The sequence below is a fragment of the Pipistrellus kuhlii genome, unplaced genomic scaffold (genome assembly GCF_014108245.1).
Source record: "Pipistrellus kuhlii isolate mPipKuh1 unplaced genomic scaffold, mPipKuh1.p scaffold_m20_p_1, whole genome shotgun sequence".
Taxonomy (NCBI): Eukaryota; Metazoa; Chordata; class Mammalia; order Chiroptera; family Vespertilionidae; genus Pipistrellus; species Pipistrellus kuhlii.
This window is the reverse complement of record NW_023425404.1, coordinates 171,165,134-171,235,915: the sequence shown is the minus strand read 5'-3', so window position 1 is coordinate 171,235,915 and position 70,782 is coordinate 171,165,134. Positions and strand designations below refer to the sequence as shown.

General features: G+C 40.8%; 4 protein-coding genes and 1 long non-coding RNA gene across 12 annotated transcripts; 2 read left to right on the top strand and 3 right to left on the bottom strand.

Moving 5' to 3' along the window:
* The first annotated feature begins 18,992 nt into the window (after positions 1-18,992).
* Positions 18,993-19,271, top strand: LOC118706999 (40S ribosomal protein S29-like). Its single transcript, XM_036416774.2, has one exon. The coding sequence runs from the start codon at positions 19,022-19,024 to the stop codon at positions 19,190-19,192; it is 171 nt and encodes a 56-aa protein (XP_036272667.1). The 5' UTR covers positions 18,993-19,021; the 3' UTR covers positions 19,193-19,271.
* A 2,149-nt stretch (positions 19,272-21,420) lies between these two features.
* Positions 21,421-42,220, top strand: OCIAD1 (OCIA domain containing 1). Of its 5 annotated transcripts, none has more exons than XM_045572769.1 (9): positions 21,421-21,511; positions 23,910-23,972; positions 24,636-24,716; positions 28,776-28,829; positions 31,677-31,724; positions 32,502-32,637; positions 34,193-34,368; positions 38,332-38,484; positions 41,554-42,220. In XM_045572769.1, exons 2-9 carry the CDS (start codon positions 23,915-23,917, stop codon positions 41,589-41,591), a joined length of 744 nt encoding a protein of 247 aa, XP_045428725.1. In that variant the 5' UTR covers positions 21,421-21,511; positions 23,910-23,914; the 3' UTR covers positions 41,592-42,220. The 5 variants fall into 5 exon arrangements, with proteins under 5 accessions (XP_045428725.1, XP_036272619.1, XP_036272638.1 ...); XM_036416715.2 differs by lacking the exon at positions 21,421-21,511 and adding an exon at positions 21,791-21,970; XM_036416726.2 differs by lacking the exons at positions 21,421-21,511; positions 38,332-38,484 and adding an exon at positions 21,777-21,970.
* On the bottom strand, positions 38,988-39,543 carry LOC123651340. The gene is made up of 2 exons (XR_006739980.1): positions 39,510-39,543; positions 38,988-39,306 (listed from the first exon to the last, which is right to left on the bottom strand). It is a non-coding gene; the product is annotated as an uncharacterized LOC123651340 (long non-coding RNA).
* A 7,291-nt stretch (positions 42,221-49,511) lies between the features above and the next one.
* On the bottom strand, positions 49,512-69,354 carry OCIAD2 (OCIA domain containing 2). 4 transcript variants are annotated; one of them, XM_036416758.2, is made up of 7 exons: positions 69,219-69,354; positions 66,319-66,441; positions 61,171-61,267; positions 59,114-59,167; positions 52,208-52,255; positions 50,909-51,026; positions 49,512-49,847 (listed from the first exon to the last, which is right to left on the bottom strand). In XM_036416758.2, exons 2-7 carry the CDS (start codon positions 66,379-66,381, stop codon positions 49,766-49,768), a joined length of 462 nt encoding a protein of 153 aa, XP_036272651.1. In that variant the 5' UTR covers positions 66,382-66,441; positions 69,219-69,354; the 3' UTR covers positions 49,512-49,765. The 4 variants fall into 4 exon arrangements, with proteins under 4 accessions (XP_036272651.1, XP_036272658.1, XP_045428720.1 ...); XM_036416765.2 differs by lacking the exon at positions 69,219-69,354 and adding an exon at positions 69,064-69,207; XM_045572764.1 differs by lacking the exon at positions 69,219-69,354 and adding an exon at positions 66,993-67,015.
* On the bottom strand, positions 55,217-56,947 carry LOC118709174 (telomere length and silencing protein 1 homolog). The gene is made up of 2 exons (XM_036421085.2): positions 56,913-56,947; positions 55,217-56,347 (listed from the first exon to the last, which is right to left on the bottom strand). Exons 1-2 carry the CDS (start codon positions 56,945-56,947, stop codon positions 55,474-55,476), a joined length of 909 nt encoding a protein of 302 aa, XP_036276978.1. The 3' UTR covers positions 55,217-55,473.
* Positions 69,355-70,782: the final 1,428 nt, after the last annotated feature.

Sequence of the window (70,782 nt, the reverse complement as noted above, 5' to 3'; positions counted from 1 at the left end):
TTATCTATTGATTAGTCTGGTATGTTTTTTTGTTTGTTTGAACTGTAAAAACATTAATATTTTACAAATAAATGTTTTCCAAATGAAAACCTTGATGTTTTCCTCCCTTTCTGCAAGTGTAAATTTGGCCTAAATTTTAATGTATTGATAACTGATGTTGAGACTGGATGTACACTTATATTTATGTATTAATCATATATCAATTATGTAAATGATGAGATGATTAATAATATAACAGCCGTACTAGCAATATGATAATACACCAGAAATTGTTTTTTTTCTATATATAATAAAAATAACAATATAGTAAATATTTTACAAATCAACTAAAAAATTTTTAAAAACCCTTTCAGTAAACTACTCCTTTAATGTAGCAAAAAGCCCAAAATAATAATTAGATAATATTCTGAATGTCCTTCAGAGAGACATTGTACCTTTACAGAAATATCCTCTTACAGTGAAGCAATGTAAATTTTTATCTGTGAGGGGTTTTTTCCCCTCAAGAAAATATTCATCTTTCCATTTTCCTGTACTTGAGCAGGTCACATTTTCCAACCTTTATAAACTGTATGTAAATATCTGATGGCTGTTGTAAAATCCAATTCAACACAACTTAGTATTTTGGAACTATTTATAGAAGTCCTGTTATGTGAATCTTTTTTAGCTTGTACATGTTGGCCTGGTAATTTTCATGCAAATAAGAAAACCATTTGTTCTAGCCTCCAAAATGGTATGATATCAAAAGTGTCCTTGTGACTGAGGAATGTCCTGCAAAAGCAGCAAAAATGTTGACAATAGCAAGTCTAAAATGGCAAGGCTAATGGAAGATCCATGGCTCTTCCTGGCCAGCAGAATGGCGTCAGCAGGCATTGCTGAGTGATGGCAAGGGAAAAGGCATCTGGGCTTCAAGTCAGTGTCTTGCCTGATAGAGATTCTGCCAGCCTCAGAGAATCTGGGTTGGAGTTGTTTTTAATAGCAATCACATTACAGACCCCAACCTATAATTCTTGCACCATCTCATACTATTCTGATAGTTGGATGAAATTGGTTTATATGCTATTCCCAGGATTCCTTCATTACTCTTGCCTGAGTCACAGAGAAAGGTCTCAGAAGAGTAGGGTCCAAGAAGGTTAATAGAGAAATCAAGAGAGTAGTATTTAATCATGGTGTTAAATACTACTCTCATTAGAGCAGCTGAGATAAAGAAGCCTGGCTGTAGCCCCTATAAATTTTCCTAAGAAACCTATAAATGAAACTGAGGAGGGTGAGATAAAAACAAGACAATGGAATCATTAAGACCTCTCAGCTTATTCAATACCCATGAACAGACAAACCAAATAAGGAATAAACTATTGTCAGTGTTTGGAGACTGCATTCAAGTGTCTTAAAGAATCTGGAAATAAGAGGGATCTAAAGGTCATCTTGAAGTTCAGTGTAAAACCAACACATAATGCTTTAGAGAGGAGAAATCCAAGGTCACCATAAAGAGAAAGGCTCCAAATTCTACACGACTTTGAAAAGGATAAAATGTGACATCACATTCAGTGGGGTAAAAGTCCATCAGGATAGTAATGGTTAGCATGGAGGCAGAAAAATAAATAGTCACAGAAAACTGCTGACAGCCTTCATGCAAGCCTCTATGGAGAGAGGACATGTTGATCAAAGGAGCCAATTTGTCAGCACCAGTGGCAGAAATGCTATTATTGCATGTGTTCTACATGTGCTAACTTACTAACATCCTCAAAATACCATGCAATCCTGTATTGGTAGAGATGTTTTCATCACAAATGGCAGAAACCAACCCTAACTAGCTTAAGCAAGAAGAGCACATTTGTGAGAGAATATCAGGATGTCTCCCGGAAGGGCAAAGCCACTGAGCCTCTGAAGGACCTAGAAGAGGAAGCCACAGACACTGCCACAGGCGCTCTCTCTCTCTCGCTCTCGCTCTCTCTCTCTCTCGCTCTCTCTCCCCCCGCCCCCATGGTCCTAGTCTCAGTATGTTGACAAAATTGGATTTCAGAGCCTGTAAGGCTAAGACTAAGGCTAAGGTTCTCAACAATGACACAAAGGATGTAATTTCCATCATTTGGGTAATTTCAGGCTCCTAGAGAAAGTTGCTGACCTTTCTGACATGATAATCCTTTTCTTACTTAATAAAACTTATTTCACTTGCCTGGTGTGGCTCGGTGGTTGACCATTGACCTATGAAACCAGGAGGTCATGGTTCGATTCCTGGGCAGAGCATATGCCCAGGTTGTGAGCTCATCCCCAGTGAGGAGTGTGCAAGAGGCAGCGGATCAATAATTTTCTCTCATCATTAATGTTTCTCTCTCTCTCCCCCTCTCCCTTGCTCTCTGAAGTCAATAAAATATATATTTTTTAAAAACATTTTAAGATTTACAAAGATTGGGTCTTTTTGTCTGTTAGATCCTAACCAAAACTAAAACAAAAAATAAATTAGGTTTCTGTTTACAAACTGGAGAGTTTCTATTTGCCACACAACTGTTCATTCCACAATTATTATTTATGCCAAGTAATGTGCTAGGTACTGTGAATGCAGCGAATAAGACAGGCATGGTTTTTGCCCTCAAGTTGCTGATAGTGCAGACTAGCTTAGAATCTGAGGCAAGTAAAATTTCTCCTACCAGATTTTGCAAAGATGATGAAACTGAAGGGAAAAAAGAAATTGGAAAAGACATGTGGGAAAAATGAAGAAAGAGGCTGTAGAGTAGATGAATCATCCTGGGTTGATTAAAAAATAACCCAGAGACAGACTTCATGAGTGCTTATTAACATATTAATCATGAGAGCAATGTCTTCCACCTCACATCCCACTGGAAAAAAAAAGAAGAACATTGTTTCATAATCCAAATCAAGGCAGTCTTGGCTAAGGAGCAGTTTGCATCAGGAGCCAAAATAGTATATGATTACTAGAGGCCCGGTGCACAGAATTCATGTACGGGGCGAAGGGTCCCCTTAGCCCAGCCTTCACCCTCTCCAATATAGGACCACTCAGGGTATGTCCAACTGCTGGTTTAGAACATCCTAAACCCAGGGAAGCTGGACATCCCTCTCACAATCCAGGACTGCTGGCTCCTAATTGCTCACCTGCCTGCCTGCCTGGTCACCCCTAACTGCCCCCCTTCCTCCAGCCTAATTTTTTGTCTATTCTAAAAGCAAAATCGGATTCTCTGTAAGCTATATTTTGCCCGTATTAAGAACAAGTTGGCATACGCAAAGAACAAGAAGTCCAAGTTGCTAAATCAGAGTGAAGGAGAGGGAGACTTATAGGAATGAGGTCAGAGAGGTGGGCCAGGTCATTAGGGCCTTGTAAACATGGGTAAAGATTGGGTTTATATTTTAAATGCAATAGAAAAAAACACTGTAGGGCTTTACTCTGATGAATGACATCATTTGATATACTAATTAAAGAAGATAATTCTGGATTCCATGTAAAGAATGAATTGTGTTAGGGCAAGACTGAACTGCAGAGACCTGTTAGGAGAATGTTGTAAAAGGCTAGAGGAGAGATTTTGACAGCCTGGACTTGAATAGTAACAATGGATGTGGTGAGATTTCATTGGATCCTGGATATGATAAGAGAGCTGACAGGACTTACTGGTGGATTGAATATAATGGAAAGAAAGGAGTTCAGGATGACTCTCAGGTCAATGGAGTGAAAAGTGGGTTCTGAGGAGGGAAATATAAGGAAAGAAGCAGATTTGGGGAAGGAAACAAAGAGTAGGAGATACCAAGTAGACAAACAAGGGGAGTTATCAAGTAGGACCTAGGAAATGAGCCTGGAGTTCAGGGAAGTAGTTAGGGCCAGAAAGATAAACTGGGAGGCTTCTGTGCATAGGTGGTATTTAAGGCCATGGGATTAGGTGAAAGTACCTAGGAAATTAGCATAAATGAACATAAAGAAAAGTGGTGAGGCTCAGTAGTTGAGCACTGATATGTACATCAAGAGGTCACCATTTCAATTCCAGATCCTTCAGGGCACATGCCCAAGTTGCAGACTCCATCCCCAGTGGGGTGCCTGTAGAGGCAGCAATCAATGATGTTTCTACCTCTCTCTTCCTCTCCCTTCCTTTCTAAGAATCCTATATAATAAAGATGTAATATGCAAATTGGTTGATATGCTGTGAAGCATAACGACCGACCATGTAATGACTAGATCATGGGTCAGCAGGAAGGTGGCAGCTAGCTACAAGCAGGCAGAGGAGAACAACAGGAGGGGGCAGGGCAGCAAGCTATGAGGGGGAGTTGAGGGGAGGGGTGTTGGGGGAGCTACAGGAGGGCAGGGCAGAGGATGGAGAGCTACCTAAGGACAATCTACTGGCTAGCTACTGGTGCATGGATTCGTGCACAGGGCTACTAGTAAAGAAATAAAATAAAATGTCAAAATTTTTAAAAGGCCAACAACTGAGTCCTGGTATGCTCCAGCATTTAACATTCTTGGAAGGGCTGGGCAGGAAAGTAAGGGAAGCAGAAAAGAGATGTGACCTGGAAACCAGGTGAAGAAATATTTAAGGAAGGAACGGTCATTAAATAAATGCTATTAAGAGGCCAAACAAGACATGACCACTGGATTTGACAAAAGAAAAGGTTTTTATTTTATCTTGGTAAGAGTATTCTTGGGAGGAATAGTCAGTGCAAATGCCAATAATGGAGTGAGTTAAGGTGAAAATATGAGGTGACAAAGTGGACTCAGTAATAACAGCCAATTCTTAATGGATCATTGCAATAAAAAGTAGGAAAATGTGCCATTACTTGAGGGGAACAAGGATACTACAGAGAATTTATATCCTGCTTGTAGTATGATGGCACTGATCAAGATGAGAAGGAAAAACTGTGACTGGAGAGGAGAGGGAATATTGCTGGACTGAAATCATAGATGTGCCCAAAGGACAGGATCTTATGTACATGCGAGAATGTTGGCTTCAGATGGGAGCACTCCTGGTTATGCAGAAAAACAGAAGGGAAGGCAGAGTAAACAGGTGCAGATGCTGGCAGGCTGATAGATTTAGTGAAGAAAATATGAAGTGGTTTTCTCCCAACGGCTTCTATTTTCTTACAAGAGTGGTCATTATCTAAAAGCAAAAAGTGTGCCCAGCCGGCATAGCTCAGTGGTTGAGCATCAACCTATGAACCAGGAGGTCACAGTTCGATTCCCAGTCATGGCACATTCCAGGGTTGGGAGCTTGATTCCCAGGGTGGGACATGCTGGAGGTTCTCTGTCATCATTGATGTTTTCCATCTCTCTCTTCCTCTCCCTTCCACCCTGAAATCAATACAAAAATATATATATTAAAAATAAATAAATAATGAAAGTAAGGAGTGAGGTGGGAATATCTGAGGTTTGAAGACAGAGGAGAAACGGTGAAATAGTTATCCAGGAGAGAGAGAAAAACCAGAGAAATGTAGCAAGACTGTTGAACCAGGATTAGGCTGACTTGACATTTATGGTTTAAAATTTTTAAGTAAGAGCAGTCAATATAATTGCATATTGGTCTCTAGTCATGTGCAACAGCTCAATGCTGATATGAAATAGATAATAAATTGTGCTTAAGACAGGGTTGAGTTTTTCTAGTAAGATGGAAAGTGAGAGGAGCAAGGCAGACATGAGTTTAGGCAATGGAGTGATTGATTACTGAAAGCCACATAAAGAGAAAAGTATAACATAGATATAAAAGTGGACAATGAAGATTAGATGCTCCAAAGAGACAGTCTGGAAGTGGTACCCTATTTTCCCGAAAATAAGACAGTGTCTTATATTAATTTTTGCTCCCAAAGATGCACTAGGTCTTATTTTCAGGGGATGTCTTATTTTTCCATGAAGAAGAATACGGTACACATTTATTGTTAAATGAAAATAAAGGAAATTTATTACCTGTATACAGTCCGGTAGTACGGTACTTGTCAACACAAATCAGACAAACTGTGAATCCTACAGTATCAAGAATTTACTCATTTATTCAATGACAATCATGCCATCATCTTCTGGAATATCATCATAACAATCCAATTCCTGAATTTCCTGGTGAATTTCTTGTGACTCCATTTCTTTCAGAATCAGTGGACCAAATCTCTCATGTTTAGCAATAGCATTCTGAGACAGAGCCTAGGGGGGCCTTATTTTTGGGGGATGCCTTATATTTCACTCAGAAGGAAACCTGTAAGTAGGTCTTATTTTCGGAGGATGTCTTATTTTTGGGGAAACGCGGTAGTAATACAAGAGTTAGAAAGATAAGAGATGATCAGTCAGAAGAATATCGAACCCCTGAAAATCAAGATTTTTGGAGTGATGTGGTAAGAAGTCCTCTAAGGCATAAGTCCATGATAGTGTTTCTGCTGAAATGTACTAGTCAAGGAAAATAATATTAGAAGTGAGAATATTAAGGAACTCAGAGATGAGAGTGTTTACGTGGATATTTTTGTGAATGCTAACGTCACCAAACACAGGGGCATAAGTAGTGGTGGAGAAAGAGACAGAGACCAGAATCTAAAATCGTCATTGAATAAGGAAGAGTTAGCAAAAGCCTGGTAGATGGCTCAATAAAGGGGGATAGTGGTCTGAAAACACGTGCTTCAAAGCTGAGTAGGTTGTTGTGTTAAGGGAGAGAAAACAATAGAAATATCTAAAAGTAGCAGCAAGAATCAAGGAAAACACCTCTAGGTCCTCTGAAAATGGGGTGTAGGAGAGGACACAGCAACCACTTGAGAAAGCTGAGAAGGGTGCAGTGTCTTCAAAAGCTAGCCAAGCTTCGATTGAGGAAAGAGGAACCATATATTCCAAAGCTCGGAGTGGAAGGGTTTGGCTGTTTAGGGAGGAGAGGAAGATTGACTCAGATCAGTGCATGTACTAAACTCTATGAAACAATAACGAATGACCCAGAGGCTCAGAGTTCTGTTTGTGCTCTGAAGTATTTAAAGTATTCGGCATAATGAAATTAATTCTGATGGTCACTCAAGAGAAGGTGGTGTAAATCTTCATGGTAGCCTCTGCCTTGTGCCTGGTTTCTTGGCACTCTGTAGGCGTTGGGAAGTGGCAACTTTGCCAGCTGTGTGGCCCTCCCTTCAATCCTGCTGAAGGTGGTGTGGCAGGGGGGAGAGGGCTGATTTTACTATGGCCAACAAATTCTCAGGACCTTGCTGAAATCCTCTGAACCTTTCTTCAGATATGTTCCATTAAGTCATCATGCCGAAGCCAGTTTGGCTCAGTGGATAGAGCGTCGGCCTGCGGACTGAAAAGGTCCCAGGTTCAATTTTGGTCAAGGGCATTGGTTGCAGGCACATCCCCGGTAGGGGTTGTGCAGGAGGCAGCTGGTCGATGTTTCTCTCTCATCGATGTTTCTAGCCCTCTATCTCTCTCCCTTCCTCTCTGTAAAAGATCAATAAAATATATTTTTAAAAAAAGAATATATATTTATATATTTTCCCTTGGAAAATTCCCTTCCTTCAGTGTTCAAAGGCATATGCTGTGGCTCTCAGGCACATCAATCGACAGCTTAAACAGTTCTACGGTGGCCTGCTTATCCTATGAATCTTTTAGTACTGAGAAGAAACAGCAACCACCTAGGAATCATGCTGGCCTTTCCAAGTTACACCATTAAAACTGATGTGATGTAATGGCTCTGTCCCAAAGGACTGAAAGTCACTAAGAAAAAGTCTCATAATTGATGTTCATCAAACCTCTTAAATTCCATAAAAAAATAGCATATATGAAAATAATTCTTTAAAGTATATTTTCTTTTTGATAGTTGTGATCTTACTTCCCCAAGCATATTTCAAACATATTGAAATTTATTGACATTCACTGTTAGTCTGGATATAGCTTAAAAATATAAAGCAATTCAGTGACAGTTTTGAAAATTAAAGAGAGAGAGAAAGAGAGAGAGAGAGAGAGAGAGAGAGAGAGAGAGAGAGAGAGAGAGAGAGAGAGAGAGAGAGAGAGAGAGAGAGAGAGAGAGAGAGAGAGAGAGAGAGAGAGAGAGAGAGAGAAGTTACAGGCTTCTAGGTGTTTATCAAACAATGAACTATTCCGGATATAGTAAGAGGACCAGAGTTCAAAGTACTGAAACTCACATCCCAACACGCTGAAAGCTATCTAAAGAGCCTGAGTCACAGCCTTTCACCCCAATGCCTCAACATAAAGACATGACACGGGCTGATGTTTGAAACAATGTGCGTTTTGTTTTCAAGTTTCAAGTCCAAGGTGTTAATGCTTACTACTGGAGTTTGGAATGCCCAGATGGCTGGGCTTGACAACTGATTTAAACACGCCTGAGTCTTGTTGGGACACAACATAAGGTTAATGCAGGTGGTTAAAGCAGACAATGTAAAAACACGTTGTTGTTATTATGATTTGGAATAAGTCTTAATGAAAGCTAAATTCAAAAGGATAGCGAAGAGCATGAAGATCTGCTTCCAGGCGTAGCGTCATCAGTTTGGCTCAAAATAAACTTATAAAAATTCAACGACGACAAAAAAGTATAGTGGCGAGACAGATGAAAAATACAATTTGATCAAAGGGACTTGAACTAGAAAAGCTCCCATAAAAGTTTAAAACAGATGACTCTTGTATGCTCAAACTTTTCCATTTTTACAACTCCACCTATGTATATTGTATAGTCATTATTCCCCCTGAGAATCTTCTCCAGATTTTTCTTCTCAAGCCCTTTCCCAAAGCTGCTGCCAAAATCAACTTCCTCTGTTGCCATTTAGACAATGTCATTCCCTTCCTAAAATTCCCTTTAATGGCCTTTGCTGGTCTTTGTGTTAGTGGCAGGCTTCTTGCCCTGCCTTTGGGACAAACACTATTTCTGCCCAGATTTATTTAAAGTTCCTACAAAGCCACATGCGGTTTTCCTCTTTATATTGACTGATTACCTTTTAGCTTCTTAACTGTTTTATGCTCATTAATGTTTGATTGTAAACATTTTATTTAGTTTGGGTCAATAAGAATCCCCCATTTTACCTTCACCTTCTCCCTCACCCCAACACAAATACACACACACTAAAAATCTTTAGCACTATTTGCCTTATTCAAATTTCTCCTGGAATCTGATTATTTTTGTAAGACCTACACAAGTAACCATGCACACTGAAAATTTTCATTTAATAAAAACCAAACAACAGCAAAAACAAAATACTCTTGAAAGATGAAAATAATGCTGTGGAATTTCCCTAAGGAATGAAAAGATTTTTCTAAATGAGTCACAGGGGGGAAAAATCTATTGACATTATCCTGGGCAACTTCTAGGAAAAGGTTCTTCAATTTCTGAAACAAAAACAATGCCATGTTCTTGTTCTTTTTCATCTTTCTTTATTGTTGTTGTTAAATTACACCCTAGCATATTGTTTTCCTTTGATTCTTAGAGAGAGTGGAAGGGAGGGGAAGGGACAGAGAGAGAGAAACACATTGATTGGCTGCCTTCGCTACACACCCAATCAGTGCTGGGGATCAAGCCTGAGGTATTATACATGCTGCTGACCAGAATCCAACCCAGGATGCTTCAGTCAGCAGGCCAGCGCTCTATCCACTGAGGCAAGCCGGCGAGGGCTCATCTTTTTTTTAACCTAGAAGACCTGAATTCGTTTAAGTCCCAGCTTTGTTATTTGCGAGTTCTGTTACTTTTATTACTTAATATTTTTGAGCATCAGCTTCTTGTTTGTAAAGTGGAAATAGCTATAAATTTTTCTGACAATAGCAATTTTACAAAAAAAAAATGCTTTGAAAAGTAAAACGTGTTACACAAATACAAGACCTCATTATTACTTCCTTCAAATGTTCCCCCTTTGACTGAGAACTTTCCCAGGATTTCCCCTCTCCCATTAAGTAAAAAGAGACAAACCAAGAAGGACAAGGGAAGTTGTAAAAGACTTATGGAAAGGAATCTTGAGAAAGGAATTTTATGTATGAATAACACTAGAACCCAATTATGGAAACATGTTTACCCCCAATCCAACAAGAACTACCAACTATATTCAGATGGAAGCTAACCTGGCTAAAAAAACGTAATAATAAAATTAAAAATGGCCTTTCATACGGGCTGCTCAGGCACAGGAAATTTACTTACATAACTCTTACTGTTCTCCCAGCCTCTGGAAATTTTTTGATGGTAATTGTAATTTACACCTTTGTGCTCTTACAGTCTTGGCCCCAATTAAACCTTAAAAGTATAGTTCCCAATTGCACACCTAGCAGGTATTAGATTAATAAACACTTGAGTGCTTCTAGTGAGAAGTAGATGGACCACATTAAAATAACAACAACCATACAACTGTAATAATAATAATAATACCAATAAATGGGAACCCATCTCATGGAGATTGTGAAAAGTGAAGAGGTGTATAATGGTGCCCTCAAACTATCCTATATAATAAAAGAAAATATGCAGCCGAAACCGGTTTGGCTCAGTGGTAGAGAGTCTGCCTGCGGACTGAAGGGTCCCAGGTTCGATTCCTGTCAAGGGCATGTACCTTGGTTGCAGGCACATCCCCAGTAAGGGGTTTGCAAGAGGCAGCTGATGGATGATTCTCTCTCATCAACGTTTCTAGCTTTCTATCCCTCTTCCTTCCTCTGTAAAAAAAATCAATAAAATATATATATATATATATATATATATATATATATATATATATATGCAAATTATTCCCTTGGGCGGTTGTTGAACCAGGAGTTTGACTGCTCGTTATGATGTGTGCTGACCACCAGGGGCAGCGCAGAACATGGTGGGTGTCTCCGATACAGTACTGGCAGCAGGCAGGACCTTGGCGGGATGGTTAAGCAGGTAATCGGGTGGTGCCAAGCCAAAGCAAGTGTGAGGGGGACCAATCACCCCATTGATCGCCCCTCAGACCAGTAACAGCAGCAGCAGTGGGGGACAGGGCCGCTGCCCTGCTCCCAAGGCAGAAAGGGCAAATAGCAATATTAAATATTTCTTCTAATTATTTTCCTTTCAATGTGCTTGAATCTGTGCACTGGGCCACTAGTAAGTAAATGTTATGCTAGATGCAAAATACAGAAAGTAAGCAGACAGAAAAACTTGGATCATGATTGCTTGCAGGTTAGAAATGATCAAGAGGTGTGTTTTTTTTTTTATCTTAATGAAGGCCCATAAGACCTGACTGCCTCCCATTTATCTCCTTCCCTTTCGAGAAAAGACCTTGACTTGTACAGTCTTGCCCCATCCTCAATGGTTCACCATTTCACAAGACAAACACTGACACTAAGACATTTTAGGAATGAGCCTTCCTAGCACTGTGGGACCACAGTATCCAATCAAGAGGTTGGTCATCAATGCATCTTTCCTACTGATATCTGACCAAAGGGGGAAATTGTGGACCAAAAAGGGGCCACATACTAAATCTCACAAGCTCAGGGGGGTTTGCATAGTGGGCCCTACACATTCAGAGACTGAAAGAAACCACATAGGATGTCTGGAACATAAAAATTCCTAACTGAAAGCAAGTCACAGTGAGTCATCACGTCCTAGGCCTGTAGCTTTCTTGGCAAAGGTCAACCTTTACCTTAAAGAGACAAACTTTATAGTTTATAGGACAAAGTTGTAGAAGGTTTGTGGAAAGGAATCTTGAGAAAGAAATTTTATGTATGAATAATGCTGGAACCCAATTATGGGAACAAGCTTAGTAACCCTAACCCAACAAAGTCTAGTAACTATATTAATTCAGATGGGAGCTGAAGTGGTAAAGAAAAAATACCCCTCCATAAGTGAGCTTGTCTAATATTGTGGGTGTTTTTTCTATGACATTAATTTTATTATTTTTAATTTAAATTCTTTATTTATTTATTTATTTTTTAAATATATTTTATTGATTTTATACAGAGAGGAAGGGAGAGAGATAGAGAGTTAGAAACATCGATGAGAGAGAGTCATCGATCAGCTGCCTCTTGCACACCCCCTACTGGGGATGTGCCCGCAACCAAGGTACATGCCCTTGACCGGAATCGAACCCGGGTCCCTTCAGTCCCCAAGCCGACGCTCTATCCATTGAGCCAAACCGGTTTCGGCTAAATTCTTTATTTTTAAAGCATTACATATGTCTCCTTTTTTCCCCATTGAACTCTTCTCAGCCATTCCCACACCCTTTGCTTCTAATGTCTTTTTGAATCTAAATAACATACCTTTGACACTCTCTCTCTCTCTCTCTCTCTCTCTCTCTCTTTCTTCTCCCTCCCCCTCCCCCCCTAAAACTCTGGTCTCTGCCTTCCTCTGCAGTAGCTTTCTTCCCAGGCAGTCATCAGCATCTTAGCAGCACCCATGGAGGAGTGCACCTCTTTTCCAATATTTTTCAAAATTCCAGAGTGGACAATCACCAGCCCAGGTTGTGCCAGAAACCCGTGGCTAGAAGTGCGGAGTATAATCAGCTCCAACCAACCACACTAACTGAACGTGAGCAACACTTGGTTTCACAAAGGAAAATTAGGCACTGCTACCAAAAGAAGGAAGGAAGGGCAGGTGCCACAATAAATGATTGCTTTGGTACATATAGATCCATCTCAACTGGCAGCCACTAGGGATCCTACCAGTGCACAAATTTCATGCACTGTGTGATAGTGTAGCTTTTACCTTGACAATTGGATAATAATTTGTGGAACTAATCTATTACTAAGCTATTCATATCCAACAATCTGAATTAATACATTTTATACTTACATTATCTTATTTTTTTTAATTTTAAGTATCTTTAGTATCCAAATATCGATAATTTCATATTTCTTACATATCACAGCCTTCTCATAAATTAGCAGTGAGTACTTCACACAGAAATAAGTATACCATAAGTTATGGGTTGATTTGTGTAGCCCAAAATATGTGTAAGTCCTAACCCTTAGTACCTTAGAATGTGACCTTATTTGAAAATACAGTCTTTACAATGGTAATCAAGTTAAAATATGGTCATCAGGGTGGACCTTAATCCAGTAGGACCAGTATCTTTATAGAAAGGGAAAATGTCACAGACACACAGACACACAGAGGGAGACCATGTGGAGGCACAGAGAGAAGACAGACATCTGACTGGAGTGATGCACCTACAAGCCAAGAAACACCAAGGATTATGAGCAAACACCAGAAGTTTCAAGAAGCAAAAAGAATTATTTTCTAGAGCCATCAGCAAGAGCATGACCCAACTGACACCCTGATTTCAGACTTCTGGACTCTAAAACTTCTATTTTGTTTTGTTTAAAATATATTTTTATCGATTTCAGAGAGGAAGGGAGAGGGAGAGAGAGAGAGAGAAAGAAATATCCATGATGAGAGAGAATCATCTATCAGTTACCTCCATCACACCCCCTACTGGGTATCAAGCCCCAAACCCAGGCATGTGTCCTGACCAGGAATCTACTGTGACTTCCTGGTTCACAGGTCGAGTTCAACCACTGAGTCACACTAGCCAGGGTAACCTTCTGGTTTTAAGTTACCCAACTTTTGGTACTTTATTATGGGATGCTTAGGAAAATAATACAGCATCCTTAGCTTTCCTAAATGTCAGTGAAATGCAAATAAAAACTGCAATGAGATCATTACTTCTCGGGTAAAAGACTGGCAAAAACCAGAAAACTGGGCTCTGTTGACAGGATTGAGAAATCACTATTCAAATATGATACACCAGGAAACAGTGTCATTATCACAAGAAAAAAAAAAAGATAATTCTATGCAGGAAGTAAATAACAGTATCAAATGCTGCAGAGATATAAAAATAAGATATTAAGGTATCCAGTTTAAATAGTGACTAACAGATCTTTAGTGATATTTAGAGATGAGGTTCAGAGGAAAAGTGGGGGTAAAAGAGAGTAGTTTGAAAAATGGAAAGTGAGACACTGGATATAGGGAAGGAGGTGACTTTTTCAGGAAAATACATAATCATCCACTTGACAAGACAACCCTGACATCAAGCTGTAGTTCTATGTGATAGAGACTAAGGTGAGTTGAAAATTTGTACATAAAACCTTTGAAACTCCTCCCTTCAAGAGGTGGAGCTTAACTTCTTCTCCCCTTAAGTGTGAGCTGGGCATAGTGACTTGCTTCTAACAAATAAATATGGAGAAGTGATGATAATGGCATCTTATACTTGGACATAAAAGGTCTCCTCTTTCTCTCTTGGAAAATTCATTCTGTGGAAACTGTCTGATCATGAAGCCACTCAAGCAGCTCGTTGGAGACAAACTGAGGCCCTTGCCAGCAACCATGTAAGTAAGCTGTTTTAGAAACTGAGTTTCTAGCCCCAAGTGAATCCCTGAGATAATTGTAAATCCAGACTACATCTTAACCAGAGCCTCAGCCAGATCATACAGCTAATCCACTCTCAAATTCCTACCCAAAAAACTATGAGACAATCATAATATCGATAATAAAAGTCCAAGAGGCATCACGACCAAAACGACCAACTACCGCTCACCATGAATGCATGGATCACCTCTCAATCTCTCCCCCAAAGCCCACAGGCTCCAACTGCAGCAAGGCTGGTGGCTGGCAGGCAGATGGTGAGGTGGGCGCAGCGAGGCAGGTGCCATGAGGCAAGTGCTGGTGGGCAGGGCTGCGAGTGCAGTGGAATGGAGGGCCAGTGGGCAGGGCGTGCATGGATGGGCGGGGTTGCACAATTTGGTGCGCTGGGGCCTCTAGTAAGTATATTTTTTTTTAAGCAGCTAAACTTATGGATAATTTGTTACACAGCAATGGATAGCTAATACAGGGACTGTATAGATAGTAAACAATTTATGGCTAATATTGTTATTTATTTCAGATGAACTTGAAAACATGTCACATAAGATGTATCAGAAATCTCCCTTGGCTCTTTGATCCAAATTGGCCTAAATATTTATTTATGAGTAGTTTGCAGTTATTTGGAAAAAAGTATTAATTTAATTTTAAGTGGTGAGCAACTTATGTTTTTATTACGTGGGTATGTAGATATACACATTTTATGCTGGTTTTACAAATTAATGATCTCTACAAGAGACAATATCCCTGTCTTCTAAAATTAAAATCACCCACATTTATTTGTTTACAGTTTCACATGTATAATTAAAACTTGGGAAAACATTTGAAATGAAGTAATCAATTTTTATTGCTTTCATTAGAACATTTTGTTTGTCAGCCTTGGGAATGGACTTTATACTTTGTTGGTTTTCATCCTTTCATTAAATCATCTTTGTAATTTTCTTTATCTTTTTTCTACTCAGAAAAATTCTACTTTTTAATTTAGACTTATAGAGTATGTTTAAAAATAATTTCAAATTGTACCTTTAAAAAATTAGATTATAAATACACAAAAAATTAGACCAATCATATTCTGTGGTTGATGGCCTACTATCAACACTACCCCCTCTTTCTCTTTCAAAATTAACTTGTTACCTGGCTGGCATGGCTCAGTGGTTGAGGGTCAGACCATGAACCAAGACGTCAATGAACCACGACATCAACAGTTCCATTTCTGGTCAGGGCACATGCCTGGGTTTCAGTCTTTTTTTTTTTTTTTTTTTTTTTTTTTTTTTTTTAATATATTTTTACTGATTTCAGGGAGGGAGGGAGAGGGAGAGAGAGACAGAAACATCAATGATGAGAGAGAATCTTTGATCGGCTGTCTCCTGCATGCCCCTCACTGGGAATTGAGCCCACAACCCTGGCGTGTGCCCTTTACCAGAATTGAACTGGGACCCTTAGGTCCACAAACCAATGCTCTATCCACTGAGCCAAACCAGCTAAGGCTGGGGTTTCAGTGTTGATCCCCAGTAGGAGACAGCTGATTAATGTTTCTATCTCCATCTCCCTCCCTTCTTCTCTAAAATAAATAAAACATTTTAAAAATTAACTTGTCACTTTTTTGCTTTCTATTTTTTTTCAGTTACAGTTTACATTCAGTATTATTTTGTATTAGTTTCGGATGTACAGCATAGTGTTTAGACAATCATATACTTTACAATAACTTCAGTCACTTTTAATGCTCCATCTCTACCCCCCAGTTTCTTCCCTGCTCAAACCCCACATTCAAAGATTCTACTTGAATTAATTTGAGATGAGGCCTGGGCCTCATTATTTTTAAGAATTTGTCCCGGTGGTTCTAATATGCAACCAAGTTGAGAACTAGTGTGTGGTAGACACTGTCTATTCAAAAGTGATCTTAAAATAGCAGCATTGACTTCAACTGGGAGTTTGTTACACATGCAGCATTTTAGTCCTCACCTCAAACCCAATCATTAGAATCTGCTTTTTAAACAAATCTCCAGGTGATTCGTAAGCACTTTAAAGTTTGAGAGGCACTGCTTTTGGGCTAGATTCAAAACATGACTCACTTATTAGCTATGTGACCTTGAATAAGTTACTCAGCCACCCTGTACCTCACATCCCTCATAAAGGGAGGACAGTAATAGTACCTACTACCTATAGGGTAGTTATGAGGATTTCATACAATATTGTACTAAAATGTTTAGAACAGTGCTTGACTCATAGTACGTGCACAACAAATGTTAGGTATTATTCATTACCATTTCTAGGCTTGAATATTAAACATTTGGTGGGAGTTGTTAAAATATATATTTTAAAATTTTTTCAGAGAACAGAATTTGAAGGCCCAGTCTCTTAGGAGTTAGTATTATCAAGTGAATTATTCACTTTGTGGTTTTAATCTCATAAAAAAAAATAATTTCAAAACTGAGAGTGATGTGTAGGATCCAGCTGCAAAAAATTCAAAATCAGCTACATGCAGCTGCACTCTGGTTCCCCTAATTCATCTAACAGCTTTTAGTGGGTTCTATAAGTGACAGGAGAAAAGGCACAGCAGATGTGCAAGATGGCTCCTGAAATCTAAAGTGGGGCAGATGGTTCTCTGGTTGATTGACAGATTCAGGAGCACTGCGGTAAGGGTCACCTCCTGTGTGTGGAGGATGGTGTGTGTGTGTGTGTGTGTGTGTGTGTGTGTGTGTGTGTCCCCGCCACCCACTGCACTCTGCCTGCAAATGAAACTATCATACAAGAAAGAAAAGCAGGGGTGGCTATTCAGAAGGTCTTTGTTTTCAAATATTCTCTGCGGTGAAAAGATTCTCAGCAAAAGAGAGTCACCTAAATGTGGGGAAAAAATCTCCTTCTCTAACCAACCAAAGAGTTGACTCTTTGCATAGTTACAACAAAGTAAACAGATTCATGTTTGAACACAATTCTCCTGATCCTGGAGATTGAGCTGAGATTAATGAAAGAACAAAGAACTAATGCAATTGGCATTTATCAACCCCCAACAGCATTGATTAACACTGAACTCTTTTGTCATTGGAAGCCCCATATTGCTCTTAAAAATAAAACTCCTTGTTTTAAACTTTAGTTAGAAGGTTAGACAACTATTTGTGGTTGCTGATCAGGAATTTACAATCTAGGCTACATCACCTGTATGCTTATCTCTCTATCGCTGTCTCTTCAACTTCCTTTCCAGTACTTCAGATCTCAAAGAAAAAAAAAACCTCATTTTTATTGCATGTAACGTAAGTGTTGGACCCTGTGCTAGGTGCTTTCTTAGAATGTTTTATGACTTAAAATCTCAGAGATATTAATTGACCCCTTTTAATACAGAGACATGCACCCTTCATTTTATTAATTCTTCTCTTCATCTCTTTTGCAGGGAAAACAAGCACTAACAAGCCCCAGGAAAATATATCCAAGCATAACTTCAGAGGTGCATGTGGCCTAAAAAGAAAGTATCAACTACAAAAGGCCAGACATGTCCAATTAACATGAAGACTGAGATGTGGGCCTGAGAAGACTGAGCCTCGGTCTGCACACTGAAAGGTCCCGGGTTCGATTCCGGTCAAGGGCATGTACCTTGGTTGCGGGCACATCCCCAGTAGGGGGTGTGCAAGAGGCAGCTGGTTGATGTTTCTCTCATCGATGTTTGTAGCTCTCTATCCCTTTCCCTTCCCCTCTACAAAAAAATAATAAAATATATATTTTTAAAAAGACTGAGATGTGGGGCTGCTCCCTGAGGCTATTCCCAGGAGTTGCGCCCATTCGGAGCCTCTGTCCTGTCGCCTGGTGTCTCCACCCTGTCAGCTGCCCTTTGCCATGCCTGCCATGTTCCAGAACATAAATATCTCCGGCAACCCCATGCATCCTTGCCCACAATGGGCAGCAACAGGCGCTTGGGCTGAATTTTCTGAGATTTAACCGCAGAGAAAAGCTGAATGTTGCCCGTGGTTCTCATCACCTGTGGAATACATGGCATGCCATAGGCTTTCCTTCCTACAAGCGACCTTCAGAGGACTTCAAAAAAGGTTCAAGCTGAGGCAACTGGCCTGGGAGCTCCGCCCAAAGCTCATCCCAAAGGCTGAGTGAATTAATGCTTACGGAACATTAGTGGAACACTAGCTGGGAAATGTGCCTTTTGCTATTAATTATCCCTTCTCATTTCCATATTCTCAACTCTTCTCCTTGACAATTACTGTCAACACTCTACTGGTACAGAATTAGGCCCTAGCCAGGTAGCTCAGTTGGTTAGAACACTGTCCTGATACCCTAATGCACATGTGTCAAACACAAGGCCCTCGGGCCAAATCCGTCCCGCCAGGCCTTGCAATGTGGCCCGCACCGCGCTGTCATCACTGCACTCCGCTGCGTTTCCATCACAATGACAGTTTATGACTGTTCAGTAAACCATTCGGCCCGCGATTTAGGCTGGATTTTAGATTTTGGCCCCTTCTCTGATTGAGTTCGACACCCCTACCCTAAGGTTTCATTTTCCATCTCCTGGTCAGGGTACATATAAGCATCAACCAATGAATGCATAAGTGAGTGGAAAAACAAAATAGATATTTCTCTCTCTTTCCTTCCCACTGTCTTTAAAATCAATCAATTAATGTTTTAAAAAAGACACTATGGAATTAAAAAACAAAACTATTCATTCCTTATTTTCCACTCAGTCTTCACTCTATGTCTTTCACCAAACAGCTAAACTTTTGTAAAGAATAGTCTATACTTGCCTTTTGCCTTATTGCTACAGAGACAGCGAGATGGGTCACCAGCAACTCTCCTGGAGCTATCTGAGGAAATTCGGCCAGGGTTCTCGTTCTTGCTGCGTCTGCTCAAAACGCCAGGGTCTGATCCGGAAATACGGTTTCAACATGTGCCACCAGTGTTTCCCTCAGTATGCCAAGGACATAGGCTTCATTACGTTGGACTAAGTAAACTTCCATGAACGGATCATTGAAGACATCTACCTTATGACAGAATGCTATCTCTTTGTACATAAAATTTAAAATAGTCTATACTTTTCACTACATTATTCCCATTCTTTTCTCAACCCATTATAATCTAAATTTTAATGAAACTACTTTTGCCAAAATTAAAAATAACTCTATTCAACGGATAGTTCTCAGTCCTTGTCAACATTGGCAATTCCTTATATGAATTAATGAGTACCATAAATAATTCCTTTATAATTAACTTTTTTGATGTCATATCTAACAAGTGGGCATTTCTTATGATTACATTCCATTAGATCTTAATTCAGTGAGGTATTTTGAAGAGAGTTGATTTAACGTAGGTAGATTGATTTCTAGTGATTTCACAGTTCAAGATTGAAGCACCAAAGGTCTAAATTGGCTCATAAATCCAGTAGCTTCTATCAAATGTGAATCAACTTCCAGTTTGTACCTTATTAATTTATGTCTAAATTCTTTGATTGTTGCATTGCCTAATTACTAATAGACTCACTACCTCTAAATGCCAGCACAGAAAATGAGTTTACCTTAAATGTTTAGGATCTTATTTGTTCCTGCAGAAAGATCACAATACCCTTTCATCAATATAAATCCAATTTATTAATTAACTTGGTTGCTAAGAAATATCTAGGCAACAGAAAATATACTCATCAGTATCTACCATATATCACATGTTAGGCCTGGCTCAGTAAATATAAAGAATAACTGAATTCTGGAATCTTATAATCTAGTCTGAGAGCAAAGAAAAGAACAAATTTTGCTTTGGCATAAAGCTCATACAATATGTCTTCTAATTTTCTTCTTATTTCTTCTCTTACAAAATTTACTCAACAAATTAAAGAAGTGTTTACTGATTTCATACTTTGTGCCAATCATTTTGATGTCAGACAGGCTTCTACTCTCTTGGCTTTTATTTTAGTTTGGAGGGGAGGGTTGGAGAGAGAGAAAGAGAGAGAATAAAACAAATAATTGTTTTAGATCAAGATAAGTGCTATGAAAATAAACAAGGTAACATGAAGACCGACTGGGTACTATTTTAATTGGGTGATCAGGGAAGGCCTATTTAATAAAGTGCCTCAGGTGACATCAGCTGCAACCGGAGACAAGAAGCCATGTGAACAGACAGAGGAAGAGTTCTCCAGGAAGGAAGAGAAATTGCAAAGGCCCTGAGCTGAGAACCAGCTGAGCAACAAAATGAATATTAATTACTAATATTGATTTTCTTGGGGATATACTTGGAGTGTGAAGATTTATAAGCCAAGGTCTCCGTCCTACAGGAGTTCTATAACGCAGATATGCATAAGCAGAAAGAACAGGATACAGAACCTAGTAGACATTGCAGTGACCAAAGTATGTACAAAGAGATGCTAAGGAGTGATTAATTCTCTGGGGGGTGTTTTTGAGAAGGTTTCACAAAGGAGATAATACAAAACCAGGATTTTGATATATGAATAGCGTTGACAAGGCAGGGAAGAGGGCTGGTGGAAGGGTGACAGGACAGCGGACAGGTGCAAGTGTGTTTCTTAATGATGGACGCTACAATAGAGACCCAGCCATGAAGGGCCTTATATTCTGTGCATGATGGGCACAACCAAAAGGCTCTAAGGAAGGAACCCCAGGGGGGAGCTTGTGCCTTAGATGGATCTCCATAGGCTCTCTCGCTTAAATCTGTGGGGAAACAAATTTGGAGCATTTCTAGGGGCAACGACAGAGATGAAATGAGGATGATGTCAGAGGCGCAGGAAAAGAGCTAAGAAATCGGGAGAGGATGTTAGCAGTGGATGCCACAAACGGGTAGGGCTAAGTCGCCAGTAATTTTCAGTATCTGGCTCACAGAAGGCACTCCATTACTTGTAGAATGAATAGAGGAATGCATGGCGGCTGGATGTGGCAGCATGATGTCTTATGAACAGAAGTCATCAGGCCCCCAGTCAAATACCAACTCTCCCATTCGTAGAGAGCGTTTGAGCGCTTAAGCTTCTTTTTTAGGCGTGCTGCTTTAACCCTAAAAACCCCACGAGGTAGGTGTGATCGCCATTTTCCAGAGGAGAAACACCTGAGGCTCAGACTAGACCTAGTCAAGGAACCAGATCCACAGCAGGCTGACAGCCAGCCAAGTGCGCATGCGTGACACTTGGCACGCCTCAGCCCGGAGGCTCAAAAAATGAAACGAATCGGGTCAAGTTTCAACACACAGAAAAAGCCTACGAGAAAGTCGGTAACTCTCGACCAGGGGATTAAGGGGGTTCCAGAACTTTCCTGCCGGCCGGTCACTAGAAGGTCAGAGCGCTGCGTCACAACGGCCTGAAGCCAAGCCACGACCCGCAACCCAGGAAGCGGGTGGAGGTGGAGGTGGGGGTAGGGATCAGGGGTGGGGGGCAGAGCGGGGCTCTCGTCCGGGGAGGAGGCGGGCGCAGCTGCGGGGCAGCTCGTGAGCGCCGCGGCCTGGGGAGCCCCGGGGCGGGCGGGATGGAACCGCGGCGCTGAAGGGCGCAGGCGCAGGCGCAGAAGCGTATTCCTGGGCTGCGCGCCTCGGACGCCGCGGGGAGGGTGACGTCCTTTCCCGGACGTTGGCAGTGCTTCCGGGTCACGGTCACTGGGAGCCCTTATCTGGGTGACTCTTTGGCTGCCCAGCCGCCGTCCGCTCCCCACCCCCCCGCTCCGTGTCTCGTCCTCTCCGGGCCTCCTGCCTCCGCCCGCCCGGGCTCGCCGCGCCCTAGTCCGGGGCTGTCATCCGAGGTGGGTGAGGTGCCGCGGGGAGTCCTGTCCTGCCCCCCGCCCGCCCGCCCACTCACCATCTCCCACTCACCATCTCCCACTCACCACCACCGCTGCGCGGCCCGCGGCTCCCCTGCACCTTCCGCCATTTTCCCGCCTGCGAGGGCGGCCCGATCGCACTGAGGGTCTCGGGCTCCTGAGTGCTGGTGACCGGGGAAGGGAGGGGGAGTGTTTGGGGGGGTGTGTGTGTGTGTGGATGGATGGGGCAGATTCAGGGTGACCGATGTGTGTGTGTGTGTGTGTGTTGGGGAGGAGAGGGGGGCGCTTGTTGCTGGTGGAGATGCAGATGCCGTGGGGGTTGGGGGTGGAGTGCGGGAGTCGATAGGACGACATGGGTTCAGCTCAGTTCTTTGTTTTTGTTTTTCCTTTGGAATGGAAGAGATGAAAGGGAGGTGGTCCAAAGAGGCCCTGTAGGCCTTGGCAGTCTCCTTCTAGGCTCTACGTAGGATGCCGTCTGAGAAAGAAGAGGGTTTCATGCCTTCTTTCGTAGTTGTTTTGGGGTAGGAATAATAGCTTATTCAGGGAGCTCCATCCGTGAATCCATCTTCCCTGCTCCGCTCCCGTTCCTTAGCGGAGGGATGGGTTATGTCGTGGACCTCAGCGAGGGCCTGTTGACTGCGTGAATTATGGAAGGGCCCTCATTTCTCTCCTCATCGTGTATGCCGTTCCCCTATGTAAACAGTTTTTAAGGTGGGGATAATCACGCAATGTGGACATTATGTAAATTACGAACGATTTCATCTGTTGGTCTCGTAAGTCCCCAGGGATGGGTTAAAAAAAAAAAAAAAAAGCATGTTCTTGAAGTGCTAAGCATTGTTATATGTCGTATTTTTCTCTCTCTCTATTTGGAGAGGGACGAAAGCTTGGAGGACACAGAATTTGGTATTAGCTTTGCATCCCTGGGAGGATGTGACGTCATTGTTATTCCCTGTTGGGGGAGGACTGCTTTGTGAGATACGTGTGTTTCCTGATGATTATTTTGTCTTTTTAAAATGGAATTGCAGTGCGCCAACCGGTTTGGCTCAGTGTATAGAGAGAGCGTCGGCCTGCGGACTGAAAAGTCCCAGGTTCGATTCTGGTCAAGGCATGGACCTTGGTTGCGGGCACATCCCCAGTAGGGGGGGTGTAGGAGGCACCTGATAGATGTTTCTCTCTCATGGATGTTTCTAATTCTCTATCCCTCTCCCTTCCTCGCTGTAGAAAAAAATATCTATAAAGTATATTTAAAAAATAAAAATGTAAGTGCAGAAATGACTTGAAAAATTTCCTCCTCTATTTTGGGGAATTATTCAAATCTTGGGCAAATATTTCTGAAAGTATCCAAAGCTAGGATAATGTGAAATCTACCAGCTTCAGGAAGAAAAATATCTGTTGATATCCTTTAATATCTTAATGATATCAGCTGATAAATACTGTAAATCATATTCTTTTTCAGTTAAGTATCCTAAGATGAGTAATCATTTCCAATTAGTTAATAGGTGTGTGATTTAAAAAAAAAACATTTTTTGTTTGTTTGTTTCAGAGAGGCAGAGAGAGGGGAAGGGAGTCAGAAATAGCCATGATGAGAGAGAATCATTGATTGGCTACATTCTGCACATTCCCCACTGGGGATGGAGCTGGAAACCCGGACATGTGCCCTGACCGGGAGGATTCCAACTGGGATCTGGTTCATAGGTCCATGCAACCACTGAGACATGCCAGCCACGCTGTGCGCTTTTTTTTTTTTTTTTTTTTTTTTTAGGTAACTTTTTATTATGTCAGGTGCTTCAGATGTAATAGTGTTTAGTAAATAGTTGTTGATTGCCATGAAGACTAGTAATGTTACTTGATTATATCCTGACTTACTTTGACCTATCTTCATTATTGTTTCTAATACTTAATATAAATATTTTTTATGCAGGAAAGATGAATGGCAGGGCTGATTTTCGAGAGCCGAATGCTGAAGTTGCAAGACCAATTCCCCGTAACTATCAATTAAGTATTTATTAGAAGCACTTTATACATAGAGAAATTTTCACTGCCTTGACTAACGGTATACACAGCTGGACTAACATTATGGATGTGTGACCTGTGCAGTCACACAAAGATAGACCCACACTTGAAGTTGAAATTCTTAATAATTTGAACAAGATGTTTCATTTTCATTTTGCATTGAACATAGCACTTTATATATACAGTTCTAACTAGCAGATAGTATCATTGACTTCTGTTTGAAGTCAGAGTTTGTTAAAAGTTAATAACAAGCCTGTTGTTTCATTTTGAAAAGTGTGTGAGTTTTGTTATGTTTACACCAGCAATTTTCATCCCCTGTACTATAAGAATTTTTAGAATATGCAATCCTTGATTATTTAGTCAGGTCACTGACCTCTTTTTCCTTAAATGAAAAAAGTGACAACAGCTAACACAACAATAGCCATCCAGTGTGAATGATTCAGAAGTATACCTTTTTTTTTGTCAAATTGGCAAAAAATATATTTTTAGTGTGTCGCAGAATTTTTAGTAATTAGTTTATATGTGCCATGAGATGAAAAAGGTTGGAAAATCACTGGTTTAAACTGAGATAATTTTTTAAACTTAGTTTTTGGATAGGTATTTTAATGTTTGTTGATTTCTCCTTGGTAAAAAGACATAGGGGCTGATTACATTCCAACAGAAGAAGAAAGAAGGGTCTTCGCAGAATGCAATGATGAAAGCTTCTGGTTCAGATGTAAGTTAAATTTTATAATCAACAGAATTTGACCTTTGATGATTTCATATAGAAAAAAAATTGTCACACTTTTGCTGGTGTAGTCTGATTATTGCTAAAAGAGATTGAAGTAAAAGAATTCTACATATTTTAAAGTAATGATTTCTATAACTTTTTTCAAGACTATGAAGTATTTTTGTTGGTAAGTAGTAAGAGAACTTACTAAGTGAATATAAATTAAATGAAAAATACCTAATAAGGTTGATTATTATTGCCCTCCCTTTACAGATGAAAAATTGAGATTTAGCAATGTGAAATAGGTTTTTTAGTGTTACACAGCTGGTAAGTCATGATGTCTGTATTCAAAGCCACTTCTGTCTGAAACAGAAGCTCATGATTTTACACTTGATCTTAGCCAAAAGGCTGAGAAGTGATAGAAGCTCATGATTTTAATTCTCATTTTTTAAAATATATATTTTATTTATTTTTTACAGAGAGGAAGGAAGAGGGATAGAGAATTAGAAACATTGCTGAGAGAGAATCATTGATCAGAGAATCATTGAACAGAGAATCAGCTGCCTCTTACACATCCCCTACTGGGGATGTGCCTGCAACCAAGGTACAAGCCCTTGACCGGAATGGAACCTGGGACCTTTCAGTCCGCAGGCAAACGCTTTGTCCATTGAGCCAAACCGGTTTCGGCTAATTCTCATTCTCTTAGCCATTACATAATACAAACTTATTAGTTCTCACTTTACCATTTTGAAATGTTACCAGCTTTTGATTTTTGGCTAGAGACCTTATACATGAAGAATTTTTTATTTTTTAAAATTTCTTTGTTGATTGTAGTATTACGTATATGTCCTTATCCCCCCATTAAGGATTTTATTTCTTAAATACAGAGAATGTTACAAGAAACATAAGACATTATATTACTTTTGAACAGAACCCTGGTGTTGCTTCACTTGTTATTGAAGTCCTTTCAGATAAGGTAATTCTAACAAAACAAAAAAAGCCCGAAGGAATTTTGAAAAGAGAGGAGTGACCTAAGGAATAAAGGAGGATGTACCTTTTCATCAGTCAGCCAGCTGTTTATGCTTATAGTGTGTAAGGGAGATAAAGTTTTATGAGACTCAGTCTTTTTGCCCTAAAATAGTTTTATGATGTAGTTAAAACAGCCAATTCATAAAACACTTTTGAGAAAGATTCCTATTGCAAAACAGCAAGAGGAATTTTTAAGAGATAAATGAATTGGAATTAATTTAGTTTAAAAAGGTTTCACTCAACAACAGAGACTTCATAGGCCTTTTAAGTAAATGAAGTAGATGGTGGAGGAGCATTTGGATGAAAGGAATAGTGAGCAAAGGCAGATTCTCTAATAACTTGTTCTCTACTTCTTGAGTTTGCATTGATTGGAGCAAGAGGTCTTTTGTTAGGGTAGAAAAATAAACATGATACCAATGAGTTAAGGTTTGATTCATTATAGATTGTAGGTTCTTGGGGATTGTAGGCCAAGAAGATGATATGCAAGTTTTTAAAGGAAAAATGTTAGTAAGCAGGGGGAGTGTGAAGGATGAGAAGATGTAGTTGGCAATAACTCGGGCATATGGTTATTGAGGGAATGTAGTTGGTTGTAGTATCATTTGGACTCAGAATGTTGGATTGGCAATGAAAGGTTTTTTAAAGGACACATAATAGGATTTTTAAATAGGTTAATTAAGAGGGAATGAAGGAAATACTCTAAGATACCCAATTTAGGAGACTGACTAATGATAACATTACTGATAAAAAAGTATAGTTTGAAGAATGAAACGTTAGGACATTTTGAGTTCATGACACAATATCTGATGATGGAAGATCTGAACGCAGCTGGAGATAGAAACAAAGGTATATATAAGAAATTAGCGTTTGTGGTGTAGGGGTGTTGGTGAATTCACCATGAAATTAAATGTAGAAATAAAAGCATAAAACTGTTAATAGTATATATCAAGTGGTTAATATTTAGAAATAATGGAATAAATGACAAAGTTTGAGTAGCACATATGGATAAGAGAACCAAGTGGTGGGGAAAGAATGAACAAAGACCAGGAAAGAGCGGTTAAGATAATAGGAGTTCTTATAAGATCTTTTGGCTTTTATCCTCTATTTAATACTCAGAGATTTAGAGTTTTCAAGCTAGAAAGAAACTGTGAGAATTAGGTGGTGATGCACATCTCTAGGTGAGAATAATTGTTTTAAATGCATAGTCATTGTGAATCAAGAACTTAAAAAAATATGAGAACAGTTTCTCAGATAACTCATTTGTACTCTGGCAACACATTTTTTTTTAATCTTCAGGGATTGCATAGAATAGATAGAATAAAGTGGTCTATTTTCAAGTCTGTAGATAACACAGGATTAAGAAAAAGACAAATCTAAAAAAAAGAAAAAGACAAATCTATTAGATAAATCTATGTCGTTCATTGTAATTTTGAGCTGATGACCACATAGATACGGTGGTATTCACATTTACTTCTAGCTGATAAATTTATGCTGCTGTATGTGTTTAACATTTCAGATAATTATAATAGTGCTATGGTAAAATTACATTGAAAAATAGTGATTAATAGGTAGGGTACCCAGGTATGCTTGTTTGTTTAAAGTAGGACATTTGGTATATGGATAATAGTAGCCTAAATAATTCTGTTTATTAAAGCATATTAATCACAAGTTAGATAGAAAGCATGTGATAAGGACAGGCTAAGAAACAGCTTGTTGTATATTATATCTGGATTACTGGGAAATTATAGCAGCCAAAAAATCAGTGTACTGTTTTAGTAAGTAGTGATTACTCTTAAAACAGAGATAAACCCTTAGTGTTGCATAATATAACTTCAGACATTGAAAGTGCATAGAACCTTGGCTGTAATTACAGATATTATTACCAGGAGTAGACTAATAGTCATGCATTAAGAAATTTTGTAATTTATATTTGTATTTTCACATAAGAATATTCTATGTGGTATGTGATGTTTGCATATATTAATGTAAATGAACAACGGAATCCATTTTCTTTGGAAAGTGTCATCTTGTGCTGTTGATCTAAAAAGGTTGTAATACAAGTAGGAATATATAGAAAAAGTACTTACTAAGATATTTTTTACAGATTTTTTGAAGTCTGTTAACTACTTTGTCCATCTTGGTTTAGATTTAGACATGTTGATCTAGGGGCCATTCTTACTTTAAGGTAATTTTATTTCTACTCTGATTTTTTTTTTTATCCTTACCTGAGAATATTTTCTCCATTGCTTTTTTCAGATAGTGGAAGGGAGAGGGGCAAGGGAAAGAGAGAGAAAGAAACAGCAGTGTGAGGGAGATATGATTGGCTGCTTCCCACGTGGGTCCCTACTGGGGTCAGGGTTCGAACCTGAGACCCTGAAACCCGTGCCCTTAACCAGAATAGATCGCGAGAAACTGCTGTATGTGGGCTGTTGCTCTGACTACTGAACACACAGGCCAGGGCTGTCCTCTGATTTTGTCTGTTAGTAAGTAATAGAGTGAGGATTCAAACCTTAGGGTTTCTGCAAATTGTCTGATGGCAAAGCTAATTCCCCATTTCAAGTTACGGATTTTAATCATGAAATCTAATAATCCAGATGTCTTAATTATGTTCTTTCTTAAATTGTTCATATATAGTCTAAACCAGGGTTGAGTAAACGTAAGGGCCATGTTTTTATATGATTATGAGTTAAGAATGGTTTTACATTTTTAAATGGTCCAAACCAATCAAAAGAAGAATGTTTTGTTACATGTGAAAATTATAGGCAAACAGATCCCTACACTGATAGAAACCCTTCCCTGATTAAGTATCTCACTGTGCCCAGTGCACTAATTTTGTAATTTTTTAAATATTATTAAATGCTTCTTTTATATTTCCACTAACTGTATACGGTACAGCTGTTAAACATGGAAAAAATCTCTTAAAGATCTTAATTTTACAACATATTTCCTGGATGGTTATATTGATACACGGTTATCCTACTGAACTCAGATAAAATATTTTCCTTTTGTTATGTTGACAAGTTCTTTCTCCTCTTCTAGCTGTGCCTTTGGCTGCAACAAGTATGTTGATTACTCAAGGATTAATTAGTAAAGGTAAATATTTAAAATTTGAATTTGGCATTTTGAATATCATGTTTTTATATGGTATTTTCCTGGTTTTTAGATAAAGTAAATTTGATACTGTATATATAAAGCATTATCATGGATAAATTTTTACAACAGCAAAAGAGTTGTCTCCATAGATTGACCCACTGCCACAAATATCTTGATTTGAGAATTTGATAACGTCTTGCATTGTAGCAACAATAACAATCTACAACAGCAAGAAAGTGAATAAAAGCCTATGGATGGGTTACAGGGTGGCAGAAAGACGAGCCTGTTCTACCTAAGTCATTCGCTTTATTGTCACCTAGGAGCTTGTTTAAAATGCAAATTCATGGGGCCCCGCCCAGACCTACTGAACCTAACTCTCCAGTGCTTCTTATACACTGGTTTGAACATGAATGACTCCCTAACCAGCTTTGTCTTATGATAATAGAGGGATGGGGACACTTTCTTGTTCCAAATTCTGTTGGCTTAAAGAGGGCAGTGTTATTCATATCTGCAATTGAGTTTAAAGTAAATATTAAATGTTTCAGTCTCTAATCTTAAAACTAAATACTCATTACATTATTTTGTGAACTATGTCCTTGGAATAAGAAGATATCATAGAAAAGGGTGGCAACCTTAGGATGAGCTCCACATATTCTAAAAACCTGTTCTTTTAATTAGCTGGCTCCTAAAATGTGACTATGATAGGAAAAATAGCCTTTTCATGTTAGCAGTATGAAGTACTTAGTAGTATTGGTAGCTTAAAATTGGTCAGGGTCCAAGTGTTTGCTCTCCACGGAAATCAACCAACATTATAAGTTAGGGCTTTTATTTGAAAAGCTAGTTTACCAGTATATCCCAGAATTCATCCACATTGTTGCATAGATTAATCTAGCTGTAGGTTAATCTCATTTCCGTGTAGTTTTCCACTTTGTGAATACACCACAGCAGTTAATCCATCCTTTTGTACATTGGCAATTGAGTAGTTTCCATCTTTGATTATTAGAAGTAGTTATGCCATGAATACAATGTCTCTTGGTAGACATTTTGCGTGGTCATAAATTGTCTATATATTCAGATTTAGTAGATACTGCCAAACTTCTCAAATGGTTTGAACCAATTTATGCTCCCACTACCAATTTATTAATACAATTTTATTAATAAACTCTCACAATACTTGCTATCTTTGTGTCTTTTATTTTAGCCATGTGGCGAGTGAAAAGTGATATTGATTGCATTGTGAGTTTAATTTAATGAAATTGAGGACCTTTTGTTCATATCCTATTTAAATATATCCTTTTTTGTGAAGTATCTGTTTAAGTCTGTTGTCTATTTTCCCATTGGACTGTCTTATTTTTCCTATTGGTTTTGTGAGTTCTCTGTATATTATGGAAATGAGTCTTTTGTCAGATATGTGTGTTGTGATTATTTCCCCCCACTTGGATTAACTAGTTCTTAATTAAATGTCATCCATTATGTCAGATCTCTACTTTATGAAGAATGATTTTTGTGCTCTAACATCTTTGTCTTTTACAAGAACATGAAGAATCTCTTAGGCTTCTGTAAGCTTTATTTTATACCCATACTTAAATTTTTAAATCAGTTGGGATTGTTTTTTAATGTTGTATGAGGTAGACAGACTCAAGTACATTTCCACCCTTATGGATATGTAGTTGACTCAGAACTATATTTTGAAAGGACTTTATTTCTTTGTTCACTGCAGTGCAGTGTTACCTTTGTCATAAATCAAGTGACTGTGTGTGTGGGTCTGTTTCTGGATTCTTCTGGTTTTGGTAAATTATCTATTCATATACTTATAACAGACTGTCTTAGTTACTATAGTCATAGATCTTGATATCTCCAATTTTGTTGCTCCTCAATATTGCCTTGCTTATTCTTGGCACTTTGTTTCCACATGATTTTTAGAATAAGGTTTTTAATTTGAGGGGAAATTTTCTTCAATTTTAATTGGGATTGTATTGAATTTATAGGTGAATTTATGGACACTTGCCAACTTTACAATAGTCTTGGTGTATGAACATGGTGTATTTCTCAGTTTATTTAACTTTTTTTAAAAAAATATATTTTATTGATTTTGTACAGAGAGGAAGGGAGAGAGATAGAGAGTAAGAAACATCAATGAGAGAGAGTCATCGATCAGCTGCCTCTTGCACACCCCCTACTGGGGATATGCCCGCAACCAAGGTACATGCCCTTGACCGGAATCGAACCCGGGACCCTTCAGTCCCCAAGCCGACGCTCTATCCATTGAGCCAAACTGGTCCCGGCCAGTTTATTTAACTTTTATTTCTCAGTAAGTTTTGTAGTTTTCAATGTTGGGATCTTTCAGATTTTTTATTAGATTACTCCTGGGTAGTTGATATTTTTTAGTGCTGTAATAAATTACATCTTTTAAACTGTTTTTGTTTGTTCTTGATATAAAGAAATAATTGTATGTGTGTGCAGTGACTTTATATGAAGTGATTTTTGCCTCTGCTAATACATTGTTGAGTATTTTCAATTTTATTCATATTTCTGTTGATACTAAGTTTACTTAGTTGTTAAATAGCTTTAGACTTCTCTAGGATTATGGAAAGAGCTAATGATATTAGGTAACATTTAAAGATAATCTGTACTGATTCTTCCTTTTATATTTTTCTTTATTTCTGTTGATAAATAATATATCTTACTTTATATTTTGTTGCTGAACTTTTATCTCACATTAGAAGAGATCACATAATGATTAGCAATTTCTGTGATATTTTCTTAGATACTCCTAGCATAAACTTGTCAGTGTGAATTTCTCCAGCTATTAATGTTACTCAGAAATCTTTATTCATTTATGTTTAGGATTCCTTTCAAGTCATCCTAAATATGGTTCCATTCCTAAACTCATATGTAAGTATGAAAACAAATGTTTTTTAGCTTTTTACTTAAGTAAAATAATGTGTTTAAAAATGTTTTGTCTTACTCATAACAGTTATTTGGCTATTTGTTTTTACAAATCAGTTGAAGTTTTTTATTAAATGGGAATTTATTATGAATCTTTTTATTGTTAGCATTAAATACCATGAGTTAAAAAGGTATTTATAATGTGACAGAAGTATTAATTTAAATTATTTTGTAAAGATATACTATTTGAAAATAAATTCTCAAATACTCTATTAGAGAAGAAAGTTGTTCAGGGATTCTGATTAATAAAGATAAATTATAAAAATTAAGTCTTAATTTGAAAAAATGTTTAATTTACATTAAAAGTGTAAATAAGCATAACTTATTTATATTTTGTAATATGGTTAATAGGAAATGGGTTAAGTTGCTTTTTAAAATTACCTGAAGTTTTTTATGAATCTTTCCAGTTAGCCTCTCTTTTGTATTGGAAACAGACACATGATTCAATAAGAGCCATATTTAGGTAGCATTTAATAATGCATTATTTTAAAAGATTTATTGCACCTAATTTTAAAAACAAGCTGAATAAATTAGCTGGGCAAATGATTTGATTTCCATCTGATTTAATGTGATAGTTTTATCATTATTTCAGGAAATCTTAGTTTTTTCACACCAAAGATATACTTAGAATTTTTTTTAAATGTACTTTTAGAAAAGATTCTTGTCAAAAGAAGCACATTGAGTTACATTCTTTTTTTTTTTTTTTTTTTTTTAACAAATAAGTTGCTTGCATCATGGGATACTTTGCTGGAAAGCTTTCTTATGTGAAAACTTGCCAAGAGAAGTTCAAGCATCTTGAGAATTCCCCTCTTGGAGAAGCTTTACGATCAGGACAGGCACGACGAGCTGCAGTACCTGGGTAGGCCAGATTCTTTTCTTTGTTAAAGGTTTTTACATTTAGCTAAAAAATTGTAACTGGATATTGCCATAGTTCAGGCATGAAATATTGCCTAACTGAAGGACCATTGGAAACTTGACACTTTGTTGCAAGCTAAAGCTAATTAGATTTTGAAAGGTAGTGCTAGCCAGGCCAGTGTTACTCAGTGGTTGAATGTCGACCCATGAACCAAGAGGTCGCCAGTTAGGCACATGCCTGGGTTGTGGGCTCAATCCCCAATAGGAAATGTGTAGGTGGCAGCCGATTGATGATTCTCTCTCATCTTATTTCATTAATGTTTCTATCTCCCTTTCTCTCTCTAAAATAAAAAAAAAATATTGAAAATAAATAAAGGTGGAGTGAGATTTGTCTACCTTTGTTTTATATAGAAGTTGCATCCTATTGGGAGTGTGTATCCCAGAATAAAGGATTTTAATTGGGCAAACATCTTTGGTTACCTATATTTTGAACTTTTCTTTTGGATTCGCAATTTTTATCAATTTCAGCTCAAATTTAAAGTTTTTAATCCTTCTGTTTAAAATAGTAGGGAAATTGTGTAAGTGAATCTCTGGATAGATAGATAGAAAAGTAATAAGGTAATTAGATTTGGTAGATACATTGTCATATCATAAGTGACAAGCAATGTAAACTCGTTGCGAGCTAGATGTACCCTGTTTCCCCGAAAATAAGACAGTGTCTTATATTAATTTTTGCTCCCAAAGATGCGCTAAGTCTTATTTTCAGGGGATGTCTTATTTTTCCATGAAGAAGAATATGGTACACATTTATTGTTAAATGAAAATAAAGGAAATTTATTACCTGTATACAGTCCGGTAGTACGGTACTTGTCAACACAAACCAGACAAACTGAATCCTACAGTATCAAGAATTTACTCATTTATTCAATGACAATCATGTCATCATCTTCTGGAACATCATCATAACAATCCAATTCCTGAATTTCCTGGTGAATTTCTTGTGACTCCATTTCTTTCAGAATCAGTGGACCAAATCTCTCATGTTTAGCCTAGGGTTGCCTTATTTTTTGGGGGATGCCTTATATTTCAGTCAGAAGGAAACCTGTAAGTAGGTCTTATTTTCGGAGGATGTCTTATTTTCGGGGAAACACGGTACTTACATCTGCTTTATCACTGTAGAGTTTATGTGGACTAATACTGTATGAGTAACTTCCCAGTTAATGTGGAAAATGGACACATTTTCTGATCTGGAGTATTTTTTCTTTCTCAAAACTTTAAACACATTAAAATGATCTCTGAAGCCTCATAATTGGAAAACTAAATAAACATTTTTTTTTCCTCCTGTATATTGAGTGACAGTTTTTAAGTTATATAAGTAGGTCAGACCATTTTTGTGTGCGTGTGGCAGAAACAGGCTTAATTTTACCATTTTTAAATAACTTAAAATAATTCAATTTCTTTAGAACATAAGATAACTGATTTTTATACCTATCTACGCTTCTTTAAATAAGGTATAAGAATAATTCATGTTTCTTATACAATATGAATTCCTTTTGTAGGTACTATTCTCAGAAGCCAAGATATGAATCCAATGTGAGTGATCACTCATCTTTTGTGACAGCCCCCGCAGCAGATAACATGGATAAAGAGAAGTTTCCTCGTTATGAGCCAATTCCATTTAGTTCTTCTATGAACGAATCTACTCCCACTGGTATTACTGATCATATTGCCCAAGGTAGAAACTTCTCTTGAAATGAATTTCAGCATTTAATGGTCCAACGTATGTATAAACTTTATTTGATGACCTTTTCTACTGAGTATCATCTGTGTGTTCCACCATCAGCCTGAACACAGCATGTTCATTCATTTGTTTCTTCATTCAACATTTTTTTTTAGGTTCAGTCTGTTAAAAGATATAGAAATATAAAGATAAATTACTAGTATGTCCCATTAATGGAAAATACTAAGTGAGGTGGAATATCAAAGAAGTGGTAAATTGTGCTCAGAGAGGCTTTAAAAAGGTTACATTTATTAGGCTGGTCTTAAAGTCTTTTAGCTTCTTTGTAATGTGAGAAAAATAATAATTACCTGCCTTACTGAACTATTGTCAAGTGAAAAAAAATCTATGTGAAATGCTTTGTGAAGTTTGTGTAAATATTAGCTTTGAAGATTACATGATGTAAGTACAACAACATCAATTTTGGTTAAGGCCTGGATTTGATTCACATTTACTGGCTATGTGACTTTCAGCAAGTGATTGTAATTTTTGATCCCTTCAGTTTCTTAATCTATCAAATGGGGATAATACCTCTTTGAAAGAACTTTTGGAATGAGATGAAATAATCAGACGAACACCTGGCAAGTAATAGGCTCCCTCAAATGTTAATTTCCTTCCTTCCTTTAGTCTAGTTGCAGTGAAAGGTGAGGAATTAGAAACAGAAAATGCAGGTCTGCAATTCCTTGTCTAAAAAGCCTAAAATCCAAAATGCTTTGAAAGCAAATGTTTTTTAAATAAACAGGCAATAAAGTCTGACATGAACTCATTTCAAACCCTGAGCTAAACATAAGGTTTATTTGTCTTTATCTTAATATGGTTTTTCCTAAATTTTGTTGTAGAAATACTGTTTTTGCTCTTTGCTGTTCTGAACTTTGGAATGGATAAATATTAAATAATACAAGGACTATATACACTATAATATTTTTATAAAATCTGAGAATGTCTAAATTTTGAAACATTTCTGATTGCAAGGGTTTGGATAAGGGATTGTGGACCTCTCTAGGGTATTCTTCAAAAATACTTGCTTTGAACCAAATATAGTAAGCCAGTAACAATAGGGAACAAACAAGGTTAAAGGAACATTTGGAGTTTTCTCTCAGATGGGAGATGTTTGTAGCTACATATACACGTATGTAGGTTAAGGGGATGGGGGAATACAGTGGAAAGGGAGAAGTTGACTATAGGTCAAGTGAGGTTCCAGAGGATGCGGAGCAGTTCTGGGTAGGTCAGGATATCAAGTAGCCATTGGCTATATATGGCTGTTCAAATTTATCAAATCAAATTGAAAGTCAGTTTCTTAGTTGTTTTGACAGCGTTTTGGTTGTTCAGTGGCCATATGTGTTAGTGGCTACTGTTTTTTTACTGCAGATATATAACATGCTTATCATTACAGAAAACTATATTCGATAGCACTGCGTTAGAGCAAAAGTGAAGGGGTACTTTCAGAAGAGACCAGAGAGAATGGAAGTTGAGATAATTTAGATTCTTTAGTGGATGAAAGTTGTTGAGAGACTTAATCCTCAGCTGCTTTGTTTTTTCCTGAATGGTTGGAAATAAAGACATCCAATTACAGCTGGCCCTTGAACAATATTAGGTTTGAACTGTGCAGGACCATTTATACAAACCTCCCTATAAATGGACACACACAATTTAAACCCATGTTGTTCAAGGGTCAACTGTAGTCAGAAGGGGCAGAAGATGGGCAGACTAGAATGGTTCAAGTCATTTCATCCAAAGGCAGCTGTCCTTGTCCCTCATTGCATCTCTCCATTTTTCCCGTTTCTCAAGTTCAAATCCATTCTACTTGTATTCTAGCCTTGTAATTACTTGCATTCTTCCTTTCATTTGCATTAGCAAATTCCATTCCATGTTACATTGTTTCTTTTTCAAATAAAAGCTAATATAATAAAAGCTTAGGTATTGTCCCACAGACCACAGCAAGGCCCGTGTTTTACAATCTCCAGAGCAGTTATTGATTCGTCTGCTGTTCTGCTTTCTCACCCCTCTCTAGTCTAGATTGCAGCGCTTTGGCTGCTCTCCACATGGACCAGCAGAGTGGCCTCCTTTGCTTGCCTCAGCTGCTGTTCCCCCATACTAAGACACCTTCCCCTTTTGGTTAAGTAGAACTACTTGCCCCTTTAGTTCTGCTTTCTAAGAATTTAAAGTTATTCAATGTAGAGAATTCATAGTAGAAGTATTCCTTCATAATTATTATGACACTTATAGTTAATTACAGTTAGACTTAAATCAGTGCTGTTTTCCATTCTTATTCCTTCCAGCTCTGTATAACCTTCAAAGTAGTAAATCATGCTATTCTCCCTGCACAATTCGGGATGTTTTCATTTGACTTTTATAAGTGTAAAAAATTCTCCCTAACATTCCATCTGATTGATGTTTTCATTACTTGTCACAGAATTTCAGAACAATGAAAAAAGTATTAGATCTGGAAGGAACTTTAGGAATTGATTATATACTTCTATATTTCACAGTTGAGAAACTAAGATTCAAAGAAGCTTAGTGATTTGCCCAAGGACATTCACTAATTGTTGGCAGAGTATGAATGAGAACCTAAGGTTTCTGACTACTAATCTAGTATACACTATCTAAATATTTAAAAATATTATGGTGAAGGGAAATGAGTCCAATAATTACTCATTACTAGTGAAATACAGAGTGCTTTTTAAAACCAATATAAGATTATACTATTTTTTCTTTGCTTTTTTTTTTGTAAAGAAAATTTTACTTTTCAACAATGGTATAGTATTAGAATTAATAAGGAAAAACTTAAATGTTCTTTGTATCAATACACTATACTTTGTATTAAAATACTAAGTGATTATGGTTGAAAGCATTTAATGTATTAAAATAAATGATTATGGCTGAAAGCATTTAATGTCTAGTTAGATTGCTTAAAAATTCTGATTATTCAGTGGGATCTTACTATTGAGTTCCAGAACAATATGACTTATCAAAAATTATTTTAAAAAAATAATCATAATTAAAATGTGCCCAATTTGTATGTCTTATTAAAAACCTCTTTGAAAAATAGTACTTTTGGAATAGTGTGTCAGATTGTAAGTAGTTGTTCATTGAATGTTGTGTTGGCATTTGCTATTTTCTTTAGAACTGCTTATAATAAAATGGCCTTTTTTGCTGGTTATACATTTTATAAAGTATCTTCAATATTTGGTCTTGCCAACCAATATTAAGAGTAACAACTTGCATGTGTTTCAATAGTATTTAACTCTTTGATAATATGTATTCATACTTTCTTTTGGAGATATAAAGAATAAATGCTGGTTTCCCAGTCGAAATCATAGTTGCTGCTTTCTTTTGCCTCAGTATTGCATTTATTAGACCTAGGTGAAAATGATAAATACTTTGCTTAAAAGGCTATGTTTTATACTTCTTAGTAAGCTATTTTCAAGTATTTTTGTTTAAATACAAAGATGGTAAAATAATTTTTAATAATAGCTGGAGTTGTGTATAGATTGTGGTTATGGGAACATTTAACTATGGAAATACTACCAAATAAAAGCCATACTGGATCAAGTTTTATTCATTTGTCACTAGTAGAATATATTTGTTTATATAAACACTTTGTAGTTTAAAACACTAACATGTTAATGAGTCATAATTATGCTGGTGTGTATTATGTTTTCTGTTCTTCTGGTATTGTTAGTTTTTAATTTCTTGATGTTAATTTTAGATTTTAGAAATAAAAACTTGAAACTGTGAGCTAAGTTGATTTGGTTTTATAATTACCTTGGGAAATTATAGTACTTTTGGAATGGTGGTAATAATTTGATCCTTTTTTCACTTCATTCTATTTTTATTATGGGTAAGGAGCATTTATAAAATTTAGTTGCTTTGCATTTATTCAACTCTTTATTATCATGTATTAACTGTTTGTTGTTTTAGGACCTGATCCCAGGCTTGAAGAAAGTCCTAAAAGAAAAAGTATTACATATGAGGAATTAAGGAATAAGAACAGAGAGTCATATGAAGTAACTTTAGCACATAAGACTGACCCCTCAGTCAGGCCTATGCAGGAAAGAATACCCAAAAAAGAAGGTATGATAGTTTAGTCTAATCACTGTATTCTGTAGGATTGGATATCGCAGCATTAGTTACAAAAATTAGTCGTGTTAACATGATTTAATTCTATAAGCAATTAACTAAAATAGTATATATTTTTTAAAAATCGCTATTTCAGTTACCATATCTTGCATTTTTAAGGTATTGTAAAGGCCATTTTGTGTTCGAAAATTAAGTCAAAATGGTAGTATGACTTAAGATAGTAAGACTAGTTTTGTAATATAATGTAAGAATTATACATCCAGTTTGACTGTTTTTTCTTATAAGAACTCAAATTGGAAACCATTTTTTAAAATAATGCATCTATTACATAAAACCAGATCTGGTGATCTAAGGTTGATAATTGGGTTGTAATGCCACTTTTGGCAGAGCCACAGAATCATGATTAATGAAACTAATTTTCTTAGTGAAATTGAAATAGAGTTATATGCTTTACAAAGCAGATTTAGGACATTTTCAAAGAGGAGTTTGACCTTTTTAAAATAGTACTTTTACTCTGTAATTAAGTATAAGTTTTAAAATCAGTTTCTTTTCTTTTTTAAAAAAATTCTTATTGGTGAGTGTGCTACAGATGTCCCAGATCACTGTTTCTTTTAAGTCATTTTGGAGCAGTTATTCAATATCCCAAGTAAATTTTCTGACACAGAAGTTTACTTATAACAGAAGAAGGGGTTTTAATAAAGGGTTTGTAGCTATTTTAATATAGAATTGTATGTCTTGAGGAATTTTAGAGAATGTGTCATTGTTTCAAGGTTTCTATTTACTACTATAAAAATTGAAGGAATAGGTTCTTGGTACCTTTAAAAAAAATTTTATTGTTGAAAATATTACATGTGTCTTCTTTTTTCTCCCACTGGGCCCTAGAGCCTGCCCCCCGCCCCAGGCCTCCACCACGTATTGTCTCTGTCCATACATTATGTATTATGCATACAAGTTGTTTCCCACCCACCCAGCCACTCCCACCCCTTCCCTCTAAATTTCCACAAGCTTGTTCTTGGTACCTTCTTGAAAGTCATAGGCCACAAAGAATGTAAAGATACATAACAGTTCTTAGTACAGGAGGTCCTCAGTTTATGTCGGAGATCCGTTCCTGTGGTGCGACGTAACTCGATTTTCGCTGTAAGTCGAGCCCACCTACATAAGCACCTACATCACTTACAAGGAGCACATACACAGCAGTAATGAAGTGAAACTAAAAACATTTAAAAGAAAGAACAATTCCTGACCTTTACTTGTGGTAAATAAATAAAAAAAAAACATGAAACACATATGTACATAAGTTGAAATGACGGAACTTTTTTAAAGTAAATAAATTGGAGATAGTAACATAACCACGAAATGATGTTCTTTGAGTCCAACATAACGCGAGGACTGCCTGTACTTTTTATTGTAATCATTCTTTTAGAGCTAAATTTATTTCTAATTGGTAATGGTTACTGCCTTTAGAATTCTATTTTCGTATTAATGATGGATAATATATATTACATTATTGATGTTAAAAATTTAGCTTTAAAATAGGCTGATAATTGACACTGTTAATGTTTGTCATTAAAAATAAACTGTGTAAACCTTATGCATTCAATAGCTACTACTCTGTATATGTAAAGACTTACTGGTACTTGGTTCTGCTAATTAACTTGAGGATTTAGACCAAGCATGTCAAACTCCCAGCCCATGGGCTGGATGCCTTGTTTATTTGGCCTATGTTAGCCTTTGAGTTTGACATTCTTGATTTAGACTGTAAGCTCCATGAGGGCAGACGGTAGTACTTTTCTCATTTTGTAATCTTTTATGTCTGCATAGCATAGTACCTTATGCTGGTAAATCAGAAATGGAGTGTTTCTTTGGGCTTTCTATAGTAATAAAGATTAAGAAAAAGAAATATGGTAGATCTTTGGTATTTGCTAAATTTTGACATTTGTGGTTTTGACTGTAAACAGTCTTTTAAACTTGTAACATGACAACTTTAATATGAAATAGTTTATAAAAAGAAAGGTGATTTTTGTGTGCTTTATTTGAAGATAAAGTTATTAAATAATTTTAGTGGTTTTCTAGCATGTTCTATAATCTAGACAGGATATTTGATGTTAGTACAGTGTGGAGTTGCTGGAAGTATCACTTAAATTTTTCAATTTTAGTTTCTATGGATGACATTTATTTAATTAGAAATTGATAGCACCACACATGCAGCTTCTAGAAAACTTTACCTTGTACTAATGAGGGAATGTAAGCAAAGGGAAATGACAAATTATGAGGGAAAGGGATATATAATGTCTTAGTATAACAATGAAATAGTTTTGGCTTTATAGAATATCTGAAAGTCTTGAGGAATGAGGTTCCTAGTCCGTACTTAGATAAATGCTTCTTTACATTATGACTACTTAAATTTATAGATGAAGGCTATGTAAAAGAGAGACTAAAAGGTGAAAGAGTACAGAAGACGGGCATATTTCAAAATACAATTTTATGTAAAATGCAGGAATATTGGGAACTTTCCTCCTTGCCACCAGTATCATGACTCATAGGAGAGAAGATTGAATTAACCGTAACCTGAATATCTGACCATTTTTACTGCTATATTTTTTGTGAAAAACAAAATTTAATTTTTTAATTATTATTTTTTAAATTTTCCAGTAATTTTTTGTACATGCTGTAATTTATACCATACTTACTTAGGTAGAAGGTAAAGTGGTAATGGCACCCAGGCTTTGGACCTATGCAGATGTGTTCACATTTTAGTCCACTTGTTTTATTAGGCTTGTACCTTGGGCAAGTTACTAATCTGTTTCCTCTCCTTCAGAATGGGGGTTGTGTTTAGAAGGTTGTTAGGAGGATCAAATATTTAAGTCAGGTTCTCCACACATTGCATTACTATTTATGCCCAACCTCCAGTTCACCAAAGTCTGCCAGCCCCTTTTTAATCCTACTCTCGTGTGCATTTATTAAAACGAGAAACATAACTTTTCATCATAATAGCGAACTTAAAATAACGCCTTTCTATGCATTACTAGTTGGAATCATCAATTATTTGTGCTTTTTTCCTAGTCAAAGTAAACAAATACGGAGATGCTTGGGATGAGTGAGACATTGCATCCTTGGACCTACTGAAGGAGTTTCAATATCCAGCTTCATCTAGGTGGTCATATCTGCATGCTTTGACATCAGCAGCAGTCTTCATAAACACATTTAAAATCTGAACCTGGACGTTTTGTGGTTTGGCTTATTAAAATAGTGTTTAAAAAACAAATTTTATTATTACTATGTTGTGAATCTATATGAATAATGGTATAATTCCACAATCGTGTACAGTTTGTGAAATTTAAGTTACAGGACAAGGATACTCTTAGAAAACCATCAAGGAATTGTAATGCTCTAGAATTAGCATATGTGAAAATAAATATTTGCATGTTGAACTGGGATGAGTGGGGGGGAACAGGCATAATTTTAGGTGATTAGCTTTACATTAAAAAGCCTTTTTCCAGTGTTTGCTGTATTCTCTTAATGTTTGTGGTAAATAAAATATAAAGGAACATGCATTTTCATTGATTTCATGGTTTTATTGTTTGCGATCTATTTTTAAGTACAATTATAAGTGTTGTTTTGTAGAGATAGGAAATAAAGTCATCTCTGTATATTTAATATGATAAATATGACTTGTGGATTAATCAACTACAGTAAATGGCTCAATGCCTAAAAAAGCAGTGGTCATGTTCAAAGACTGCAAATTTCAGGGGAATAAAAATTTGGTATACTTTTTTTTATTATGGTTGTTCCTGGTTCAGGTGAATGGAAAATGAAATTATGGTTTCATCTACATTCTTATTTATATTACATTTCTATCAGAAACTGTGTTTCTGTTTTGGGTAATGCAAATCATCCTAAAACCTGGCTCAATTTATCAGGATTATCACTTAGTAAGTTACATAATGTCTAATATAACCCAGTGTACTGGGTTGTACACAAACTAATAAAATAGTATTGTATGTCAACTGTAATGGAAAAATAAAAAAATATTTTTTAAATATTGTTTTTTTCTATGGGTTGGGATTTAAGGATTTCAGCTGAATGATTTGGCTCTTGGTCTCAGATTTGCGGTCAGATGCTGGATGGAGCTGAAACAGCAGGGAGCTAGAGCAGCTGGGGCTGGCAGGGCATCTCTCTTATTTCCAGGATCTTGCCATGTTTTTTTCCATGGATTAGTGTGGGCTCCTCACAACAGTGTGCTCACAGCAGTCAGACTACATGATCACTTAGGGCTCTAGCGTGAATGTTCCAGCCAGTATGTTAAAAGCCCCATTGCCATTTATTTACAACCCAGACTCAGAAGTCAGTAGCATTTCTGCACAAGCCTGCATATCCAAGGGCAGGAAGGAAAGAACTCCACCGTCCTCACGTTTTTAAAATAACGTGGGATGGAACATTTTGCAATAATTCACATCCCTCCCACATACATAGTCTATTCACAGCTTTTTCCAGGAACTCTTCATTTGAATCCCATTTTAACAGCTCAAAATCTAGGAGCTGCACATCTAATCAAGTCCAGGTATGGATGAGGCACTTGGATAAAAGTCTGAAGACCTAGGAACTTATGTTCTGGCCAGTGTGGCTCAGTTGAGTGTAGTCCCGTGCACTGAAACATCGCCAGTTTGATTCCCAGTCAGGGCATGTACCCAGGTTGCGGATTTGATTCCAGTGGGGTGCATGCAGGAAGAAGGCAATTCAATATTCCTCTCACATCGTTCCTCCTCCTCCCTGTCCAAAATCCATAAAAACGTTAAAAACACAACACCTGTGAACTTTAAAGAGAGGTTCTCTGCCCTGTTCTACCTGAATATCAGCCCAAAGACCTGTTAGACATAGTATTGCTATTCTAGACATCCCTTATTTTAAAAAATGAAAGGGTACAGGCCAGTCACTTGGCCAGCAATTCTGAAGCACAGCCAGCTCACGTTGCCAGATCTGTGACTAGGGCTAAGGCGTACCCCCCAGGGGCTTGTCATGGCTTGTGGTCCCACCTTTCCCATGAAGTAGGTAGTTCATGCTTGCCACTGACTGGTTTTCCTAACCTGTCCAGAGAAATTGAGGACCCCAAGGCCTGCTTATACTACCCCTGTCCCAACCGGTATATTTTAAATCTGTCGAGTTCTCAAGTATCAACTGAAAATCCATTTCACAAAAGCCACCCATATCTACTGGAAGCAGTCCCCTTTTTTGTTCCTTGTGAAGCTTATAAGCAATGTCCCTAAGATTCTTAGAAGCTTTGGGCAGGTCTACAAGGTTATTCCTAAGATGTGTAGAGGGTCATTTGTGTGTCTGAACTGTCTGTTGTGGTGTGCACTGTCATTGTTCTGAGGTCTTGAACAAAAAGTCATTACCCCACTCTGGATTTGATCTTTGCTAGAAGCCATTTCTAAATATGAGAACCTTTTGCTGGTTTAAAAGACTGCTTTGGCCAAAACCGGCTTGGCTCAATTGATAGAGTGTCAGCCTGCGGACTGAAAGGTCCCAGGTTCGAGTCCGGGCAAGGGCATGTAACTTGGTTGCGGGCATATCCCCAGTAGGGGGTGTGCAGGAGGCTGCTGTTTCTCTCTCATCAATGTTTCTGACTCTCTGTCCCTCTCTCTTCCTCTCTGTAAAAAATCTATATATATATATATATATATATATATATATATATATATATATATATATATATATATATATATATATATATAAATAAATAAAAAGACTGTTTTGGACTTTTATATTTTCTCCAAATACTTAGAAATGGGTTTTTTAAATTTTTTTTAAATTTTTATTTATTTTTTGTTTTTTGCCTTCTCTCATTTTAGACAGCAGCCAAGTGGCACCCTCAACACTGCCCAGAAATCTTAATCAAGTTCCTTAAGAACATTTCTTATTTTCTGTGTTACCACAGGTGACAGTTTTGCTAAACTTGACTACATCTTCAGTCTCAGCTCCCAATATTTCCTCTCCTGTAATCCCTTCTTGACAGCCCATTGGAAGGTCCTTAGGCTTCTGTTAACACCCTCAACTAGGCCCTTCAAATTTTCACAATCTCCTCAAGGTCCTGCCAGCACTTCTATCCACTTGTTCCCACAACCACTGCGCTTGCTTGAGATTTTTGTTATGCCTGCAGGCCACTTCCAGCTATCCAGTTCCCGGGTTAGAGAAGCAGAATTGCTCTGAATGATGCACAATAAGTGGTTTATTGTAGGGATTAGATCTTAGGCAGCTGTGGAACTGATGTTCAGTCTGCAAGCTATTGCCTCTGCATCTCAGTACCAAGCATGTTCTTATGTTCATAATAGAGACACAAGTGGAAACAGAGGTCTCCTTAAGCTATGGTCGGCAAAGTGTGGCTCGAGAGCCACATTCAGCTCTTTGGCCTCTGGAGTGGGCTCTTCCACAAAATACCATGGCTTGGGCAAGTCTATTTTGAAGAAGTGGCATTAGAAGAAGTTTAAGTTTAAAAAATTTGGCTCTCAAAAGAAATTTCAGTCTTACTGTTGATATTTGGCTCCGTTGACTAAGGAGTTTGCCAACCACTGCCTCAGGCCTAAGTTTGAAACTGGCACACCTTCATTTTTGCCTTACATTTTGCGTAAAGCAAATCACAGGACAAGCCCAAGGTCAAGGTAAATATGCTCCACTCACAACGGAAAGGAAATGCAAAATTCCATGACAAAAGGCATGGATGTGAGGAGAGGTAGAGAATTGGACCAGTTATACAATCTGCAAGGACAGCAAAAGGGACCACGACTGCCCCTGAATTCCACCCCACTACAGCTATTTAGTACATATCTCCTCTACTTAACTCTTTGAGGGCAGAGACTATCTTATATATAAATATACTCCTATTTCTTCTAGCACCTTGCCTGGCATAGAATAGTTTCTGAAAAATAGTGAATTAATGAAGCCATAAGGCTTGTGATGACAGCCCTGATTTTCAAAACCTTATTCAGGGAGGTTCCTTTTTGCTATTTCTTTCTCTACCGTTGGACTTCTACCTCCCAGGTCTCTCCTCTTTTGCCACCTTCCCATTCCCATCCTCCTTCTTGACTTAAGCACATTTAGAGACGAGATAATCTAATGAACCAAACTACGATTTGAGGTTTGTATTTTATAATAAACTCCCTGCTTCTGCAAGCCAGTCATTCAATTAACAAGGATTGTTTGATCATGGGCCTTGAACACTATAAAAAACCAAAGGGGTAATCTGAATGTTTTCCAGTGCAGATGACACATCACCACTTGTTAAGTCCCAGATTTTGGACTGAAAAGGAGAGAAAGTTGGGCCTGAAATCAGGACCATGAAATGGAAAAGAGATAACTGTAAATATAATGAGTTACACTGAAATCCAGAATGACCTGCTGCATAAGCATAAATGGAGAGAATTGACTTAAAGATAGGTCATGTGAAAAAGCCTAGCATGGGCCAAAAATGGAACATAATGACACATTTTTTTTGGACTGCAGTAGAAGTAGTAGTTAACATCCATTGAGTGGCTGCTCTGAGCTATGCACAGTTCTAAGCATTTTGCAAGTATTAAGCTCATTTAAAAAATATACTTTATTGATTTTTTATAGAGAGGAAGGGAGAGGGAGAGAGTCAGAAACATCCATGGGAGAGAAACATCGATCAGCTGCTTCCTGCACACCTCCCACTGGGGATGTGCCCACAACCAAAGTATATGCCCTTGACAGGAATCGAACCTGGGATCTTTCAGTCTGCAGGCTGACTCTCTATCCACTGAGCCAAACTGGTCAGGGCTTAAGTTCATTTTATTCTCACGAATAACCTACAGGTAAATCTAAAATCTTCCCATTTTATAGATGAGGAAACTAAGGCCCAGAGCAGGTAAATAACATACTCAATGTTAGATAGCCAGTAATGGTGGGGCTGAATTTGAGCCTAGGGCCTAATGTAGAGTGCCTCTTGCTATTAGTTCAGGTGCCTAAAAGAAAAATCTGGCCTGCCCATTTCTGGAGTCTTGGTATGTGAGGACATCACAAATATTTAAAGTCTGTTATGCAAAAGAAAGAGAATTCTGTTGTGTAGCCACAGGGAAATTACAAATTTAAGCTGAGAAATATTTATGAAGTGCCTATGTCTGGCCAAGAATTCTGCTTGAGGGTGGAAATTGAGAAATAAGTAAAAAAGGATATACTTCCTGTCTCGAACTAAGCTAGGAGCTAGTCTAGAGGGGCAGGGAGGCAGCCCTGGCTCCCACAGACCTTTCTGGGGAGTTTTGCACCTGGGCAGTGTACTGGGTTGCACACTGGAGCAGCTGGTGTCCTTCCCCTGGAAGTACATATGTATGTAGATCCTGGAACCTCACCTGCCCAGACAGCAGAGGGGATTTCTGGCGGGTGGGAGGTTGAGTCAGGTCTCGAACCTCAGACTGGTGCTGAGAATATAAGTTCCAGGAAGATGTGGACTTTTGTTGGTTGTGCTCCCTGTCACATTCCCACTGACGTACCTAACACAGTGCCTGGAACACAGCAGGCAGCAACTGAACATAGGAAAGATCCAAGATTTACAAACCAGGATATTTCACATAAAACCTGTACTCATTTGTTTTGCAAATTGGGAGCTTTGACAACAGCGGGTGGCGTATTTGTGAGTGGAAGTGAAGGTTATGCCTGTTTTAACATGCACCTAGCCCCGCTTCACAAAATCACATTATTAATGTAGTCCTGGACTTTGCAGCTGGTGGGTTAGTCACCGGCATCTCTGCCAACTCTGTCTATGGAATCAAACTCGACAGTTGAAATTTGGGTGTAGAGTTCCAAAGTTCTGTCAACGAAACAGATTGCATTATTTAAATATCATGAAAATTACCTACAGCACATTTTCATGGCTTAATCATGCAATTCAGGATTAATTTTATTACTTGCGTAATGTTTACAAAAAAGAGAGATAAATCGTCCATATGACAGCAAGGAAAGAGAATATCTTTGCTTCAATGAGAATTTTAAAAATATATAGGCATTTTATACAGTACATCTTTTTTCTTTTTCTTATTTTTTCACCATGAAGGTGCTACTTTCACAAGTTTATGACCAGCGTGATGGAGTGTGGTTGGTAATTGCTACATGCTAAACGGCAAATGCTGCTCCTTTAACACATCTTCCTTTAAGAAACAGACATTGGCCGAGACTGGTTTGGCTCAGTGGATAGAGCCTCAGCCTGAGACTGAGAGGTTCCGGGTTCGATTCCGGTCAAGGGCATGTACATTGGTTGCGGGCACATCCCCAGTAGAGGGTGTGCAGGAGGCAGCTGGTCGATGCTCCTCTCTCATCAATGTTTCTAGCTCTCTATCCCTCTCCCTTCCTTTCTGTAAAAAAATCAATAAAACATTTTATAAAAAAAAAAAAGAAGAAGAAACAGACGTTGTTCCCCCAATACTTGCTTCCTAATGTATACAATAGATAATGAAGCCAAATGTTTGAGAGTTCTTAGATGACCACCTAGGTTTTCTTTTTCTTTATAGATCTCCTTTCACACCGAGGTCACTGTGAAAAAAAACTGCTTCCATGAACAGCTTACTGATGTTGCGAAATCAGAGAGCCAAACACAAAACCCAATGTGATGCAGAACTGTGAAGATATCAGCAATAAAAACACTGTGCCTTTTCAACAATAATACATTGACCTTTCCCAATACCCCGAGAATGATTCCTGCATGGACTTTGCTGTGCTTAGCCGTGTGAGAGGGTTCTGACCCCGGAAATACTTTTCTGGAATGCAGGATATAAATGTGCCCAAATCTGATTTTTTTACCAAAAGCAGAGATAACAAAGAGTCACCAATTGCTAAGTCAGAGCCAAGAATTAAACTGCATCCAAGAAGCTAGGATATTGGATCTGCGATCTGACTTACAGAAGGAGAACTTTATCGACTGAGACACAAGGAGATGTGAACTACTACATGAAGAGATAGTCACACTTCACTCCATTTCTCACACTTAATGTTCATGTGAAAATAGAAACTTGCCAATATTTTTTATGTTTAAAATAAAGTATTTCATATCAAGTATTAACTGCTGGTGAGGTTCCCCTTTTTACTATGGTGCAGATTTCAAGGTGTATTACACAAAACACTAATATGTGTACACATGTGCCCAATGTATAAATGGTGACACACATACAAAGCACTTTTCTGAGAAAATGCAAAAATGCAAGAGACATTTTTAAGTAGGACTCAGACAGTCTGCCATAAAACAAAAGGTCCCCAGTGGAAGAAGTTGGTTTTTTGTTTGTTGTTGTTTTTAAATAAAACACATCTGGTAATAAATAGGAATCCAACTCATGGGGTTGAATTGGCTGCTTCTGATCTGCCTATACCCTTAAATGTTCACCATTCTCTGCACTAATTCTTCCCATGATTCCTCCCATAACAAACTGTTCCCTGGGAGAAGAAGGGACCATGTGGGAAGTTGTGTTTATTCTGTTAGGCCACTAGCAGTATATAAACGAACCCAGTACTTGAGTGATGACTATACGCGTGTACCCAATGGCTTAGCAAAACTCCACCAAACCGATGAGGCATAAAGCCACCGAGGTCACTGAGAGGACAACTGTCCCTCACTGTGACTCTCTGAAGCAGGCGTCTTCAAACTACGGCCCGCGGGCCACATGCGGCCGGCAGAGGAGTCTGATCCGGCCCGCCAGGTTTTTTGGGCAGTGAGCGCAGCCGAGGTGTTACAGTAGGAATTAGTAGTTCGTATAGTCCGGCCCTCCAGCTCTCTGAGGGACCGTGATCTGGCCCCCACTTTAAAAAGTTTGAGGACCCCTGCCAGTGAGTCTGAAGTGACGTTTCTCATTAAGTGCCCCACATACCTATAAGAAGCAAGCTTTCTTTGCTCTGTGTTTCTCTGTCCGTACACAATGGTTTTTGGTGGGGTATAACTTCCCATTCTCCTCAATCTTCATTCCTGTCCACGTTAAGATATTTTAAAACCCAGAAAGAAAGCAGAAAGAAAGAACGGATGGGGAAAATTAGAGAGGAGTTGACATTCTTTTACTTCACCGTATGCAAGTTAGAATACAACATAATTTCTTTTTCGGTGTGTGAATTCTCCCACCATGTTCATACACAGTAGAAAAACATACAGTCAGTTCTTCTGCAAAAAGCATTTCGATAGAGAGAATCACGTTTCTGTTCCATGGTACGCTATCTTCCAGTACGCCTGAAACTGTAGTGTGTGCAAATTCAGAGGTTTAAGAAACTTCAAAAGCCACAGATGCAGAGTCTAGGAAGCTGAAGGCTGTGAACTTCGCTCCTCACTTAACCCATGCTTAATTTTGCACTCCTCACAGGTAAGCAGGCAGTGCCTAGGACAGAAGCAGAAAAGAGGGGTTTGTGCTGCAACAATGGAAGCGTTTGTCTTTTTTTTTTTTTTTTTTAATATATTTTATTGATTTTTTACAGAGAGGAAGGGTTAGGGAGAGAGAGCCAGGAACACTGATGAGAGAGAAACATCTATCAGCTGCCTTGTGCACACTTCCCACTGGGGATGTGCTGGAAACCAATGGGAACTCTAGTCCTATGCTGATGCTCACAGGCCCATTGTCTGAGGGACTAAGAGGAGCTGCTTCTTGGTTAGAGACTGCCAGAATGTCACACAAGAACAAGGCCAATAATGATCATACCCAATGTTTTTGTGTGTGTATTTTCCCCCCGACAGTACCATGCTGCCTCTCACATAGAAGCCACTGTGACGAGTGTCTTAAGTGAATGTGTCCCCAGCACTAGGTAGAAACAGCTATTGCTCTCTGAGTGTCATAGTCATTTCTCTTCCTTATAACAATTCCCTGAAAACAATTCTGCTCACCATTTTAGACCGTTGAGAAACCCGAAGACTGGAGAGTGGAAGAAACATTTCCAAGATGACATGGTTTATTCAATAAGAGGTACAACTGGTTTTCAACCCAGGTGTCCTAACAGTGGAGGCAATGGTTTTTCCTCCAGAGTCCGACTGCCTACATCCCCTAATGAGAACCACGCTGTGGACAGTGTGTCAACACAGTAAAGACTCTGAGAAGTCCTGCAGTAAAGAAACCTGTCTCAATGCGGTATAACCCCATGACGGCAGGAGCCGTGTCTGCCGACGAAGGCATTCTTTTCAGACTTGCACAGTGCCTTGAGCATAGGAGAGACTCACTACATGTTTGTTAAGCAAACGACATAAGAAACTAAGTTAAATAATAAGTAATTATGATTGAAGTCGAATAGCAAGAACTCAAAATGTGAGGTTTAAGGAGGTTATTTTTTTTTTTAGCCCAGCATACAGATGTTAAGAAGAACTGTTTAATATTATAAACGGTGAATCATCTTTCATTTACCTTTTTATAAGTATCCGCATTACAAGCCCCCAATCAAACAGATTACACACCTGTTATGCCCTGGACCAAAACCAGCCCCACGTAGCTGATCGTCAAGGGAATGGAATTTACTTTGGCAGACTCCTATGTACGATGCCTTTCCCAGGCCATATCCCAGGATACCAGCAACTGTAAAGGCAGGTGAGGGAAGACAGATAATAGAAAGGGTCAGAATCTCCTCCCTTAGGTATCTTCTAGAATCTTCTTTATTAACAGTAGCAACTTTTTTTCTTCTTCTAAATATATCAATATTTTATTGACTTTTTTACAGAGAGGAAGAGAGAGGGACAGAGAGTTAGAAACATTGATGAGAATCATCAACCAGCTGCATCCTGCACAATCCTCACTGGGGATGTGCCCGCAACCAATGTACATGCCCTTGACTGGAATCGAACCCGGGACCTTTCAGTCCGCAGGCCGACGCTCTATCCATTGAGCCAAACCAGTCTTGGCAACAGTAGTAACTTCAATATTAAAAGTGCCACGATACTTTCAACAATAAAGACAACATCTTTTTTAAAAAGCACCATGACAGATCCACGGACAAGCACTCCCTCTTCCAGAGCAGGATTGGGACCGGGGGACTTTCTGGCTCCGTTTTGAATTGGTGGTAGAAGGGCCAGGACAGAGCAAGCAGAGGTGTGGCCCCGGGCTAGGGCCAGGGCCAGGCAGCCCGAGGCCCCAGGGAGGGAGGGAGTTATGGTTTCTCCGAGTCACCGAGTCACCGGGTAGGAAATTCTCCTTATGGATTGGAGTCTGGGGAGCTGCGGTCCATCCCGCCTGTGGGGGAGAGAGTTCACGAGGCACAGAAAGCCTCTCAGGGAAGGAATCTTCAACCTGCTCCTCTCGTGGGAATGAAGTTTCAGGCTACACATGGGAAAGCATCCTTTTTGTACAAAGCAGGTCGATGTATTACGAGTGGAAAAGATGAAACCCTGGGTCTATGGTTGGTATATTATTAGAAAGTCCCTGATTTAAAAAAGTTATTCATTTATTTTCACTACAGAAAATATTTGGAAAAGACCGGCCAAAAGAAGGAAACTTTAACCCCTAATGGATCTATCATTCTGTGGCTCTCCTGGGCCCTGCCAGGCGCGCCTCGTCCCGCTTTAAAGAGGACTCCCCCGGGGGAGGTCCCTGTGGCTCAACCTGATACCAGGAAGTGCTGAATGAACGCAGGCTGTAAAGTGGCAAAAAAATTAGACTGGTTTTTCAGAAAGACAATGCAGGCAATTTGGTTAAACTGGACATTCATATCTCCAGCTTCTATGAAAATCTATTAAAAATAATTTTTTACTTCTATGACTTACGTGCAACTTTAGGCAATGATCCAAATCTTGGGTTAGCTGCTAAATAACCTAAGGAGAAATATATACAATATTATTTCATTGTATTAATTATTTAAATTTATAAAGCATAGGGAAATCTTTAAAATTTAATATATACGCAGTTTCTTTAACTCTCACCTGAGGATATGTTTTTTATTTATTTATTATTGATTTTAGAAAGAGGAAGGGAGAGAGAAAAAAAATATCGATTGGTTGCCTCTCGTATGGACCCCAACCAGGGACCAAATCTGCAAGCTTTTGGGATGATGCTCCAACAATTGAGCCACCTGACCAGGGCTACATAGATTTTTATTTTTTAAAATATTTTTTTATTGATTTCAGAGAAGAAGGGAGAGAGATGGAAACATCAATGATGAAAATCATTGATCAGTCGCCCCCTGCACACCCCCTACTGGGGATTGAGCCCACAGCCCTCGCATGTGCCCTTGACGGGAACCGAACCCAGGACCCTTCAGTCTGACGCTCTATCCACTGAGCCAAACCAGCCAGGGCACTACACAGATTCTTAATCAGAAGAGATGACCCTAAAAGAGTTATAATTCAATCCTTGATTGATTGAATTTAACTCTCAAATAGTCATTGTTTCCAAGTAGCAAGTGTTAGCTTTTTTTTTTTTTTTTAATATATATTTTATTGATTTTTTACAGAGAGGAAAAGAGAGAGAGACAGAGAGTCAGAAACACCGATGAGAGAGAATCATCGATCAGCTGCCTCTTGCACACCCTCTACTGGGGATGTGCCCGCAACCAAGGTACATGCCCTCAACCGGAATCAAACCCGGGACATTTCAGTCCGCAGGCCGACGCTCTATCCACTGAGCCAAACCGGTCCTGGCAAGTGTTAGCTTTAATGTATAAAAAAAGAACATGAAACAGACAATTCAAGACTTTTTTAAAGATATCAGTGCAAAGGTGGAGCCAACAACTTATTTCCAGCTATTAGTCACTGCTGCCTCCCATTTTATGTACCTTAACACAGAAATTCAATTTAAGGATGCACACTTATCAACATCATGCCTCACTTATCAAAGGAGGTACATTATAAGAAATGCATCATTATCCCAAAACCTGTTTGGCTCGGTGGATAGAGCGTCGGCCTGTGGACTGAAGGGTCCGGGGTTCGATTCCGGTCAAGGGCACATCCCCAGTAGGGGGTGTGTAGGAGGCAGCTGATCGATGTTTCTAACTCTTTATCCCACTCCCTTCCTCTCTGAGGAAAATCAATAAACTATATTTAAAAAGAAAAAGAAATGCATCATTAGGCAATTTCATCATTGTACAAACATCACAGAGTGCACTCACACAATCCTGGATGGTACAGCCTCCCACATATCTAGCCCACATGGCATAAACTATTGCTCTGAGGCTACAAGCCTGTACAGCATGTTTTTGTACAAAGCTCCACTGGATTAAGTCAAACTCGAGAGAAAGTGATGCAATCAGGAGACACGGTAAACACAAAATGCTTGAGGCTGCTGCTGGCATAACAGCACGTTGTTTTACAGCAAGTTTTTTTGTTTTGTTTTGTTTTTAAATAAGGAGAAGAGGACACTCTACAACAATGATAAAAAGTCTAGTCATTAAATAAGCCAGTAGCATAGTTGTTTATTATCATTATCAAGTATTACATACTGTCCAAGTTGCAGAGGCTATAGTTTTATATGACAGGCAGTGTAGCGGGAGTGATTACACCAGGATCCCCTCAGATAGCTGAGAAATTATTGCCTTGTGCTTCGACGTTACCATGGCTATCAAATCACCAGCCCACAGGAATTTTTCTGCTCTGTTATCATCTTATGGAAGCCCCATTGTACCTGTAGTCTGTCACTGTCCGAAATGTTGCTATTTGACACATGATTGTATACATACCACAATTTTTAAATAAAAATTTTACTACTGTGATAGGCCAGAATAACAGCCTCCTAAAGGGTGTCCCTATATCCTGGAGAACTGTGAATGTGTTACAATTGCATGACAAAGGGGAATTATGGTAGGCAATGGAATTAGGGTGAATCAGATGACTTTAAAATAGGAAGATTATCCTGGATCATTTGGGTGGGTGTGGAGAGCAGCTACAGCATTTGGACAGGTTCAAGCCTGGGACTAATGAGAGGGCACATCCTCTCATGGCAAAGCCACGTGCAAGTCCCAGCACAATTATAGTCAAAGGCTATAGCTGTCAGCTTGACCTTATGGCCCGAACCTGTGGTCCCACATGGCTGAGTGATATGGGTTGCGGGAGGTGCAGCAAGTAAACAAAGCTTGACCAGGTGCATGTAACTGAGTAGATTCGAAACCCACGGGAATGTTGTAACCACGCCCTTACTTTGCCTCATGGAATCAGGCTATAAAATAAAGACTCGGCTTGCAGGCCATGGTGCTGTCTCTCCATCAGAGAGCAGTGTCCCACCTGGACCCAGCTTTACTCTCTTGTCTGTCTTTTCTAAATCCTTCACTGCCTCCCTCTCAAGTTCACCCACGGCTGTGCTGGCCCGGCACAGGTGGGCCCAATGTAATCACAATGACCCTTGAATGTAGAAGAGGAATTCAGAGGCAGAACCAGACAGATGGCGGTATGAGAAGACCTTGGCTTTGCAGGCAGAGGAAGGGGCCACGAGCCAAAAAGAACTGTGGGTGGTCTTTATTTTTTCTTTTTCTTTTTTTTTTCATTTCATATTTAATATAGAAGCGCGGAAGTGATAGAGACAGGTAATTTTTCCTTCCTAATGAAAAGAAATAGGTAACTTTGTAAAAGTCAGAGAATACCAGTGTCCCTTTGATCCCATTGTAGAATTTTCTACTGTCCACTGGAAACAGGGAAGGATGCATTTCTGAACCCCATTCCAGATCACTGGAAGTAGAAGACATGATCACACATATAATAAAAAGCACAATTTAAAGGGTATTATCTCACCCTGAACACTCAGCTCTTTTCTCCTGAGCCAGGAAAAATATTAAGAAAAAGTCAGCATTATTTACAAACAAGATTTAATAACATTCACAAGAATAGTTTGCCTCCAAATAAGAAAACCATGTATTGTTTTGTTTCAAAAGGATACAAATTTAGAGCCTGAAAAATCCAGCAGGTAAGGTAAGCAGCCAGACTAGGAGTCTGTTTCTGGAACTGTCTGCTAGCCAACGGTCAGGGTTCTGTCCAGGAAGGCTTTACCATGGGGTGAGGGCAGTGCTATTTACACCCCAATCTGCACTTCTCCCCTGTGGCTGCCCTCAATACCGTCTGTTCATCTTCTTGAACTTCTCATAATGATAGTCATCAGTGGCCTTCTCGTTAGCAGGACGCTTGCGGTTTGGGGGGGACAGGTCAGGCTCCGGCTTCTCGGCGTCGCCCACTCGCAAGGGCCGGGCTTTGGGTTCTTCTTTGTTCCTCCAAATGGGGGCGTTGAGCTCCTCGTGATAAAATCGGTTGTGCTGCACGTAATTCACCGCCATGTTGGTGGGCACAAAGGATGTCTCGCTGTCTTTCTTCTTGTTCTGCTGCTCTGCCAGCAGGCGGGCCTTGGCATCCTCCGTGGAGATGATGTTTTTAATCTTAGCGTCGATGCCCAGGTCCACCTCGGGGATGCCGCTCAGCATCTGCTTGGAAAGCATCTCCTCGGTCTTCTTTGCTGAGGAGACGCGGATGTTTTCCGGGAGCTCGTAGAGACAGTCCTCTGCGTTCTTGGGCTTTACTTTCTGCTCTTCGTGCTCCACGATCCCTTTCCTCTTCTTCAGCTCCGTCTCAATGTACTTCATCATGTCGGCGTCCTCGTCCCTCCGGTTGGTTTCCGCCGAGAACGATGTCCCCAGGTGGAGGCCTTCCTCTTCACTGATCTTGTCCTTGCCCCTTTCCTTCAGCTTCTCCATGTCCACCATGCCTCCGGTCTTCATCTGGAAGGGGTCGTCCACCAGAGTGGTCTCCTCTTGTACCTTCTCGCCCACCAGCAGGGCCACAGCACTCACTCCGCTGGGCCTCTTCCTCAAGTTCTGCACCTCTCGGGTCTCCTCCAGTTTCAATCGAACCTCTTCTGAGCCCTGCTCATCTTCCTCCGACTCCGAGTCGGCCCGGCGCCGGCGGAAAGTCTTCCCGGTGACTGGGGGTGGTCTTTAGAAGCTGGGAGGGCAAAGGAAGCCTGAGGGCCTCCCCCACAAGGAGAGCAGCACTGGGGGCACTTTGATTTCAGACCAGGGAGACCCATATTGAACATCTAACCTCCAGAACTGTAAGGTAATACATTTGTACTGTTTAAGTCACTCTGTGTTAATTTGTTATAGCAGTTGTAGAAAACTACTGCACAACCCTGGAAAAGTATATTTGTGCACATGCCAGAGATGATAGATTTTGAGAACTCTTAACATTTATAAGATACAGGCCCAGTGCACAAAATTTGTGCATGGGCAGGGTCCCTAGGCATGGCCAGTGATCAGAGCCGATCTATGGGCAACCAGCAGGGCGATTGGAGGGCCCCCTCTGGCACCTGCCTTGGCCGGCCTGGGGCCTGCAGGATGGGGACAGCTCCTGTCCCCTGGTGGTCAGTGTGTGTCATATCAACAGGTCGTTCTGTCATTCAATCAATTTGCATATTAGGCTTTTATTATATAGGATAATTCCCATAATGACATGACTGTATTTCTCTGTTGTCAAAAATGGTCTGACAAAGACTCATTACTGATTGACATATTCCCATTGAAAGGCTATCTTCATGTTATAAAAATGAAATCACATTGAGTAAATCAACGTAAATCCTTAAGAGAAGAATAATATTGACTGAAATGGGATTCTCTTAGAGAAATGACACATGTGATCTCTGAGACCCAAAATAGAACTGAAACATCTCTCATGTTTGCTGGGCACAAATACTCTTTAAAATCCTGGCCATCAGCAGTGCTCAAAGTAATGGGCTTTGACAGGGTCAGATGCCTTCTTGCTATTTGGGAACTAGACAATGCCTGTGGGTTCTCTGATAGACGGAGACAGGAAAAAAGAAGGGAGCAAGGAAGGAGGAATAGAGAGGTAAACTGGAAAACTAAGAGGCAGGGAGAGGTTGTGTGGGGAGGTGCAGGGCGCCGGCTAGTCCTCATGACCTGCTGTGCAGATTAGACAGGGCGCCCTGACTCGGGGGGGGGGGGGGGGGGGGGGGGGGGGGAGGGGGGGGGGGATGCAGCCTCTTACCAGGACAAATGGCTTGATGAACAGAGCTTGGTGGATTTCAGCCCCATTTACCGTATTTTCCAGTGTATAAGACGAACCCCCTAATTTTACAGTTAAAACATAGGTTTAGGCCTATATTCGCTGTATAAGACTACCCCCCACTTCCGAGGCAACACCAGTTCTTTTTTTAATAGACCACCTCTCTGACTCTGGCCAATCTGAGCAGGCTTTTTTTTCATTTCAAAAGTCGTCTTATACGCCAGAAAATACGGTACCTCCTCCCAGGAGCATCCTTGCACAGGGCACAGTCTGTCTAACATGCACTGAGCCCCTGGGAGAGGCAGGGACTCTGGTACAGAGAAAGGCGCTGTATCAGTTTCCAGTTTCCTGTGGCTGCTGAAACAGCTCACCACAGACGTGGAGGCTTAACACAACACACATCTGCAAGCTTACAGCTCTGGAGGTCAGGCTCAAAATGGGTTTCCCTGGGTGTGTCAGTCTGTTAGAGCTGCAAAAACAAGACTAGGGGGTGGGGGGTGGGGGGCTTATAAATGACAGACATGGATTTCTCACAGTCCTGGAGGCTGACGTCCAGGATCAGGGTATCCTCAGGGCTGGCAGGCCCCCGTCTGGGTTTGCAGACTTCTCATGCTGGGAAGAGCGAGGGAGCTCTGTGAGGCCTCTTGGAAGAGCACTACCATTCTGGAGGGCTCCACCCTCAGGGGCTAATGGCCTCCTAAAGACCTCAGCTCCTTTAGGGTCTTAACATGTGAACTGGGGGGTGGGGCACAAACATTCAGGCCTCGGCAGCTAAAATCAAGGCGCTGGCAGGGCTGCATTCCTTGCCAGCTCCTAGAGGCCACCCCATTCCTGGTCTCTGGGCTCCTGCCCCCTCTTCTGCCAGCAAAGCCAGCGGTGTTGAGTGAGTCCTTTTCATGCTGCTGTCTCGCTGGTTCTGTCTTCTAACTCATATATATATATATATTTTAAATATATTTTATTGATTTTTTTACAGAGAGGAAGGGAGAGAGATAGAGAGCTAGAAATGTCGATGAGAGAAATATTGACCAGCTGCCTCCTGCACACCCCCTACCAGGGATGTGCCCGCAACCAATGTACATGCCCTTGACCGGAATAGAACCCGGGACCTTTCAGTCCGCAGACCGACGCTCTACCACTGAGCCAAACCGGTTTCGGCATATTTTAAATATATCTTTATTGATTTCAGAGAGAGAAAAAGAGGGAGAGTAAGGGATAGAAACATCAAGGATGAGAGGGAATCATTGATTGGCTGCTCCTGCACACCCCCTCCTGAGGACCAAGCCTGCCACCCAGGCCCGTGTCCTGACCAGGAATCGAACCTGGATCTGGTTCATAGGTCGGGCTCTGCGGTCGGGCTGACCCAGTTTTTAAGACTCCATCTGATTACACGCTGGGCCCATCTGGTTAATCCGGAATAATCTTCCTATTTTAAGGTCAGCTGATGAACAGCCTTCCCATCAGCAATTTTGATTTCCCTTTGCTATGTAACCTAACGCAGCCACTCATTCTGGGAATGAGCACATCTTCTGGAGGGGTGAGCGGAGGGGATTATGCTGCCAACAGGCAAAAGCCTGCATAAATAAACCCTTCACCACAAAATACAGGCCAAGCACCAAGACGCACCAGGAGGCTCACAGAACACGGGAGTTCAATTATTAAACGAATCTTGATTCTTACCGTGGTGGACTAGTCCTTGGGTAACAAGCATGCTTCCGAGAGAAAAGGGCAGGGCTGTAAGACAAAAACAGCCTTCAGTGCTGGATTTCAGAGCCTGGCAGGTCACCTGGAAGCCAGGGAGAATGACTCTGGTGTTTTCTCTCTTCCCTACCTGGCCATGACTTCTTAGTCATCTGTTATTTTACGTATTCGACAAATATTTGTGAAGTACTTCCTGAAGAACTGTCCTTGGGGCCTGCCCTGGGCACTGAACCTGCTGGACAGCTTTCCTCTAACAAAACCTAAATCCCACGGAACACCGCCTCTGACATCCCCTTTGATGGAACGCCCGCCCACCGGGCACCAGCTTCTGACCACGGCATACCACACGGGCACCTTCCTGTCTGCATGCGCACAGGGAGCTGTTGCATTGGGGAGCTGCCTTGAATTGGACATTTTGAAATATGCAATCCTACATAAAAGAAAATGCCAGTACAATGAAGCACCTGCACACTGTCCTCTCCAGGATAGTTCTCTGCGTTTGTCTCTCGTGACATTTTGCTGCACCATTTGGGGATGCCTATTCTCCGAGGGTTACAAGGTTACCGCATTTGTGGTAAACACGGGCGACATTCAGCTGTGATTTTTCAAAACAGGCAAGTTCGTCTTGCAAAGGCAGTTTCTCGTTCTGTCGAAATGTGTCAAGTGACTTCTTCCCAAAGCTGAGGGCGGTGATAAACATCTAACTCTTCCTAGCAACCGAGACAAAGTAGATTGCAACCCATTTTTCCTCGCGTGTCTGTCTGATGGTAGGCGAGTGGGTCAAGCTGAAATGCTAGTCTGCCGAGGGCTTAATTAAATTACTTATTCATAGGTTGTCAGAAAAAAGACATGAATTGCTGGGAGCACAATCATCATAGTAATGCATAATGAATAGCAACTTCGAAAGAGTGTTTCTTCTAAAACAACTGATCCTGAGGTGGGATGGTTTGAAAAATCAAACTGCATTTCACGGTGAAATGATCCCTGTGTCAGCAGTGTTGCAAATACCGGGACTAGATCTGCAGGTTCTATTATGCCATTTTCAAATGACAAAGCATGATTTTTTTAAAACTAGATTTTAAATTCTTTATTGCTTAAAGTATTACCTATGTCTCCTTTCCCCCTATTGGCCTCTCCCCGGCTGCTCCCATCCCCCAGCACATGCCCTCACCCCCTCCTGTCCGTGTCCATTGGTTATGAATGATTACATGCATGCATACAAGTCCTTCGGTTAATCTCTTATTCCACCCCTCCCCCACTCCCACCATGATTTCGTTTTTTAATTGGAGGAGACCTTAAAGCACGGCCTGCATTCACACCCTTGTTTTATTTATATCAGGCAGGCCAAGAAAGTAGATGACTCAGCAGAAAAGGTTATCTCAGAGCCACTGTGAGAGAAGTATTAAAGGGCCCTTCCACCTTCCATTCATCCCACAGGTATTGATCAGGTACTTTCCATCTGTGAAGCACTGTGCTTGGCTGGCTCCAGGATGAAGCAATAAACCTGACATTATTCCCTGAACTCCATGAGGTTGGAGTCTAGTGGAATTCAGGAGGGTTTACTCTTTCAAGAACTTCTAAGTAACACTCTGGGCCCATGTTCTGGGTCACATGAAAGTGTTATGTGTGCTCCTACATCGAATATTACCTCTGCCCATGTCCCTCTTCAGCACTGATCGTGCACCAATGGGCTCCCTTAGTCTGGCCTATACCCTCTTGCAGTCTGGGTTGAGAGGTCCCCTCCTCCCCTGAGTGCATGAATTTCATGCACTGCACCTCTAGTCTCTACATATTGTTCAGCCAGACTGCCCCCTTCATCGCTAGTGTTGAGATAATTAATCCGCACTGCTGGTCCTGGGCTGTAATCTTTTGTCATATATTGGCTCTCAACATGGATTTAAACTCAAAACAGCCCAGATATCAAAGTTCTTCAAGGAATTATGCAAAGCCCCTGCTCAAAAACAAAGCATTGCCGTAATTCTAATACGATACAGTCTATTGCAGCACACACAGTGTTAACAAAGGGTGCAATGTACCTCTCTTCCAGAAGCTTTCTTCTTGACATTCTCGGATAATCTTTGAAATCTCCGCTCTGTGGATGTGCAGTTTTGATTTTGGGCAAAACAACAGGCTCTGTAAGGGAAAGTTCCACGGTGAGTGGCTTGAACTCGCCAGGAAAGCATCTGCTGTTTTCCTGGAGAAGGGCAGGACGCTCCCTTCGCTGTGGTCATGCAGCGTGTCGTCCCGGGCTGGCCACCGGCTCCGAGCAGCGACCCGTGTCAGCGAGCGCCTTCCAGCTGGGAGCATTGGACAGACGCGGGCAAGGGAATAATCCCAGCTGAGAAGCAGCGAGAGACTCATCCACTAGCGAGCAGGGGGCACTTATCGGGTCAGAAGGAATTCCTGCCGAAGCCACATCTGCCACGTCTTCTCTCTTACCTCCAGCCTCTGTCTAGGCGTTTCCTGCCATGCTGCCCACCCCCTCTGCCTCCCTGGTTTCCTGCAGACCCAGTGCAGCGAGGCCTCCCTGGTGAAGAGATTCCCCCACAGCTCACCATGTACTCTCTGGGGATCACACTCTGGGGATCACAGTCCTGGGACCACACTCAGAGCACTGGATGGCAAGTTTTGTATTTTATAGACCTGTATTCTAATTTACCTTTACCATACACTTCTGTGTGCATTTTTATTTTTATTTTTTTTATTATTTTAAAAAATTATTTTTTTTACAGAGAGGAAGGGAGAGGGATTGAGAACCAGAAACATTGATGAGAGAGAAACATCGACCAGCTGCCTCCTGTATAACCCCTAACTGGGGATGTGCCCGCAACCAGGGTACATGCCCCCGATCGGAATTGAACCTGGGATCCTTGAGTCCACAGGCCCATGCTCTATCCACTGAGTCAAACCGGTTTCGGCTGTATGCATTATTAGACTGCTTTGTATTTTTCTACATAGTTTGACAGTGGGGTTTTTTTTTTTTTTTTTTTTTTTTTTTTTTTTTTTTTTGTGTGTGTGTGTGTGTGTGTGTGTGTGTTTAAAACATATTTGAGGTTATAAAATTTCTGGTGGAACTATTGCTATGTTCTATTTCATTACTTTTATTATTTCACAGTATTTATCCTGTTGACATGCTATAAACTGGACTAACTCCCATCCTTCACGATCGTCCTCCTTTGTAGAGATGTAGGTATTATTCACTCTTATCCACATTCTCTACTCTCATTCCCCTCTGCCCATCACCACCATTCTATGTGTATTTTTTTTAAAACTGATTTCAGAGAGGAAGGGAGAGGGAAATAGAAACATCAGTGATGACAGAGACTCATTGATCGGCTACCTCCTGCACACTCCACCCTGGGGATCAAGGCCACAACCCTGGTTCATAGGCTGATGCTCAACCACGGAGACACACTGGCCGGGCCATTCTATGTGTTTAATGTGGATCTTTTGTATGTGTTCATTGTTTTGGGTGCATGCATCTTTTTAATATAAATGGTATTTTTATGTATTTGATTTGATTTTTAAAAAATATTTTCAACTCAACTCTATGCTTTTAAGATCCACCCCTATTGCTATATTCACCTAGTCCACAGCTTCTAACCGTTGTGTAATTCCCCAGGATGCGTCCATGTCGCCACCACCACATGTCTCCTGCAGAGCCATGTGGTGACATTTTTCAGATATATATCTAAAAGTAAAATACAGGGCACGTGTATTTCCAACTTCACTAAGTCTAGCCACTTTGCTCTCCCAGTGGCTGTGCCGCTCACTCCCACCAGCAGTGCCTGAATGCCCCTCGTGGCCCACAGAGCCTGCTTATGAACACTTCAGCTGGATTCCAAACTGGCGAGGTAAAGAAGGGATTTCCTAACCTTGGCATTATCCAGTTTTCAAAATGTTGACAGACTAATAGGTATAAAGTAATAATTAATTGTCTTATTTGCATTTCCCTGATAACTAAAGTGTTTGAACATCCTATATTATAAAAGCCTAACATGCTAAATGTCTGGTCGTCCATTCAACCAATCAAAGTGTAATATGCTAATGACATGCTAAGGCTGTTCAACCACTCACTATGACCACCAGGGGGGAAGAGGCTCTGACAGGTTAGTTTGCCGCTGGGGTCCAACCAATTGGGACTGAGTGAGATGGGCCAGACATGCCTTGAAGCCCCTTGTGGTCACTCCCCAGCTGGCTAACTTCCCATGTCCCTCTTCAGCACTGATCGTGCACCAATGGGCTCCCTTGGTCTGGCCTATACCCTCTTGCAGTCTGGGTTGAGAGGTCCCCTCCTCCCCTGAGTGCATGAATTTCATGCACTGCGCCTCTAGTCTCTACATATTGTTCAGCCAGACTGCCCCCTTCATCGCTAGTGCTGAGATAATGAATCCCCATTACTGGTCCTGGGCTGTAATCTTTTGTCATATATTGGTTCAATTTTTTATTGTGGTAAAATACACATAATGTCATATCTACCATTTCAGTCATTTTTAAAGTACACAATTCAGCGTCATTAAGTACATCCGCAACGATGTGTGGCTGTTATCACTGTCTGGTTCTAGAATTTTTTCACCACCCCAAAAAGAAAGCTCAGACCCTTTAGGCAGTCTCTCTTCATTCCCACTTCCCTTTAGCACCCTGGCGAGCACTAACCTGCTTTCTGTCTCTATGGACATTTTTACTCTTTATATTTTATGTAAACAATATCGTACAATAAATGACCTTTTGTGACTGGCTTCTCTTCCTTTGCATAATGTTTTCAAGGTTCATTCATGTTGTAGCATGGATCCTTCTTATGAATCAATATTCCATTGCAAGGATATTCTGCATTTTGCTTACCAGTCCACCTAGTGATGAATATTTGGGTTGATTCCACCATTTGGCTATTGTGAATAGAGCTGCTGTGAAGATGCCTGTACAAGTTTTTGTTTAAACATGTCTTTAATTCCATTGGGTCATATGTAAAATTTTATGTTTAACTAATTGAGGAACTGCCAAGCTGTTTTCTACAGGTATTATACCATTTTACAATCCTACCAACAAACTATGTTCCAATTTCTCAATCTTGTCCACATTTGTTATTTTCTGTTTTGTTTTTCTTTTTAATTATAGCGATGCTGGTGGGTGTAAAATGTTATCTCTTTGTGGTTTTGGTTTGCATTTCTTTAAGGACTAATGACATGAAACATTTTTTTCATTTGCTTGGTGCATGTTTATATATTCTCTTTGAAGAAACACCTGTTCAAGTCCTTTGACCACTTTTTTAATTGGGTCATTTGTCTTTTTGTTATTGAATTGTAAAAGCTCTTTAAATATTCTGGATACTGGACTCTTAACAGAGATGTGATTTGCAAATATTTTTCCCATTCTGTGGGTGGTTCATTAATTTTTTAAAGTAAATTTAATTTAATTTGTTTCTTACTAAGAAGTCACACTAATATTTCCTTGTCTCTGAATGATTCATGTAGGTCCTCTGCCATTTAGCTCTGGGAGTTTTAGTGTTTTTCTTGTTGAGGTGCAGCTCCTTGGCTTTTGAAGTTGACCTTGCTGATTTTGCTTATGTTCTTTTCGGAACTCTTGTTTGTAGTAGATATTAACCTTTAAAAGATGGCATTTAAATTCCCGTACTGGGGTCTCCCTGCTGGAGCTTTTTTTGGGCATTTAAATTCAGCTCTGCAGGCATTTACCTTTTTTGCCTCTATCTTATCTATTTTTTGAGTTATTTATGAGAAGTAAAAACATTTATAAAGAAAATGTATTGCTTATTATTAAAGTTATCTTGACCCACTCCTTGCTGGGAACTAAAGTTTCCTTTTGTCCGATAAAGGTTAATGTGGATAATGGTCATATTTCTTTTTTTTAAAAGTATGTACATATTTTTAATTGATTTTAGAAAGAGAGGAAGGGAGAGAGAGAGGTAGAAACACTGATGAGAAACATCATCGATCAGCTGCCCCTTGCACGCCCCCTACTGGGAATCGGGTCCACAACCAGGGCATATGCTCTGACTGGGAATCCAGCAGGTGACCTCTGGGTGCATGGATCAATGCTTAACCACTGAGCCACACCGGCCAGGCAAATTGTGCTCTTTCCCATGGGCTAAGCACTTTACATACTTGATAACAAGGTCGAAGGACCCTGTGGCACCTATGCCCTCAGAGCTTTACAAGGACATCTCTCTCTTTCTCTGCAACTCCCCACAGCACAGTACACGGAGGTGGTGGTCAGGGAGAGTCACCGTGACAAGAAGGAACTGTTCTCACTCTCCACTCACGTTAGCTCCTCAGCAAGCACTCCTCCTACCCCAGAGTAAGTACCTCTTCTTGGTTCTGCCTGGGCTGTGGCAGCAATAGGAACACCTCCCCTTCTCCGTTCCTCCAAACACACACACACACACACACACACACACACACACACACACACCCGCGGTCAGGGACCCGACTATCACAATAACTGTGAGTCCTGCCGGCTAGACTGAAGCTCCTGCAGGGCCTCCCAGAGGAGCCCTGGCGAGCCTTTCCTCTGTGCCATGAATGTTTTATGGCTCTCCATTTCACAGAGGCAACTCGGGTGTCCGCATGCTTCTCCTTGTGACTCCATATCATTTGTCTGTGTGCCTCCCCTAAACCTTGCTCCTTAAGCATGGCTACCTCCAGAAACTATTGTTAGCTAGAAAAGCTGACCCCGGAGAGCACGAACTTCTTTCACCATCACAACACTTCCTCTTTTCCTCCTTCACGGACCCCTGAAACACCTCATATTCATTCCTCACAAGTTGCAAAGTTGGGTTCTCAACCTGAAGGCTCATTTAGTGGTTCAGGACTCTGCTCTCCTGGAGGGAACACCGGTCCGCAGCATGGATTTAGTAAGGTTGGCCTTGGTAACAGAAATGTGAAAACAAGCATCACCACACACCATTCTGTTAGTCCATTCTGCTAAGGGAAACCTCTTCAATCGCTGACAGCCTATGTACAGTTTGGTTAGGCTGGGTGCTATGTAGGGAAGGATAAAGGAAGGATTGTGAAAATAAAATTTAAAACATGCTTTTCAGGGCAGTCAAAAACACACGTTCCTTTCCCATTTTGTTTCCCCCAAATTCATCCAACAAAGTGCCAGGCTGGACGCGGTGTAAGGAAAGTCTGGTATGAGGCGCCCCTTCAGATGGCAAACTAAACACATACCTGCTTGCTTAGTGGCGGCAAGTGCGGCTTGTCTTGGTTCCCATGGGTAGACACTGACGCCATGATGACTGTCTTTGCTTCTTTTCTAGTTGAGTATACTCAGCTTACCCGTTCACCTGATGTCTAGGGAAAATAGATGGCAGTCACTGTGCTGTGTCTGAATGTTCCATCAACCTTACAAACACCTTTAATATCAACTCACGTATTTGAAAAACATGCTTTCATTTTGTCACTAGTTAATATTCAATCGCCTGTCAATTTACTTTCTTTTTTAAAAAATATATTTTTAAAATTGATTTAGAGAGATAGAAACATCAATGATGAGATCGAATCATTGATTGGCTGCCTCCTGCATGCCCCACGTTGGGGATCGAAGCCACAACCCAGGGCATCGAACCCTGGCCTCCTAATTTATGGGTCGAGGCTCAACCACTGAGCCACACTGGCCGGGCTGCCAACTTACTTTCTAATGCTTCTCCCCCCACAACACACACGTACGTGAGATGCCACACTCTGAAACAGTGGAATTGTTTACTCCCTGTGAATTGTGTCCTAAAGGAGTTTCCATTCCTTACAAGGCCAGGGACTGCAGAAATAGTTACCCAGTGTCTGTGATGTGCCAGGCCAGGGGAGAGGATTGAGGGTTAGGCAAACACAGCGCTAAAGGAATGCACAGTGAGAAGGGGAAGCCAGACAAGCCAGCAGTTATGCCACGTGCTGAGGGCTCCCTGGACCTAGCTAATCCCGGCTGCTGAGGAAGGAGAGGAAGAACGTCTGGTCTCTGGTCTCTCTGGTCAGGTCTGAGACACCGAAGACTAGGACTCTCAAGCTTGTTGAGGGTGGATGGACCCCTCGGCATAAAAACCACTTTCAAAGGAACCTTAATAGCCGAGGCCAGGCCGTGCGGAGGCCTGAACTAACTCGCTGGTGGGAAGCACAGAGATAATATACTTGAGTTTGAAACGTTACATTTGGGTGCCTGTGGGTACACATGGGAATCAGCCAGCAGAAATTCGAATAGTTGCCAAAATCGGTTTGGCTCAGTGGATAGAGCCTGCGGACCGAAAGGTCCCGGGTTCGATTCCGGTCAAGGGCATATACCTGGGTTGCGGGCACTTCCCCAGTGGGGGGTGTGCAGGAGGCAGCTGATCAATGATTCTCTATCATCGATGTTTCCAGCTCTCTATCCCTCTCCCTTCCTCTCTGTAAAAAAATCAATAAAATATATTAAAGAAAAAGAAATAAGATCCAATTTCTTAAAAAAAAAAAAAAAAAGAAAGAAAGAAAAAGAAAAAAAAAGAAAGAAAAAAAAAAGAAATTCGAATAGTTGAAGATTTGGGTCTGGAGTTAGAGTTTCAGGAGAGCCTGGGAAGATGCATTTGGGAGCTGCCATCGTAGAGATGACAGGTAAAGCAAGGAACAAACAGAATTATCTACAAAGAGTCTTGGAGAATGTGAACACCGAAGGCAAGGAGTACGGCCAGGAGAAGAAAGGAAAAAGGCCAAGAAAAGGCCTGAACAGGAGTAGCTGGTGCGGAGGGGAAGGAAGGAAAGAGGGGAGGAGCCACTGGTGTCCCGTGGCTCCGAAGAGTGACTTGGCAAGGATGGCCGTGGTCCAGGTGGACTCTGAGTCCCTGCCCGGCCAACGGCCACTGCCCTCTGGGGCCCTGGACGCCATGCCTGCCACCGACTTCCCTGCGAAATGCACATCTTCTCACACCGTGCTGCTTCCTACTAAACCACCAGGCATAGGAGCCAAGGGGCTTTTACTTGTACCAAGTTTCACGTTGGGTACCTGCTGTTATTGTAAAGCCAGCATGATGCCCTACAGCGGGCATTCCTGGAACCAGAAATACCTGAGACTCAGACCCTGCCTCTACGCTTTGCTAGCTCTGTGGTTTTTGGGGAAATGACTCCATGTGCCTGTGCCTCAGCTTTCTCACCTGTGAAGTGGGGCTCACGGATGGGCAACCTTGAGGGGCTGTTGCCAGGAGGACGGATAAGGATGAGGGATGAGGGATGAGGGATGAGGGATGAGGTCCATAAGCCCCAGCACCCAGCTCGCAGTGAGTGCGTGAGCAGTAAAGGGCAACTGCCAGAGTGGACCCGGGCGCCTTATTCTGTGAAGATTTCCAGGAAGACTTTGCACCAGAGGTCAAACGAGACTGTCTTAGCCAGGATTCGGCCAGTGCCTCAAATCAAGAAGCAGAGAGACAGTCTCAGCTTTGGTGGTCAGGTCCCCTGCACCCAGTTAATCAGCAGCCCGAAGCTAAGCACACCTTCCGGGGGTCTTGCCTCCCACCACCAGGCCCTGGTCTGGTTTGGGGTCTCTCTGCTTCTTCAATGTGTGTGTGTGTGTGTGTGTGTGTGGTGGGGGGAGAGAGACAAAGAGGGAGGAAGGCTGACAGGTGGGCAGTGGGGGGAGGTTGGCAGCAGGATGTGGGGCGGAGCGAGTGATCGGAGGGACAGTCCCTGGAGGGGTCACCGCGCTCTCAGCTGGGGGGAGGGGGGGAGGAGGAGGGAGGTTAATCCCAGAATCAATCTGCCCGAATCCGTTGCCACCCCCAGCCCGAGGCTGCCTGCAGAACCCCGGCCCCCCCCACCTTGCCTGGGTCGCAGCCGAGCGAAGAGGAGGAGTTGGCAGGGGAGTTCCGAGAGCGGCCTGCGGAGCCCCGGGACCCCGGAATGGAGCGCCCGAGGAGGCCCCCTCCCCCGCCATCTCTCCGCGGTCACCCCGCGGCTCACCTGCAAGGTGATCGCCTCCAGGCCGCGCGGCTCCGGCGCCCGCAGAGCGGAGCCCGCCGCTCCCCGCCGCCGCGGCCGCAGCCGGGCCCGCCGCCCGCCCCCGGCGCCCGCCCCCGTCCCCCGCCTCCCCTCCCCGGCCGCCCGGGGCCCCTCACCTCGCTCTCCCCGCGGGCCCTCACTTCTCTCCTCGGATCTCCCTCCAGCCTCGTCCTTCCTCCTCTGGCTCCGCCCCCTCCGCTCGCCGCTTCTCACTTACTCCTCCAAGTCACTGGTCCGCTGCACTCCTGCTCCCCAGGCTGCGCCCCTGCTCCCCAGGCTTCGCCCCTGCTCCCCAGGCTGCGCCCCTGCTCCCCAGGCTTCGCCCCCGCTCCCCAGGCTGCGCCCCTGCTCCCCAGGCTGCGCCCCTGCTCCCCAGGCTGCACTCCTGCTCCCCAGGCTTCGCCCCTGCTCCCCAGGCTGCACTCCTGCTCCCCAGGCTTCGCCCCTGCTCCCCAGGCTTCGCCCCTGCTCCCCAGGCTGCGCCCCTGCTCCCCAGGCTTCGCCCCCGCTCCCCAGGCTGCGCCCCTGCTCCCCAGGCTGCGCCCCTGCTCCCCAGGCTGCACCCCCGCTCCCCAGGCTGCGCCCCTGCTCCCCACGTTGCTGGCCTTCCCTCCGGCGGCGCCATCGGTCCACACACTCCGTGGTCAGGCCCGGATGTCGCTGGCCCCAAACTCCCCACCACTCCCCAAGAACTGTCCTGACGCTGCCTCCTGAGGTCTTTCAGATAACTCCCTCCTCCCATCGATAACACAACCATCAGTCCCTCTCCTGGAGCGTGCCACTGGCTTCCCTTACCTGCAATCCCTCCTTAAAAACATCGAGATGTAATGGACACATCCTATTTATTAGTTCTGGATGTGCAACACGGTGATTCCGTATGTGTATACACTGCAAAACGATCACCACACTACCTAGCTAACATCCATCATATACAGAGTCACTTGGTCACCACCTCCCTCTTCCCCTCAATTTTCCCCTCCTTGGGATAAGAACTTTGAGTATCTACTCATTGGCAACTTTCAAATAATGAATATAGTATCATTAAGTATTGTCACTATGCTGTACATGGCATCCCAGGACGTTTATTTATTTTGTAATTGGAACTTTGTACCTTTTAAAATATATATATTTTATTGATTTTTTACAGAGAGGAAGAGAGAGGGATAGAGGTTAGAAACATCGGAACAGTTGCCTCCTGCACACCCCCTACTGGGGATGTGCCCGCAACCAAGGTACATGTGCCCTTGATCCGCAGGCCGATGCTCTATCCACTGAGCCAAACCGGTTTCGGTGGAACTTTGTACCTTTTGTCCCCTCCGCCCATTTCACCCGCCCCCACACACGCCTTTTCATAGTCCTCCAGGGTGAGTATTCTCATCTCCCATCGATGGACTGGAAACTGAGTTGTGCAAGGCCACCTGGGAGGTGGCAGCAACGCCAAGGCAGCGTGGCCCAGGCCTTCTCGGTCCCCTTTTCTCGGTCGGTCCTCTCCAGCCTCCAGCCGGCCCCAGCCTCCCACACGTGGGGGAGCTGCTGTGCCTTTCCCTGTGCAGAGCTGGAAGACAGGCCGTGGACCAAGTGGTCGGCCCTCATCCTTCCTCACCTTTTCCTGCTGTCCGCATTGACCTCTGTGCCTCTTGCCTCAGCCCCTCCACGGAGTGCACCCCTTCACGGACACTT

What these genes read in the sequence shown, in the direction of transcription:
- LOC118706999 (XM_036416774.2), top strand. Translation starts at nt 19,022, where the DNA reads ATGGGTCACCAGCAACTCTCCTGGAGCTATCTGAGGAAATTCGGCCAG.
- OCIAD1 (XM_045572769.1), top strand. Translation starts at nt 23,915, where the DNA reads ATGAATGGCAGGGCTGATTTTCGAGAGCCGAATGCTGAAGTTGCAAGA. An exon ending in TCAAGGATTAATTAGTAAAG is followed by an intron (nt 28,830 to 31,676) that starts GTAAATATTTAA and finishes ATTTATGTTTAG; the next exon opens with GATTCCTTTCAAGTCATCCT. An exon ending in TACTGATCATATTGCCCAAG is followed by an intron (nt 34,369 to 38,331) that starts GTAGAAACTTCT and finishes TTGTTGTTTTAG; the next exon opens with GACCTGATCCCAGGCTTGAA.
- LOC118709174 (XM_036421085.2), bottom strand. Translation starts at nt 56,947, where the DNA reads ATGAAGATAGCCTTTCAATGGGAATATGTCAATCA. An exon ending in CAATGGGAATATGTCAATCA is followed by an intron (nt 56,348 to 56,912) that starts GTAATGAGTCTT and finishes CAGCTTCTAAAG; the next exon opens with ACCACCCCCAGTCACCGGGA.
- OCIAD2 (XM_036416758.2), bottom strand. Translation starts at nt 66,381, where the DNA reads ATGGCGTCAGTGTCTACCCATGGGAACCAAGACAAGCCGCACTTGCCG. An exon ending in AGAAAGCTTCTGGAAGAGAG is followed by an intron (nt 59,168 to 61,170) that starts GTACATTGCACC and finishes TTTGTCTTACAG; the next exon opens with CCCTGCCCTTTTCTCTCGGA. An exon ending in ATCATTGCCTAAAGTTGCAC is followed by an intron (nt 51,027 to 52,207) that starts GTAAGTCATAGA and finishes CTGCCTTTACAG; the next exon opens with TTGCTGGTATCCTGGGATAT.